Below are 69,323 nucleotides of genomic sequence, written 5' to 3'. Positions count from 1 at the left end.
GGGAAAGAGCTGTTATGATGTGGAACTAATTAGTGTTGTGACTTGTGAGATTTCCCAAATCTGCTATTTATAGAGAGATGTTATGTATGACATATTGATATATGTGTTTAAAAAAAAAAAAAAAAAAAAAAAAAAAAAAAATCTCTATCATTGTGGGACATCTTGTGTTGGTTCCACGAACGTCTATTTCTTTAAAGCTATAATAATTCCACAATTATATATGTTTTCAGTTCAGCCAAAGAATTGGTCATATGTTACCATACCCACACACGGTTAGTGGTGGGTTCAGTTGGTATTTATTTATAAACTATATGTAGAAGTCATAGGATATAGGTAGAAGAACGTTTGAACTTGCTTTGATATGTAAAAGTCATAGGATATATCATTACTAATATAAATCACATTATTATTTTAGGGTGACATGCATATTAATCACATGATTAATTTTTAGTCTATACACTAGTTATTGTCAAATGTAAGCATGAGTAGTGGAAATGGGGCTTGATTAATTTATATATATATATATATTTTTTTTTTTGAAACAATACTAATTTTTATATTTGGAACTTGTTTAAGAGAGAAATTGAATATAAAAAAGAGGGATACGGTTGTTCATTTTTAAAATTAAAAAATAAAAATAAAAACTGAAGCAGTGCTCTCTGTATTACATTGGGAGGAAAAGAATATGTTACATGTTTCTATCACTATAGTTATATGTTTCTATCACTATAGTTATATGTCAACTCTGTTCAATAATGATACTTTTTTTTTTTTTAGAATGTTCAGTAATCAACCCATTAAATCCAATTTTAACTGATATGAACTAATATATATATATATATATTAAAAGTAATTGTATTCCAAATCAAAAAGCACACGCTAATGGTAATAGAGACATAAATGATCTTATAATGTAAAGAAATTTATCTCAATTCCAGACTGGTTCCATCAACAAGTTTTAATACAACGCATAAAGAGATAGAACTTGCGCACCAAATTCCAACGACACAAAAATTTAAAAGGTACACTAACTATGGAACATACACAAGGCTTTTTCGATAACACCTTCGTAACTTAGTACTTCAATTAATCAAGGTCAAGAGACCTGTAGCACAAAGATCACACACAACACTGCAAATATATATACATATTTATTACGAAATTTTTTGTAATAAATTAATAATTAATAACTAAAATTTCGTGGCGAGAAGCGATAAAATAAAATAATTATCTTTTTCATTAATTGCTCTTTTGCTATCTTCATTCTTTTTAATTTTTTTAATTTTTTTTCACGTTTTTAAGGTTTATTTTTTTGGGAGATTTTTATGGTAGATTTTAAAAAAATGAATTATCAAAATTTTTATATTTTTAACCGTTAGATCTATATTAAAACTGTATATTCTACAAATATTTGTAGTTTAATTTAATTTTGATTAAATTTAACGATGAGAAACACACATTATCAGTAAAAAGCTCTATCGTAAAAGTGCTCTTTTTCTTTTTCATTTTTAAGATTTTTAATGTTTTGGGTTGGTAGGATTTTTTTTCCTTATGATTAAAAATTAATAGCTTGGAGAAATGATGCATTTTCACTTTACCATACGTATCATATGGTACTATTGCAGTGACTTTTATTTTATTAGGTCTCGTTCATTTTGTAAATTTAAATTTTTAATTTAAATTGAGATTTAATATTTTTTTAAAATTTTTAACTGTAGCATAAAAAATTAAATATGACATTTTTAGTAAAAATTAACAATGAAATAAATGAATCTTAATATATAGTATTAACTGTCCGTTTTTTGAAAATTTTTAACGGGTCTTAATATATGGTATTGACTGTCCGTACTGACTCTACAATACATTGCAATATGCTGACAGAATTGATCGGGTCGTGACGATATTGTGGTTTTGATCAAGTCGTCTACACGTAGTTGCCTATGAAAGTCAAAAGTCTTCTCTATCAGCCATTTGAGAAAATTAAAATTTAAGAGAAAAGAAAAAGAAAGAAGAAGAAGAAGACGACAAAAGACTTGTTTATTGCCCATTGCCCACGATTCTTCGTTATCTACCATTCAATTTTGGAGTATTAGTTTAGAATCCACTCAATAATTTTATGTTTGTCTTTCATGTAGTATTTAATACATTACTGTCACGATCAGTCTTAAAGAATATTGTAAAAAAAAAAAAGAAAAAAAAAAAAGACAGACAGAGAGCGAAGTGTTGGTTACGTTCATTTCATTTGATCTTAATTAACAATAATAATGCACTAAAGCTTGTATTATTTTTTGGGAATTTTTCTGGTGATTAGCTCCGGTTTGTTAGACCTACTTAGTTTATTGATTTGAGTTTTTAATTTAAATTAAAATAAAAATTTATATAAAATTTTTTTATTTTAACAAAAAATTAAATGTGATTAATTTTTAAAATTTTTTATTACAATAAATTTAAATTAATAAAATAAACAGATTTAATAATTTTAGATATGACGCGGGCAAGTACACGTTTCTAATCTCAAACTGATGTAATCACAAAATGGGACCCACATCTGTCATCTATTTTTTTTTTCCCTTCTCATTTTGGCTTTTGAAATTTCTTTTTTGTTTTTCTTTTAATCACAAAATTCACTCCATCCCCGCAAATGTCCCTTGTCTTCTTCATTTTCTATTTCCCTCCACAAATCCACCGTAACCACTTCTTCTTTGCACTCCTTCTCTTCCTTTTCTTCTTCTCTGTCCATGGCCGCCATACAATCTACGCAAATTTACTTCTCTTGACGTGAATGTGGAGGAATGGAAAAAAGTCTGTCGTGCATGTTCAATCAGAGTAAAATTTTCTGAAGATCTGGATCTAAAACTCTCTGCGTTTTTCTTTGGGGTTTTTATTGCAACTGCCTCCATACTAAAGATGGTTTTCTGTTAAATGTGAGATAGACATATGAAACAAAAGAGGGGTTTTGTTTGTGTTAGAAAAGTTGTACACAATTTCTTCTCCCTAATACTCAATCTGGACTACGAGAAAGGAAGTGTAATTAGAGGGAAGTTATACATTTGATTTGGTGAAGGCAAAATCAAAATTTAACCCCCCCAAAAAAAGGGCAACCCCAAAATAGAGAATATATATATATATATATAATAAAAAGAATGATAAGACTAAAAGGAGGAAAGTTTTTGGGTGTGATCTGAAGGCTCGTTTAATTTATTGATTCGAGTTGAAATGTGATTTTATGTGAAAATTTTTAGTGTTGTAAAAAAAATAGATGCGATTATTTTTTAGAGCTTTTTATTATAGCAAAACTCAAATTATAAATTTGAATTGGTAAAATAAAATGGATCTGAAGTAACAAATAAAACGTGAGGTTTATATATATATATATATATATATATATATATATATGAATGAAATATGGCGAGTTAAAACGGAAATTTACAAAAAGTCATCCACACAAGGCAAATATAACAAAGCTTCATTATTCTTTACCATATTCTCTGTGAAGTATAGTGAAAAGAGGGCAAGAGGAGGAGAGAATAATTATAGGGAATGGATCCAACAGGAATGAAAAATAATTTGTTATTTAAAAAAAAAGGAAATTAAGTATAATAACGTACAAAGGTCCCACTTTTGCATAAGCTTTTAGAGTGATAAACGTAGCGCTCCACGTCATGCGGAGCTCTTTCCGGAGTTAAAAACCAAAGCCTAAGAGCCCGTTTGGTTGGAGGATTCGTTCTCTGATTCGAATCATGATTAATGGTTTGTTACAGTATTTTTTCTCACAAAAATCACACGTAAATAAAAAATGGTTCTAATTCATGAACCAAACGGGCTCTAATATCATTTTCTTTTTTTTTTCCTTTGTAAATCTACCATTAGAATAAGAAGGTCGGCATTAATTCGTCATTAAGGATTGTTGACCATTTTGTTTTTATCTAGGAACCAAGGTTGTTTGTAAATTTAAAGGAATTTATAGTTTTATATATAAGAGAATGAATATTAAGGTGACATTTGGTTGATGAATTCAGAATTATGATTCAGAATTATTTTCAATTTACATATATTTTTTATAAAAAAATACTGTAACGAATTACGAATTATGATTCAAACTATGACATGAATTTACCAACTAAACAGACACGGGCATGTTTTTTTGTCCAAAAAACTCAAAAAAAGATAACTCAAGTTTCAACTTTATTCAAGTTCACGTTCTTTTAAGTTTTAACTTTATTCAATTTTACTCAACTTTATTCAAGTTCTAACTTCAACTCAAGTTATAACTCAAATTCAACTCAAAAACTACATTTAAGTTACACTCTAAAAAAACAATCCCTAAATTTTTTTAGAAATTTGGATTTCTGAAACTCGTTTTATATATCCCAGATGAAAAAGAGGTAATAAGTTGTCAAAGTAAAAAGGTCGTTTTTGTTTGTATTTGCACTTTTCTTGTGTGTTAACATAAAGGACAGGAACGCAGGCAAGATCTTCTCTTACGTACTTCGAACGCAGGATCTTCTCTTACGTGCTTCGAACGCAGGCAAAATCTTCTCTTACGAACAATGTTCTCAGAGTTTTTCTAGTAGGCTAAAAATAGTAGGCCTTTTTAGCGGTACTTTTGACTGTTAAATATAGTACATAAAATGACAGTTTTAAAAAATTATTAAGTAATTTATTTTTTCACATCTTATTAAAAAAACTCTTATATATTTTTAATGTGTGTTTCGTTACACCGATAGAATTATAATGGGAGTAGTATAGAAAAAAGAAAAAAGTTTATGCATTTCTTTCTTTAGAATTCCAACCACTGTATGTAATATGATTATTTTCATTTTGGCGAAATTGCCTTCATCTTTAAAATTTAAATATATATATATAATTATTTGCTAAAACTTGTATGTTAGGAATATAAAATTCTTTAAGAACCAAATACATGTATCAAAATACTTTGTGAAAAATGTTAGTCACACATTTCATTGCTCTCCTTTTCACTCTCTTCTTTCTCCATCCGTCACATTTCATTACAACTATAAAAATAAACCATAATTATAACCATTATTTAACCTCATAATTACTATTATGCCACTAGTTAATATTATAAGATTCCATCATAATATATTACTCGCTTTTTATTTTTATGTATCCTTTTTTTTCTTTTTTAGATGTTTTTTTTTTTTTCTTCCTCTTTAAATATTGATAAACTTCGAACACATTTTTTTTTTTTAAGGAAGAACAAGGAAAATAGCATATTTAGTAAAGTATTTAGTAAATTATAACATATATATTTTTAAAAAATAAGTAGATTATAACATAATATGATACTTTAAATTTTAAACATTATTAAAATATCAAAAATACCCCTAAATCTTTTTTTTTTCATCTCTTTCTTCCCCCCTAAACCTCTATTTTTGTGAAAAGAGTAAATTATAACATTTTTTTAAAATAAGAATATTATATCATATTCTTTTAAAATAAGAAGACTATGGCTGGCACCGGTCCATCGGTGACCGGCGTACGACCGGCTATCACCGACAACTGGTAAATACTGTATTTACCGGTAAATACTATATTTATTGGTCAATATCGTATTTATCATATTTTTTAAAAAATTCAGCGAATTGCTCTAGTGACTAGTAAACACCGTATTTATCATATTTTTTCGAAAATCCGCAACCAACTCTAGTAATTGGTAAATACTATATTTACCGGTAAAAACCCTATTTATCAATTTTTTTTTGAAAATCTGCGACCGGATTTGACGATTTGTAAATACTGTATTTATTGAATTCAAACTTATTAGTGAAGTATTTACTAATAAAAATATCATTTACTAAATTCAAACTCGAATTCAGAAAAGCATTTACCGGTAAATACCCGATTGAGAATTAGATTCAATCTACAATATTTACAAGATTCATAAAAATCACATATCTTAGATTTACACAAAACAAAAAAAAAAAAAAAAACTACCAAAACCTAATATCTCAGAGACTACAAAAATCACACAAAAAAAGCAAAAAGAATTCCAAACTCCTGTAAAAACAACAAACAATCCACATACACCCACATAAACAACAAACAAAATTAAAGTCACTTGCGTACTTGGACAACTGTCTTAGCTTTATTAAGCGACTCCCTAAAGTCTTTCAGCCAAAAAAAAAAAAAGAGAGAGTGACTTCCTAAAGTCACGTTGACTCGGATTTGTCACACTGTGTTATGAGGACGTTGGGGTTCCTAGAAAAATCAGATGAGATGTTTGGCTTCCTAGAAAATATCAAATATCATTGTTGAAATGGATACTTTTGGAATTTGCTACATTTTTGTGTGGACTTGGACTTGTCACACTTAATAGCACGTGTCGATGCTGGAGGAAGACGTTGTGGTGCCTAGAAAATCAGATGAAGATGTTTGGCTTCCTAGAAAATTTTAACAACTCATTATTGAATTGGACTTTTGGAATTAGTTACATTTTTGTTTTTATATTTCTAGTTTGCAAAGAGAATAATCATGATGAACTTGAGAAAAGTTCCCTTGTAAGCAGGAATTTTGGGACCTTTTATTGTTTCAAACAAAGAACTAAGGCCGTTTACCTACTGTGGAAATTGTAGCTTAAAAAAAATATTGGGCGCACATAAATACAAGTGTGAAAACGGTGCGTTGCACTCTTTCGTAGAAAGTCACAACTTACAAAGGGCGGCCTTTCTACGCGGCTTGACTCTTCCAAACAAGCGCGACGCGTTATTTAGTACTTCAGAAGCTCTTTTTTTTTTTTTTTTTTTTTTTTTTTTTTTTTTTTTTTTCTAATTTTTACCATGAAAGGGGAAGAGCATGGCAAATTTTTATTACTATAGTCTTGTGTTTTCTTTTAGCTATGATTGAGATGTCTCTTTTGAATAAACGTGTTTACACGTCTTTGCATGATTAAAAAAGTGAAAAGATTTTCATAGCTTTAACCAAAGAAGAAATTAATAGAAATATCGTACATTAGATACTAAGGCTTAAACATATGGGGCCGGGAAAAGTATCATTTTTTCGTTATACCTAAAAGCTTAAACATGACTTTTTCCCCTTCAAAGAAAACCACCTTTGATTTTCCTTTTTGATGGCACATAATAATCACTTTTGGTTATATATAGAAGACTTCAATTATTTGGAGTGCTGCTATGTCTTTGCGGAGTGAAAAGGACGACATTTCTTTTGTTTTTATTTATTATATTACATGTAAATTAGAATAAAAAAAAAGTAGGGAGTGCGTGGCTAAAATAGTAATTAATTGTACAGTAAATTGTTTAATAATAGCTATTGTTTATGTAACACGTCCTAACAAAACGAGATTTTAAACATTTTAGTGTAACTTTTTAAAAATTTATAGACAAAGTGTTACAATAGTATAATTCAGGAGAGTTTTTGTAATTAATATTTTAATTATGTACAAGAATACTTTATCACGTGCAATTGACCCTAGAGAGTAGAAACATCACGATGGTAGAACTTGACTTGGACTAAACTTTGTAGTCGCTCCATAATGCGAAAGCTAAATTAAGTCTAACTTTTCAACTTGAAATATTTCCAGGAAAAAGTTTAAAAGAGGGAAACCCTTTTCTACTTGAATCATGATTGGATATTCTGGTATTTTACAATTAGAAAGCTTAGCATGATGAAAAATAAATTTAAAAGCGAACAGAAAAAGTTGTGGATGTAAATATGCTCCGAAATATTATTATTTTTTTTTTTTTAAAAGCGAACAGAAAAAGTTGTGGATGTAAATATGCTCCGAAATATTATTTTTTTTTTTAAAAAAAAAAAACGTGTGAAAGGTGTGACCATTCAATTTAATTATATATTTTAGAATTGGACGAATTTTTTTGTAATCAAACTTCAAAATAATTTTCCCTTAAAAAAAAATTCAAAGTAATTACTTCACTTTCAGGTGATGCTATCAGGATGACGAGGTTCTTGTGTATCCAGAAGTTCCATAGAAAGCCAAAGGGATTGGAACAACTTTGCCTAGATAATTCAATGTGAACACAATTAGAAAAATGAAGAGTGATTTGACACATCTCTATTCTCTTGCATAAAATAATGTTCTTAATTTATTAGTTATATTAGTACTTGTCCCCTAATTAAGTACTTGTCCCCTTGTCGTTGTAGAAGATTTTCTCAACTCCTCCCTAACACCAAGGGTTAAAACTTAAAATTTAAGGATACATATACGAGTGGTTGGGAAGTTCATTTAGCCTTACAATTGGTTTCAGAAGGGATTTAATGAGAGTAACACTGCTCACTATAAACTTGCCCTCTTGTCCTAGTATAGCTTTTGGCTTTATGATCATCACACACTAATCCTCATATCCTCTTTCAAAATAATGAATAAAATAAAATAGTAAAAATAATAAAAAAAAAAGAAATGAAAAAAGTTGCTATAGCTAGCTTAACTATGAGTCCAAGCACGCACCCCGCCCATAGCCTAAAGAAAGCTAAAATCTCTCTCACATCATCAACAATTTCTCTGACGACCATATTGTTATAATTTGTCTCTTCATGATGGATATTATGACGCTCGGTACCATGACCAATTGGCATTTGAGGACGACGAGAAATCCTAGTACTCTGTAATGTAGTTTCTTGATCAGGAGGAGATAATTTAGAGGTGAAAGCGTCCTTGAGAGTAACATTTTTATTGCTAGTACACGTTGATGTCGTTCGTTGATGATCAAGAAGAGGATAGGTGGTGAAGGGGTCGGCCTTGAGAGTAACGTCTTTGTTACTTGTACATGTTAACGTCGTTCCTTGATGATCAGGAGACAACTTGGGGGCAATTTTGTTACTAATATTACTACTCGTTGATGTAGTTCCATGATGATCAAGAGAAGACTTGGGGGTGTAGGGGTCATCCTTGAGAGTAACACTTTTGCTACTAATATTACTACCCGTTGATGTCGTTTCTTGATGAGCAAGAGAGAACTTGGAGGGGCGGTGTTCAGCCTCAACTTCAAGAGTAGACTCTTTGTTGCTTTGGATAACACCACTACAGTCTCTGTGTCTCCTATTGTGGTTACTATTTCCAGAAACAGTAGTGATACTAGATGTCGTTTTTCGGCAATCAAGATAAAATTTGAAGGTGAAAGGGTCCTCGAGAGGGAACTTCTTGTTGCCCTCAATAAAACCGCCTCTCTTATGATGGTAGCCGGGATAGTTTTGTTTCACAAACTCAACTTTCTCTTTCAAAACAAAACCTGCCCTTTGAGCTTGCTTTTCCACTTCCCATAAGTTGTAAGGGTAGTCATCCCTATGCGTGACATGAACCTCCCCATCTTCTTTCACCATTCCACTCGCACTTCCAAAGAATGCTCTTAGTAAATTCTTGTGTCTCCTGTTTTGCAATGGAACATGTGTCGCCAGTTTTAGTAAATTTCGTATCTGTTGATAGGAAATTTGTTCGGCTGACCCTTGTGAGAAAATGTGCTAAAAACACTATAAGAATATAAAGAATTTACCTTCTAAAATCTTCCATTTAGGATCATGAAAGTTCAAAAAATAAAATAAAATAAAATAAAAGAAAGGGAAATAGGGGATAATTTTCTCATTAAATTCAAATATTTGTACTTGCTACTTAAAAATAGGGGATTAATCCTACTTATCAGAAGTCCTATTAAGTCCAATTCTTTGGCAAAAAACGCCCGTGTTCTCTCTGTATTTCCTCCTCAATTGGGTGAATTCCCCCAAACACCATATAGTGGTAGTCTTCACATAACGGGTGAATTGACCACTCTAAATTCTCCGTGTAATTGTTTTATATTTTATGTTCATTATTTACGATTTATATGTGAGAGATAAATATACATATTCTCTTGAGAGTACTCTTTAACCACGAGCACGAGCATGTGATCACATGTAATGAAAATTAGTCTTCATTACCAAAGCAGAGCTAAATGCGAGTAAAGAGTGTATAGAATGGTTAATTAGTGCCAAGTAAGAAAACACAACTTTAAAGGGATAAATGCCAAGTAAGCGTAAAGCTATTATTAACCTTTTTCACAATTACAAAAAAAAAATAAAAATAAAAATCGACCACTATTTCATCATATGTACGTAATACACATATTTTTTCTTTCCAAATTAGTAATATTTGTAAGGCAAATTAATAGGAAGAAGTGGTACATTAAAAAAAAAAAAAAAAAAAAGGGAGAAAGGGAGGTTCTTACTCTATAAGAATGCCGTCTGTCTCGCATAGCCAAGAGACATGACCAGCATGGGGAAAGTTGAAGATGATAACATCAAATTTCAGGCTTTTTAGCTTCCGATGTCTGTTCATGTCATGCACATCTACTTCATGCAGCACTAGGCACCCTCTTTTCTTCAAGTCCACCAAATGCTCTTCACAGCTCCCATACTTTCTCAACAAAGTCTCTGAGAGAACGATCCAAAAATACATAGAAATTATATATATATATATGTATGTATGTATACAGATTAGGAAAACATATATATGGAATTCAAATATTATAAGGTAAAATATTCATCTAAACTTTTAGGCTTTTTTGTACCATTGTCGACCCCTGCGCAATGTGTTCCCTTGAACCTTTTTTGGGTCGTTAATTAAGGGTATGAGTGGTCATGTTTATTTGATCTTAACCCGAAATCATTTTTAAAACAAAGTTAATTCAAAATTTTATATTTTAATAAGTCATAATTAATTACATGCTGTAACCTGAATAAATTTTGGACTAGATGCAAATGATCCTTCATGCCATTAATTAATGACCAATATGCAGGGACAAGGATGTACGTAAATAAGCCAAATTCACACTATAATTTGAAATTTGAAAATTATGTAGTTATGTACCTTCAGAATCCAAAGAAGTGGCGACCATGTTGACCGCGGAGCCAAACGCTGTAGCTAAACACGCAGAAAATGAAAAGTCACCCTCCCCAACCAGCAGTATCTCCTGAGAGCTGCTATAATGTTCTATCCTCATTATTAGTTTCTCTTTTGTTTTTTCTGCAAAATTTGTATCGTTCAACAATGTATTTACCAAACTATAAAAGAATGTAATAGGAAAGGTAATACAATTAGAAAAAAAAAATAAAAAATAAAAACAAAATACAAGTAAAAATTAAAGACTTACTGGCTTGAAAAGATGGAGAAGCTGAGCTTTTAGTGCCGAAAAGAGAAGAGGAAGAAGAAGAAAAAGAAGAAGAAGAAGAGAAAAACGTTTGATTGCAATGAAAATGAATATTGGAAAATGGTCTGAAAGACAAGCTTGATTGGAACAAATTAATAAGAATCAATGCTTCCTGTTGAAGGAAAGAAATTGATTTAATTGGACGAACCAAAGTTCCAAAAAATAAAGTCAAATTCTTTTTCTTTTTCTTTTTCTTTTTCTTTTTCTTTTTCTTTTTCTTTTTCTTTTTCCTAAGAATAAAGTTTCATTAGGCACTAATTCTGACATTTAATCTCCTTAGCCAAATCGAATGAAGAATCATGTGAAAAACGTCGTATCCTTTCGGAGGATCGTTCAAAACGAAATGTCTTTGCACCAGTTTCACATTCCTCCTCAAATTTTCATACTGAACTAGGGAAATTCCCAACAAGATCTCCTTCAACTTTGGAATCTCCTCCACCGAAACCGAGACCGCGAACGATTCCCAGTTCAGAACGTCGCTGAAAGGGGGGACATATTGCTGCGAGATCAGCACGGGGACGCATTCGGCGTAGATCGCCTCCACAACTCTGGGGCTTGCGACCTCGTGGCCGCTGGGGCAAAGGCAGAACCTGCTCGTCCTCAGCATCTTTTCATAGGAGATTTCTTTGGGGAGAGTTTCGTAGACTTTGACATCTCTGTCTTTTTCTTTCCAGTGGTGGAATAGAACCTGGCGGATTCGGCCGTGGCGTTGGCCGGCGAAGAAGGCGAGGGTTTTGCGGTCAGAGAGGGGGGAGCCGCCGGTGAGGGAGGAGATTTGGCCCGTCTTGAGGTTGATTTCGGGGAAGGAGGCGTCTTTCTTGGGGTTGAAGTGCTCGGACGTGTTGGCGTTGCATAGGACTCTTATTGAGTTGTAGTAGAGTTGTGGGACGTACCATGTTGCTCTTGGACCCTGCAATTGAAGAGTAGGGAATTATATGGTGTTCTTAGAAAGAATCACACATTTTTTTTTTCCCCCCCTAATAAGCACAAGTAGGAGGTATAACATACATTTATCGGTGAAAAAGAAATTCATTGTTGTTGTTGCACCTTTCTAACAACGTAGTAACATAGAAACCGTCGTGTTATGTTTTTCACTTAGCGAAGCACCACGACTGTCGCTTTTGCCGAACTATAAAACTAAGAATTTAGGACATATTCATAACCCATACATCATCAAAAGAAAAGGAATGGTGAATGTGTCTCTGTTTCCTTTCATTCATGTATTTACCTCCTAAATTAGGAATGTAAACCTTACTCCTAATGAGTAGATCTGCACTTGATTTTCTTTTCTATTCGTCTTCTTTCGATCTAAATCTTTTAACTTTCAAATTACAGTTCATGACAAATTAGTGAAAATGCGGTTAGCCTTAGAGTTAACTGTTGATTAGAGTGGCTTAGGTTCATGTGTTCTCATGCTAATCAACGGTTATGTAAGGACAGTACCATGTAGCTTTTGAAGTTAAACTAGATTAGTTGCTTAAAGAAAAAAATTAAAAATTAAAAGAAAAACCTTGGGATACTTATAACTTCTTTAAGATTTGTATGTCTATAAGTGGCTAGCCTATTGTAGACGTACTAGAAGTTTTAGTTATGATTCATTACTTGGGAAACCATAGTAAGACTGCTGTTTCCTTAACAGAGGAATTACTAATCAATAGAAATTAGAAAAAAAAAAAAAAAAAAAAAAAAAAAAAAAAAAAAAAAAAAACAGAGGAATTAGCAGTATTCTGCCAACAAAAAAGAGCAGAGGAATTTATATATTAAGGATTTTGTAAAAACACGCGTCATAATAATAAGTCATTACTAGATAAAGCATAGAAATTACCCAGTCATGGCAAGATAGCATGAAATGGTCAGCACCAAGGCTTCTATTCCAATGAGGGTACTTGTGAGAAATAGTTTGGACATAGTCAACGACAGTGCGTTGAAGGACAGCTTTGTCACGGATAATGGGATCAAATAGGTATTTCACCATCATCACCACACTAAAGGGAAGGAAATAAACATGGGCTTCATCGGGATCCCAAGTCCTGAAATGAATATCAGTTTCCATAAAGCTAAGGAACATTCCTTCCGTGGAATATATGCTCTTGCAAGGACCATTGTGAAATATTGGTGGCTCTCCTTCTTCATACACAAATATCCTAAACACTCTCTCCATTAGAAGATAACTCCTGCAAGAATATTAATTGAAGTAAACTTATTAACCCAGAGATTATGAAAACTATGTTGGAAAAAAGATTTTTTTTTTTTTAAAAAAAAAAAAAAAAAAAAAAAAAAAAAAGAAGCGAAAGACAGCGAAAAATAATGGTTCCATGGTAGTTCTGAAAAGAATGGAAAGTCGTGGCGCGAAAGACGCTGTCGATAAGAGAAGATTCCGCCCCTCTCATATGAACACGCCCGATTGATCAGTCGATTTTCCAGATTTTTGCAATTGGATTTAAAGAAAAACCCGAATTTTCGTGAATGCACAAGCACTGTCCCTTTTCCCCTTGTGTGATTGTGTTTACTCTAGGAAAGTGCAAAACAATGTAAACCATTTTTTTTTCCCCTTCAATCTCCCTTTTCATTCGAGACAATGCCATTTAGAAAAAAACCCCACAAAACCCAATACCCTTTGTTTGTATTTTGAAATTCATCTAAAGTATGCTACAAATGTAACTGATGCCTTAGCAGGAAAAGGATGAAAAAGATAAATCTTGAAACATGAAGTTCATTATTACCAATATAACTGATGCCTTAGCAGAAAAACAATGAAATTGAAAGATATAGATTCTTGGAACAAGAAGTTCATTAATTACCAATGGAAGGCATAAGCATTCTTGTAAACTTCTCCTTGTGGAACATAATCTGCATCTTCAAGAAAAGATTTCTTTGTCTGGTTCACTTTCTTCGTTGCTTCTCTTATCAATGCTCTAGCTGTGGCAAGATCAGCTTCAAGCTTCGCCAGCTTCTCATCTCTATGCTTTGGCATATTAGAAATAGACTCATGATCCCTTTTCCTTCTTTGTTCCTTCACAAATCAACCAAAAAAAAAAGTGCAAAAAAGAAAAAAATTACAAAAAGCTGTAAACGATAATAACCAAATCATCTGTCAAACGTCAAAAGATAGAGAAATAATACCTTGTATGAAGAAAAATCTGGACTTGTATGATCACTAGTCCATGCCAATGGAGTTGTTGTGGGGATAATAAACCATGAAATTCCTTTGTAATAACCCTTTGAAACGAGAATTGCAGAGACTAAAAACAAGGAAGCCATTGCGAAAACAACCGCATTTGGAGAGCTTCTGTTGAATTCTTTCATCTTCTTCTCTATGATCTCTTAGTTCAAGAATTTATTTATTTATTTTTGTGAGAGAGAAGTACGTGTAGAATCTCGAGTTCTTTACAGTGAACTACTTAATCCAATATAATATTCATACGGCTTCTAAAGTTGCGGTTGAACCGTTTCTTAACAGAAAATATCGTGCATGTGTCAGGGAACTATATGAACTGTTGAAGTAAGTACAGTGACGATGTGAACGTACGGTTGGAAAGTCGGTTAGGGAAAGGTGTAGGGATTCTAGAGGTGGGACCCAAAAGAAATGGTATTTGCTAAAATATTTAACGGGGCCTTCTGGTTCTCCTTTTTATTATTTTATTTTATGTTTTTGCTAAATTGTCATCCAATCCAACATAAGAAAAGTTCTCTCTTTGTTTCATTGTACTTTAGGAGCATTCTACGTTATTTTAAACATATTTTAGTAGCTTAAATTTTTTTTTTTAATCATTTTAGGGATATTCTTATAAACTTTATGGTCAGCCGGTGTTACTGTAATTATTAAGTTTAATCAAAGAGACCTCTCTGCTCCGCTACTGAATTCAAGAGCTGTCCGTATAAAAAAGGAAATGTGGAATATTATTATACATTTTTCTTTTTACTTTTTCCTTTTTCCTACACTGATGGAGCCATGGAGGTATAATTTCTAATCACCAAACAAATTGAGAAACTCAATATCACACCTGATGGCATGCTATAGGTAGATCATATGCTAACATATTAATATTTTATTATAGGCAGCATTTATAGAAGCAATGACTCTTGCCCCAACATCTATATTCTCTATCTTTTTGGGTTCCCGCATGTAAGTTTGTGCACTTATCAAATTTTTATTTTCTTTTATACCCTTGTGTTTGAGTCATGGTGCTAAATAGATTACTCAAAATGTTCAAAAGAAGAAAAAAAAAAAAAAAAAAAGGCACTAGTTTATTGCTTCATAAAACCTGAAAGGCATAATATATGGCAAACAGGAATTACACATGCCTTGCACATGATCAAATGAGAGTCCACTAAAATTGATAAACTAGAAGATTTTGGTCACATTAGGGGACTAAACATTTTCACTTTAGTATTTTAAACACTAGTATACCATGTTTTATGCATCACAGATATTGTCTTTTCGAAATAAAGTTCAAACTCCTCTTCTTTTGATTTGCTTTCTTTGGGACTTTTTTTTTTTTTTTTTGTCGGAATTTTTCTGTTGGACAATTAACTCCATCGTTGGAGAATTTGGTTAACTGCCTTGTTGATTTACTAGTGCAGGGATGTTCTCTATACACGGATTTGGACTCCAATTTATACACTTTTACTTGTTTTTTCGTTTCCTTTAAGTTTAGAGGTTGTACAACTAACATTTAGTTGCTTTCCATATTTTAGCCTTTTGATGGGATCAACTAGCTAGAACTCTATTGAACTACTTACATCATATGTTTGTTGAATGTTTCAATGGTAAAGTTTTTAATCATTCTCAGAGTACTCTTCATTTTTGTCATTTCAATTATGGTCATTTGAGGCTAGATCAACTGATTAGATGTAGGAGTATGTGTGTGTGTCCATCAGGATTCGAAGCTTGATGGTGGTTTTATTGTGTGCATGCATCTACCTGGGTTACAGTCCTAATGATTTCATTTCTTGTTAGTAAAGTGGGAGTCATAGCTCCACACTATATCTAGATTTTAAAAAAAAAAAAAAAAAAAAAAAAAAAAAAAAAAGTAGGGAAACGTCAAAAGCTTCATGAAAAATTACTAAGCAACAAGATATTTCTGGGTATATGATTTCCAGAAAGCAATGATCTAATTAGTTTTCATTTACATGTCCAGATAAATTTTCATATGCACATGCAAAATAGAAATGCTATGCTTTCAGTTGCTATTGATTGGTAAATATATTGAACGAGTACTTCATGCGTATAGAGTATAGCTGTAACTAATAATTAATGCATTCATGAGTCTTTAACACTCAACAACTTCCAGTATACTCCATTGTTCTTCAAAAGATAAGGATCGATACATATTACCATAACACAAGAATAATTAAACGCTTATTCTCCAAAGGGAAGGGAAAAAAAAAAAAAAAAAAAAACACTGAAAACGTTATAGCTAGCAATTAGTCCAAACACACACCACACAAATCCTCTAAAGACATTTAAAGTCCCTCTCAATCTCGTCAGTGTCGTTTCTTGATTATCACAGGCATACTAGGCATTTGATGGTTGGGCCAAATTGCCGTTTGATGATCCGACTCAGCACTAGGACTCCTGAATTTTGTGTCAAAACCACTAGGCATTTGATGATTAGACTCGGTACTTGTACTGAATAATTTCATTTCTTGATGCCAACACTAGGCATTTGTTCACGATCAGATGAAATGAGAATTTGGTGATCGGCATCAATCTTACTAGAACTGATCATCAATGTCGTAGCATGAGGATCATCAACACTAGACATTTGATCGCATTCAGATAAAACAGGTAAGGCATGCATTTTGATCATCGTCAAATAAAACATGCATTTGATCATGGTCAGATAAGGCATGCATTTGATCATCAGACTCAGTCTTAGAACTGATCAATGCCGTTTCAAGAGGACCACCAGCACTACGAATTTGATCATCGTTAGATAATACATGCATTTGATCATGGACAGATTTAGCAGGCATTTGATTATCAGATTCAGTCTTAGAACTGATTAATGTCGTTTCATTAGGATCACCGACACTAGGCATTTGATCGTGGTCTGAAAAAACTGGTATTTGATCATGGCCAGACAAAGTAGGCATTTGATCATGATTAGACTCGGTCTTGGAACTGATCAATATCGTTTCATGGGGATCGCCAACATTAGGCGTTTGATCATGGTCAGATTTAGCAGGCATTTGATCATCAGACTTGGTCTTAGAAATGATAAATATCGTTTCATGAGGATCACCAACCCTCTGCATTTGATCATGGTCAGATGAAACAGGGATTTGATGATCAGACTCAGTCTCAGAGCTGACCAATGTTGTTACATGAGGATCACCAACACTAGGCGTTTGATGGTCAGATAATTCAGGCATCTGATTATCCGACTTGATCATAGAGCTGATCAATGTCGTTTCTTGATGCGTACCTGCAATCATTTGAAGATCTGAAGTAGCACTACGAGTAGTGATCGGCGTCGTTTCTTGATGATGATCATGAGCATCAATGAGCTTGAAGGTGAAGGGGTTCTCAATGGGGAACTTTTTGTTGCCGTCTATAAATACTGCCTCTCTTATTGTGGTAGCCAGGATACCGCTCTTTAATAAATGCCATTTTCTCTTTCAAAACCAAACCTGCCTTTTGGGCTTGCTTTTCCACTTCCCATTGATTATAAGGATGGTCATCCCTATGCGTAACGTGAATCTCCCCACCTTCATTCAGCATTTGAAGTGCACTTTCAAAGAATCCTCTTAGCAAATTCTTGTGTCTCCTATTCAATATTTGCAATCCCAATAAGCGATGATCAACATAACAACATTATGCGCATACTAATAGTAAAATCGATCTTAGTTGTAGCTTTAGAAGGTAGAATATTACCCATTACACAATATTTTTCTAGGATCAAACTAGCTCTTTGTTACAATTTATCATCATTCGTTTTTATTTGGAGTTGAATATATATTTAACACTTTTTCCTCCTGCAAATCGAAAAATGACAACTCACCTATCACATCAATTATGCCACTAAATTGTTAGTATTACTCTTCACTTAGACAACCAATGAATTTTCACTACATAAACCTAATTAGGATCTTGGGAGTGGATATGAAAATTGTCTAGATCAGATTAATATTAGTACCCAATATGAACCAGCAATGAATATCCTCATCATAATATACACATTTAAATCGATCCATTAATCCAATCCAACGGTCAACAACAAGGTTAGTTCAACGCCAATTCAATTAAATATTGCACAATTCTATTTATATCTACCAATGAAAAAATTAATCATGAGAGAAAATCAAAGCGTGAGAGACTACATATTCATGCTATTGAGGCATTCTTACTCTATGAGGATTGCGTCTTGTTCACATAGCCACGAGACGTGACCAGCATGGGGAAAGTTAAAAACGATGATATCAAATTTCATGTCTTTAAGTGTGGGATGCTGGTTCATGTCGTGCACGTCAATCTCATGCAAAAGCAAGCGCCCTCTTTTCTGCAAGTCATCCAAATGCGCCACACAGCTCCAATGCTTTCTCAATAACGTCTCTGAAAGACCAACGATCCACATCTATTAATCAACTTAATCAATTTATGCATGTCATATATATATCACGCTACACTATCAAATTTCTATTTTTGATGTGTAAACACCAATAAAAACGTAACTAACCTATATATATATATATATATATAAAGCTTATAATAAAACCTTTTGGGACATATTTTGTCATGAGTAGTAGCTAGACTTGAATTGTGTGACTGGAGAACAAAAAATCTTTGTAAGTGGAAGTTCGCCACAGAAAAGTTTACTTATGGCTTAAAGCATCTATATATTCCGTCATTATAATATAATAGTTGTAATTGAAAGTATTTTGGTAACTAGTTCACGGGCTGTGACGTTACATATATAATAATTACAGAGCCTATATACCTATATGAAAAATAATTATATATACCTTCAGAATCCAAAGAAGTGGCGACCATGTTATGGGCAGAGCCGAAGGCTCTTGCTAAGCAAGCAGAAAAGGAAAAGTCGCCTTCCCCAACCAACAATATCATCTGAGAACTGCGGTAGTGTTGTATCCATCTCTCTTTCTTACTCATGATATAGTTTCTCTCTCTTACTCTACAAAACTGATTCCAGTCCTCTAATAAATAGGTATTGTTGACGGACGAATTTCGCCAACAAAAACCGGCTGGGTTACCTCTTAGTTTTCTTTTGGATTACCGACCAGTGTGTAGTTAACGTATGAGGATTTGTTGAATATGTGTGTTAACTAAATCATGCATAAACAAATGACACAAGGAATTTTATAGTGGTTTACTCTATAAAATGAGAGCTACATCCACTGTGATTTTGCATTTTTTTTGAGAAGATAATGATTTACAGCAATTGCTCTCATTAAATCTCTTTTCTCTTTGCTGGAATTTCTGAACCCCTTCCTTACTGGGGGTCTTCCTCCTTTTATACTGGGCTTCCTTCGCTTAGGGGGTTTCCTTCATAGGTGGAAGCACTCAAGTGCTCTTCCTTGGTAGGCCCAGACGTAGCCCACTAATCAGCACTGTTCACTCAGCCAATTAGTCTTCTATTACGGTTCTGTGCTTCTCCATAATACTTTTCTATCCCCTGTGGGGCGGTTTGGGAGCTTGTAATTAATGCATGCAGACGTCTTTCACTTTTGCACGCAACCCGTCACATCCTCTAAAGAACGTTCCCCTCGTCGTCAATGCTGCTTAGCCCAATCGCCCTATTTGGCGGTCCTTTCTGCGGCCGAGGGATCTTCGTGCCTCAATCTTGACGGCACGATCTGTCGACGTCATAAGGGATCGTCGCCCTAATTTGGACTTTGTGCTTTGGGCTTTCCAGCGGAATAGGAGGGGTCTGTAGACATCGAGGGTTTTTGCTTGGTGGGGAGTAGTCAAGGCCATGAGTCGCATTATCGTTCGTCTATGTGTCCGTCACATTTTCTAAAAAACAGCTACCCCCTAGGTCGAGGGCTCCTTTTAGGTAGCCTCGGACTTAGGTTCGGTTGTCCTTCCGTGCTTTGGGTGTGGGAAACTGGTCCTGAGCCTTCATTCGCAATGATAGCTTGGGCGCTTCAGATTTCCTTCGGGGGATGCAACTGTCGCGTCGATTGATTCCTCATGATGACGTACGGCCTTATTTCGAAAGGACGAATATGGACCCTTGGATTGCGACCTCTCCGCTTCCTGCCCTATGTTATCATCGTCAGATCCGGGCAGGATTCCCTTGCCGTTGGATTTTAAAATCCTCATCCAACGGTCAGGGTCGAGGATGTCCGTTCCTTTAAATACCCTTTACGAACTCGAGAGCCATTTTTTCAAAACTTCAAACTCTCTTCGCACCTGTTGGACTGCCGCCTTCTTCACCGGAATCCTTCCTCTCCAACCTCCGGTTCGTGCTTCTTGCTCTTCGAGGCGTATCGCGAAGCCATTCTTTCTTCAAGACTTTCCCGAGAATCCTTCTTCACCGGTAAGCCTTTCCACCCTCTGTCTGCTTTTTTTACTCACGGGCTCCTCCTATCCTTTTTGTTTGAACCATGTGTATATGTATAAAGAGTGTACGGAATGTAGAAGTTAGGGAGACTTACTGCGTTTTGTTTTTCCGCATTGGATAGTTCTGTCCCCATCTCTTTGTTGTCTGTGCGCTTCTGGTTTCTGGGTTCTGGGGAACCTGAAATCCTATGAGCACTCGCTCTTACCATTCCCATATGAATGGTCAACGTCAAGTCGAGGCGTTTGAGTAGTCATCGCTTAGAATAGCCATCCTTTCTTCCTCTCGACGTTAGGATTTTAACTTAGCTTCTTGTCTTTTTAATCACCAGAACAATGGCCCAAAGTTCTCCCAGTCGAGAGGATTCTCCTGTCGTCCGTCCAGACCCCCATTCTGTGGTGGAGATCTCATGGTCTTCTTCGTCTTCCAACGTCGACTCCGTGCTGAGAGACATAGAAGATGTCGGGGCTGGATATGAAGCCAGATACGTACTAGGCGACAGCTTTGGTAGTGAATTTGACAACTTAGAGCGGATATTGGACGAGGCAGTAGAACGGATCCCCTTCACGGGGGGCAGTGTAGGCAGGGGGGCTGCCTCGACGGTAGATGCCCCCTAGCCGCCACAAGTGATCCGGATAGGCCCTTTTTTACCGCCGATGTGGTGGCGTCGAGGGTCCGGAATAAAGATATCATCCGGGCTGTAAAGGAGGGGTGCATTGACGGGAGGTGGTTTGAATACCTCCTCCTGGGCATGCATTTTAGGACTAGCATGCCGCCGACAGGGCACCTCCCGGTTTACACCAGAGCCGTTACGGCGGGGATGGCCCTCCCAGTTCATCCTTTCGTAAAGGACTATTGCCATTTTTATGGCATTTCCCCTGCTTAACTGGCGCCGAACTTTTGGTACTGCTTCGCTGGCGCCTGGATTTTGTGGCACCAAAAGTTTGATATGGAACTCCCTGTAGACGAGTTCCGGTTTATGTACAAATTATGCCACGTCGCCAAGTGCGAAGGGTGGTACTTTCTAAGCGGACATGGGAGATCTCAGCCAAGATTCGGAAAGTTGATACTGGGGATTCCCTCGTCGTCACATGGGTGGAAACCCATGTTTTTCATGATCTGTGGGCCTTTCAATTTTCACCCTAACGACTGCCTGCCACGCCGAAGGCAGGTGCAGGCGGCGTTTGGGAACATGGGTGAGGATTTTGGCTTTCCTTTACCTTACTTCGCCTCTTTCTGTTCATATGCTGATAATCTTCTATCCTTCAGTTAACCAGGACCGGCCGAAGTTTTCTGGCAACAGCTTAGAGAGGATTGAAAAGGCTTTCTCTTATTCGTCAGAGGTTCGCCATATCGAAACGCTTCTGACCAAGAAAAACCTTCGCGACGCCGGTTTAATCCTTGATCTCCCAGACCCCGCCGATTTAGACGCCGTCCGTCAATACTTTCACCTAAACGATGAAGGTATTTTTTACTTTCGACGCCATTCTTTATTGTGACTTGGGTTTTTCAACTGCTGACTATATCTTAATCTCGTCGTTTCTTGTAGAAATGGCGTCTTTGAGTATCCAACTCCCTGGCAGCCAGCAATCCGGGCCGAGCCAGCAGCCGCCGTCGAACCAACAACCCCCGTCCGGGGGGGGGGGGGCGGGGAAACATGTGCAGAAGAGAGGCTCACTGAGAAGATGTCAGCCGCCGAGGCTTGGACACCAGTGGTCCCCATTTCAGAAGTCAGCGCTCCCCCGGCGCCGAGGGAATGCATGTTGATTCCCGGGGGAAAGATCATGGATGGGAACTTCCAAGTCCCGGACATTTCTGACGCCGAGATCGGGGCGATGCTAAAACTTCCTCCTCGCTTATCTCTTATTTTTCAGGCTCTTTATGAGTCTTTCCTTGAGCCCCACTGGATCGCTGCCTCTCAGTCTTCTTTGATCGACCGTCAGCGTAAACAAATCTCTTTCCATATCCACGTAAGATTCGGTCGAGTTTTTTTTTTTTTTTACTTCATCTTTCCTGATTTCCAACTTTCCGGAGCCTGGTCCTTTCCATCCTTAACCTTCTTGACCTAGTTAAGGTTGAGGAGCGCGATAAGGAGATGGACAAAGTGGAAGACAGACTCAACTCCCTTGTTTCCGACGCTAAAAAGAAGCTAGATGATGCCGTCGAGAAGAGGGACGTGGCCTTGGCCAAGCTGGTGAGTTTGGAAGACGAACTAGTAAAGTTGAAAGCTGAGGTCGCGAGTCTCACGGAGCGGGCAGACTTGTCTGACAAGAAGTTGTCCGAAGCAACTGAGGAAGCGAAGAGGCGTTTCACCGAGGGAAAGACTGAGGGGAAGAGGGAAGCCGAGGCAGAAGCTGCATTTGCTTTCGACGCCAGGCGCGCTGAGATTATTGAGGAGTTCAAGATTTCTCCGGAGCTCATGGATATCCGTAACAAGGATTTCCAATCGGCGGGTCAACAAATCGTCGATTTGATCAAGAAGGAGCGTCCTGAGTGGGACTTGAGCTTTCTCTACAATTCCCCTCCTCCTGCTGACGACGCCAACGTATCCCCTCCTGGTGATGGTGAAGAATCGGCGGCTGGTGGCGAAGCCTAGGACATTTTCATTTTTCCTTCTTTCTATTTTCTTTTTGTAACTTATTATTCGACTCGAACAGTTTTTATTTTATCTGCACTTTTTATATAAAAGGTAATAGGTTTAATTTATACCTTGACTTACAATTGCTGCTTTCTCAGAAAATTCCTTAGAATTTTACTAAGTCTTTGCCTTTCCTCCTTGGAGGATCTGATGTCGATTGCACCCCTTGGGGTCGTCGTCTTAGAAAATTCCTTAGAATTTTGCTAAGTCCTCGTCTTTCCTCCTTGGAGGATCTGACGTCGATTGCACCCCTTGGGGTCATCGTCTTAGAAAATTCCTTGGAATTTTGCTAAGTCCCCGTCTTTCCTCCTTGGAGGATCTGACGTCGATTGCACCCCTTGGGGTCGTCGAGTCATTTTTTAGTGATCCGTGGACCTCTGTCCTCCATGTCTGTTTAATATAACCTTAGTTTTTTAAGCAGACATGTTATTAAGGGGTGAATTCTTTTCTTTCTGCAAACATGTCAATTTATTCAACTTGTAAAGAATGTACAATTGAGATATGTAAGAATTTCATACACTATTGGTAGAACAGCCTTAGCTGTTCTGCATTCCACGGGTGTTGAATTCTTTTGTCATCGAGGTTCTCCAAAATGTAGGTGCCGGGACGTAGCACTTCCCTTATGCGGTAGGGCCCTTCCCAAGTTGGCCCCAGCGGACCAGTATTTTTGGGTTTCGTGCTCTGTGTTACTCTTTTTAATACTAGGTCCCTCGGGACGAACCTTCTCTGCCGAACTTTCTTATTGTAGTATCACGTCATTCGTTGCCGATAGGCGGCGAGATGTAGTTGGGAGTCGAGCCTTTTTTCTTCTAACAAGTCGAGTTCTCCGTTCATGCCTTTCGCGTTGTCATCATCATTATGGACGACGGTTCTTAAAGTCGGCATTTTGATTTCTACGGGGAGCACTGCTTCGACGCCATACGCCATGGAGAAGGGTGTTTCACCCGTAGTAGTTCGGCTCGTCGTTCTGTATGCCCATAGGACCTTGGGAAGTTCCTCGGCCCATTTCCCTTTCAGTTCGTCGAGTCTCTTTTTGAGGGTATACTTTAATATTTTATTGACCGCCTCGACTTGTCCATTTGATTGTGGATGGATCGGCGTCGAGAAGTCTTTCCGGATGCCCAAGCTATCGCAGAATCTGCGTGTTGAGGCGTTGTTAAATTGCTTTTCGTTGTCGGATACTATTGAGTGGGGAACCCCGAACCTGCATACGATGTGGTCCCACATGAATTTGGTGCAGGCTGCTTTCGTGGTTGTAGTTAGAGCCTTTACCTCTGCCCACTTCGTGTAGTAGTCTACCGCAATGATTGTAAACTTAAATCCTCCGGGTGCAAGATGTAACGGCCCGATCAGGTCAACCCTCCATTTGGCGAAGGGCCATGGACTGATAATGGAAGTTAAATTTTCTAGGGGTGCTCTAGGAATTGTGACATACCTTTGGCATTTATCGCAACGTCGGGCGTATTGAAAAGCGTCCTTTTTTAGCGTGGGCCAGTAGTATCCTTGCCTTAAAACCTTTAGAGCCAGAGATTGCTCCCCAGTGTGGTTACCGTAGACTCCTTCATGGATTTCGTGGAGGACCTTCTGGGCTTCGGCATCATCCAAGCACCGCTGTAGAGGGGTTAAGTAGCCTCATCGGTAGAGCAAGCCGTCATACAATAAGTACTTAGCAGCTCTATACCTGATCTGTCTGGCTTCATCTTTATCGTTTGGCAGTTGTGCATTCATTAGGTATTGGATGAGTGGAGTCATCCAATTTTCACCTACTTGGACGATTAATGCCTTAACCTTTTCTTCTATAGTCGGTTGCTCCAATTCTTCGATGGGAACGACCCCTAGTGTGTCGGACTCTCTAGAAGATGCTAGCTTTGCCAGAGCGTCGACGTTTGCGTTTTCAGTTCGTGGTATCTGGAGTATCTCGTAGTTTTTGAACTTAACGAGTTCTTCTTTTACCTTTCTCAAGTACGCTCCCATCTTCTCGCCGCGCGCTTGGTATTCTTCCTTTACTTGCGTGACGACCAATTGAGAATCACTGAAGACGCTGAGCATTTCGATCTTCAGGTGGCTGGCTAACCGTAGTTCGGCAATTAGTGCTTCATATTCCACCTCATTGTTCGATGCCTTGAATTTAAATCGAACCGCCGAGGTAATTTTGTGGCCTTCGGGGCTGTTTAACAAGACGCCGGCTCCTGACCCGTTTTCGCTCGATGCCCCATCCACGTAGAGCTTCCATTTTGTAACCTCGACTTCTCCAGATGTGGCGGGAACTGGTCTATGAGAGAACTCAGCTAGAAAATCGACGAGCGCTTGGCCCTTGATCGCAGTTCTTGGCACATATTTTATGTCAAACTGGCTTAATTCTACCGACCATTTGAGGAGTCGACCGGAAGTTTCGGGCTTTTGCAGAGCCTGTCTCAGCGGGTGGTTTGTGAGAACCCGTATTGTGTGAGATTGGAAATAGTGCCGAAGCTTCCTTGAAGCTACCATCAGGGCGAGAGCTAGGCGCTCCATTTTGCTGTATCTCGACTCGGCGTCGAGGAGCCTTTTGCTCACATAGTAGATCGGCAATTGTACCCTCTCTTCTTCTCTTACTAATACGGAGCTTACGGCGTGTTGGGACACGGAGAGGTATAGGTTAAGCTCCTCGTCGACGTTTGGTTTTGACAAAATTAGGGGCTTGCCCAAATGCTCATTCAATTTCTAGAAGGCCTCTTCACATTGTGGTGTCCACTCAAAGCGTTTGCTTCCTTTCAAAGAGTCGAAGAAGGGGACGCATTTGTCGGTTGCTTTTGATATGAACCTGTTTAGGGCGGCGACACATCCTGTTAATCTTTACACTTCCTTTGGCTTTGTTAGGGACCGCATATCCTGCAGGGCTTTGATTTTCTCGGGGTTTGCTTCAATCCCACGGTTGCTGACCATAAAACTAAGGAATTTCCCCGACCCAACTCCAAAGGCACATTTCTGGGGATTGAGTTTCATGTGGTATTTTCTTAACACACCAAACATTTCCCCCAGATGATTGACGTGATGGCTGGCCCTGGTACTTTTCCCAAGCATATCGTCGACGTAGACCTCCATCGTTTTACCGAGCTGTTGAGCGAACATTTTATTCACAAGCCTCTGGTAGGTAGCCCCTGCATTCTTTAGGCGGAAAGGCATCACCTTGTAGCAGTAGAGGCCCATGTCGGTTATGAAGGATGTGTACTCCTCGTCGGCTGGATGCATGGGGATCTGGTTGTACCCGGAGTAGGCGTCCATAAAGCTCAGCATCTCATGTCCCGCCGTGGCGTCGACCATTTGGTCTATTTGAGGGAGCGGAAAGCCATCCTTTGGGCAAGCTTTATTGAGATCGCTGAAGTCGACGCATGTCCTCCAGTTCCCGCTGGGTTTGACCACTAGAACGAGATTTGATACCCAACGTGGGTAATGGGCCTCCCTGATGAACCCGTTATTGATTAGCTTGTCGACCTCTTCTTTCAACGCTTCATACCTCTCGGGGTTCATCGGTCGACGTTTCTGGCGCTTGGGCAGATGTGAGGGGTCGACGTTTAGGGAGTGACATATTACCTCGGCGTCGATCCCTTCCATGTCGGAATGATTCCAGGAGAAGACATCTAGGTTCTTCCTGAGGAAGTTTTCGATCTCAACCTTAAGTGATGGGGCTAAGCCCGAGCCCACTTTTAGCACTTTGGTGGACTCGCCTTCATCAACTTGGATTTCCACCAACTGCTCAACGGGTTGAGACCATGTGACTTCCTTTTGAATCCTAGGGTCTATGTCCTCGACGAGGCTTTGGTGAACCATCCTTGCCTCCTGTCTTCCTGGTTGGTCATATCCGCGCAGGGCGTCAGAGTATGCAACCCTAGCTTCATATTGGTTGCTCTTCATTTCCCCTACGCCGTTTGGGGTGGGGAACTTGACCTTTTGGTGGTAGACGGAGGTTATTGCCCTCAATGCCTGGAGGGTTGGTCTGGGAGCCTCCTTTTATGACCACGAAATTGGCCATTGTGGTTGCCTGTCGAGGTTTTTCTTCGGCGGTTATGGGTAGCCGGATAGTCCCTTGAGGGATGATGAAGTCCCCAGTGAAACCATACAGCAGCCTGGAGGTTTTTTCCAATTGTTCCTTTTGGATCCCCATTTTCTCCAAGCAGTCGGATTATAGGAGGTCCACCGAGCTCCCATTGTCTACCAGGATTCTACACACGGTGTGGTTTCCTATCATGGCTTCCACCACCAAGGCGTCGTTGTGGGGGAAATGAACCCCACTGGCGTCATCCTCGTTAAAGGCCACGTCGGTGTGATTGTACCTTGGGGTTTTTACAGCAGAGACGCTTCAGAATCGCTCCTGATAAACCCCATGGCCTCGTGGGCGTAGTCCTTCTAAGACCTCCTTGAGTCTCCTCCTATATAAGAACCGCCGAGGATAGTCCGTATGACGTCGACGGGTTCGCGATCCTCTGGGCGCTGGTTCTCCTCTCAGTGTCGACCGTCATTTTGCCCACCATGGCCGTCATTTCGAGGTCTTCGTTCGGCCCTGAACTCTTGTAACCTTCCCTCGTGGATCACTCTTTCGATTTCATCCTTGAGGTCGGCGTAATCGTTGGTGTGGTGGCCGACATCGCCGTGGAACCTACAAAATTTCTTCTGGTTCCTTCGGCTGGGATCTGACTTCATTGCTTCCGATCAGCGCAGCAAGTTCCCGCGGCCGACCTGATTGAAGACCTCCTCGACTCCTACCGTTAGCTCGTGGTAGGAATCGTATTTTTGGAACAGTCGAGGCTTACGGGTATCCTCTTGCCTCGGCTTATTGGCTTCTGGAGCGTTCGTCGTCGCGGCGGGCTGCTTGTCTCCATTTCCTCCACCTCGATGCTTCTTCCCATCCTGTTTCGCAGGCGTCGACCCTTGTTCAGTTCATTTATTCTTGTTGGTCCTGTGCTCGGGGTCGTTTGTGTCCGCCTCTTCGGCATTGATGTACCCCTGCGTTCGCGCCAAAAACTCCCTGTAGCTGGACGGAGGTTTCCGGTTCAGCTCTCTTTTGAATGGAGTAATTTTCTTCATGCTCGATAAGGCCCCCATCAAGGCCTCTCTATCTGTTATATCCATCGTGGCAGCGACAGTTTCCCCATACCTTGCAAGTCATTCCCTTAGTGACTCGTTCGGCATCTGGTATATCGTCGTCAGATTTTACTTTGGGGGGACGTACTTTTTGACCCCTATAAATTGGAGGGAAAACGCTTCCTTCAACTCGTCCCAGCTCGAGATAGAGTTTGGCCTCAGCGTCCGGAACCATCTTCGGGCAGAATCCGTCAAATGGTTTCGAAAGGCTCGGCACATGATCTCCTCGGCGTAACCGTGCAAGAGCATGTGCCCTGTGTATATCTCCAAATGGTCGTCGGGATCTCCTCGCCCATCATACGGTGGGATTGACGGTGACCTGTATTTATCGGGGAGAGGGGGCGCCATTATTTCTTCGGTAAATGGATGGTCATGTGTGCGGCTGGGCGTGATATCGACGTTTACCACCTCAGCCACACGACCTATATTCTTTTTTAGGCCCGCCACGTCCCCTGTCAGTTTTTACTCCAGGCTGGACATACATTCCATGATGGCGCGTGCTTCTTCTGTCGAAATGGTCGAGCCGGCTACTCTCGACGCTTCTGCCCTCTGAGCATTGGGTCCGCCTCGGGCCTGGCCGCCTACCTATACTAATCCTGAGTCTCCTGGCGGGTTTCCACCTGGATTTTGGGATAGTACATCGGGGTTTCCTGGACCTCTCGGTACCTGGTCCTCGGGAGCTCGGAGTCCGGCGGCCCCCAAACGGCTGCCAGAGGATTGGGAAGGCCGAGGCCTAGGAGGGCCCCGGTGATTCTCACTATCTCCGGTTCCCTCTTGGATATGTGGGTGGTCACCGTGGTTCGGATTTCCAGCCATGGCAGGTCCCTGTGGCCTCGGGGCGTCTTCTAATGGCGGCATGGAGTTCCTTCCATCTAACCGCTCAACCACGGTCATTAGCCTACGTACCAGCTCGGTTAGAGTGGTTAGTTGGGCCTGCATCTGCATCGGATCCGGCCGTGGTGCGTCTGGAGGTGGGACTTCGTTTCCGACCGAGCGTAGATCTTCTTCCATCCCGCTATTCCCTGGATGGATGGAGGTTTATAATTATGTTGTTAGGGGTCGAACGTTTTCATTGTCCAGTGGAGTCGCCAATTGTTGACAGACGAATTTCGCCAACAAAAACCGGCCGGGTTACCTCTTGGTTTCCTTTTGGATTACCGGCCAGTGTGTAGTTAACGTATGAGGATTTGTTGAATATGTGTATTTGTGTGTTAACTAAATCATGCATAGACAAATGACACAAGGAATTTTATAGTGGTTCACTCTATAAAATGAGAGCTACATCGACTGTGATTTTGCATTTCTTTTGAGAAGATAATGATTTACAGCAATTGCTCTCATTAAATCTCTTTTCTCTTTGCTGGAATTTTTGAACCCCTTCCTTACTGGGGGTCTTCCTCCTTTTATAATGGGCTTCCTTCGCTTAGGGGGTTTCCTTCATAGGTGGAAGCACTCAAGTGCTCTTCCTTGATAGGCCCAGACGTAGCCCACTAATCAGCACTGTTCACTCAGCCAATTAGTCTCATATTACGACTATGTGCTTCTCCGTAATACTTTTCTGTCCCCTGGGGGGCGGTTTGAGAGTTTGTAATTAATGCATGCAGACGTCTTCCACTTTTGCATGCAACCTATCACGTCCTCTAAAGAACGTTCCCCTCGTCGTTAGTGCTGCTTAGCCCAATCGCCCTCTTTGGCGGTCCTTTCTGCGGTCGAGGGATCTTCGTGCCTTAATCTTGATGGCACGATCTGTCGACGCCATAAGGGATCGTCACCCTAATTTAGACTTCGTGCTTTGGGCTTTCCAACGGAATAGGAAGGGTCCGTAGACGTCGAGGGTTTTTACTTGGTGGAGAGTAATCAAGGCCACGTGTCGCATTATCGTTTGTCTATGTGTCTGTCACATTTTTTCACACAAGTAAGACTATATATATATATATATATATATATATATATATGTGTATGGTATGTGATTCGTCTATATTTTACACTGTTCTTTAAGTGAAGTTTCAAAAGGCAGAGTCATGAGGCGTTGTTTTTGGAAGGCAGATTCAGTAAGGGTATTTTTGTCCTTTTGACAAGTTATAAAGAAAGGAAAAGCGCCTTCCTTTTGGTCTCGGAAAAAAAAAAAAAAAAAAAAAAAAAAAAAAAAAACACTTCATTCTTAAAACAAATGAATAATTAAATAGAGGGACTTGTCTGTACATGCAAGTCGTTAAAAAGGGACATTGAAAAAAAAATAAAAAATAAAAAATAAAGAAAAGAAAAAACGACGTATCTTTTTTTTTTTTGACAAGTAACGACAACGCGACTCTTTTACCTTTTGCGACTTTAAAATCATGTTGCAATATGTTATTTGATGTTTATGAAGGATTGCTTTAGCAGATTCATCATTTGCTTTTGTTGGCATAAGTTTTTATTTTTTAATAATTTTCTTCTAATTTTAAATTTGTATCTCTTATTAAAATTAAAACTAAAATTATAATTATGTTATTTTATTAAAAGTTCGTTTGGTACGAAGATTTAAACTAGAGTAATTCTAATGATGATTTTAAAACCAGAACTATAATTTATGATTTTAAATTCAAATCATGATTCTAAAACCATGATTTAGAATCAGATATTTGAATTACCGTGAATCAAGAGGAGAGTAGTTTTAAAATCATGATTTGAACTAGTTTAAAACATCACATCAGATTCTGAATCATGATTCAAAATTATCTAAACTAAACATTGATTTAGAATCATGATTCAAAATCACTATAAATAAATACTGATTCTAAACTAAGATCGAGAATCATGATTCTAAATTCATCTACCAAACACACTCTAAATCACCTTTCTATATCATATCCACATGTACGGCACATGATTTACTCTATTAAATATTTAACAAATAAAGCTAAGTGGCATCTGTGTGCCCGTGCCCATCACCACCCACATGGACACCCAGGTGGATGCCTAAATTGTTTTCTTGTGGACCCACTATTATTTTAAAAAAGAACAATATTATGAGACATTGGTGATATTAAACACTACTATCTAATAGAAAATGTATCTTGTAGTGTGTCACAAATAAGGTCACTTTCTATTAGATATTAGTGTTTAGCGTTGGTAGTGCCCTTAAATATATATCTTTAAAAAATAGTGAAGCCCATATTTGTTTCAACAACTCAAACTATTATTTAGGATTTAAAACTTAGTTCAGGATTCAAACTGGTGTTTGGGAGAGAAAAATTTAAGGACAATTCAAACCATTAACAATGGTTTAAAGACAACTCAAATTGTTGATTTTAGAATTCACCTCTCCTTAAATTCTAACAATCCATTATCAACAGTCTAATAGTGAAGCCCATATTTGTTTCAACAACTCAAACTATTATTTAGATTTCAAAACTTAGTTCAGGATTCAAACTGGTGTTTGGGAGAGAAAAATTTAAGGACAATTCAAACCATTAACAATGGTTTAAAGACAACTTAAATTGTGAATTTTAGAATTCACCTCCCCTTAAATTCTAACAATCTGAATTATTATCAACAGTCTAATAGCTCCATAATCTACTTTTTCTTTTTCTTTAATTTCAATCTTAAAATTATTATAATTTCTTCGTTTTAATTTCGATTGAGATGTTTTTTTAATGTGTTCATAATAAAAAGATGAACAAATTCATATCAATATTGTATATTTTTAATGTCATTTACAATAAAATTTGTTATAAAACTCAAATAACAGTTTTTAACACTTTATTTAAATGTAGTTCGAATTTTATTTTTAATTTAAAATTCGAATCACAATTAAAAACGCATAGTTCTATGCTTATATTATACGTAGAAGCAGTATAAAGTTGCTTACAGCTTAAAGAATAGAGGAGGCTGAAGTGCTAGAAGACCGAAAACCTCAGAGATTTACTTACCAGATTTGAAGTAATAATAAAAATTTATAGCAGATTTTTTTTTTTTTTTGGTATGGAAGATTATAGCATAGTTAAGCATCATAATCTTTTAACATCCGAAATTACCCCTCCTCGTTGGACATCGTCTCTCCTCCTTAGATCCCGCCTCCTCCGTCGTCGATTCTGGCCTGCTTTGGCTGACAATCTCCGACAAGAAAGAGTTGCAGACCGTCAGCGGAGAGAGAGAGTGCGCGAGCAGAGAGAGAGAAAGTGAGTGAGGAGAGAGCGAGCAGAGAAAGAGAGAGAGAGAGTTGAGAAGAGAATCGAGAAGGAGAGGGTGAGAGGAGAGAGAAAGAGAACGGGGGGTACCACTGATATTTAAAAAATAAAAAATAAAAATCATTAAAGGTAAACTGTTGAGAAATTTTAGAGGGACTGGGAAAGTGGAGAGGAGTTTTGTTCATAACATATGCTGACTTTCTATTTGGGAATATTTTGAAAGGTTACTACATTCTATAAAAAAATATGTTTTGCACACTTTCATCGGAAAAATTATTTTTTACATTCATTCCTCCAAAATGGTTTACTTGTAATCAAAATTTAAATTACTGCTCATTGTTATGATATTAAATTCTAAGATTTTAAATTACTGATTTCAAATTTAAAAATTTAATTCAAAATACAATTTGAAGCTTAACAAACTCAATTTCTCCAACTATGCTTGTGGCTGAATAAAATAATATTATACTTGAGAAATTGTAGTACAGAGCATAATTATGAGACTAATTAAATTAATTAAATAGAGTAGATTTTAAAATTATTTAAAATAAATAACAATTTATTGTATAAATATTTTATTTACGATTAATAAAAAATAATCATGTGGTAAAAAATCTTTATTTATGCGGAAATTTTTTTTAAATGGTTCTATTTACACCTCTTTTTTACTCTTCACACTCTCCTAAATTAAAAATTTCTTATTCTAAAAAGACCTATAAATAAAATGACATAAAAGGACAATAAGCTTAATTATATAATTAAATTTTATTACAAAAGAGAAATTAATAGAGAGTCTTCTTTCTCTCCACACACCTCACATATTATATTCTCCAATTATAAACTATTTCTATTTCAAAAATCTATAACTAAATCCTAATTTTTCAATAACGATTTCAAAAAAAAAAAAAAAAAAAAAAGTAGTATTAACAGTATTGCGGGTGTTTTTGGTATTTTCATTGCACAATTCCTTCAAATAATCTTTCTAATATATTACTGTTTTTTCCTTCTTGCCCTTTCCCTCCTTTACTGCTATTCCCAACTCTCTGCAAATCTCTCTCATGCAAATACTTAATCCGTCAATTAAAATCCACATTAGGACAGCCGGATTTCTCTCAGTTTTTCATTGATCTGGTCTTCTAGCTCTTTGGCCTTCAGTATTCGTCAGTTGTAGGCAACTCTATACTTCTGCTTCCCTATTATTCTGCTCCGTGCTTCATTTGTTTTTGTTTTTGTTTTTTTTTGTTTTGTTTTTTCCTTTTCCTGTGAATATATTTCGGATTTTTCAATTGAAATCTTTCTTGTGATTTTAATTGCCTCTTTTTCAGCACTCATTAGTGATTATACTAATATTTTACTGTCCATTTTCTTTCTCGTGGGTCTTTGAATCGAAATTTGCATCTGATTTCCCTGGTGGGTTTTTGTCGTTGAAGTGGAATTTGTGCAGAAATGTGCTTTCTAACATTCTCTTTCACTATTTATTAATGATTATCCTGGTATTTAATTCATTTACCCATTTGAAATTCGTACATGTGAAATGTGAATCTAAATTTGTATATCCTAACATAAATAGATTGCTGGAATGGCCATGAAAAGAAGAAGAACGCCAACTCAAATGAGCAACACTGATGCGAAAATTCAAGTATCTGGTCCCTGTATAAGTGATCTTCCAAGGACAATCTTTGTTGATATTCTGCTAAAACTATCTACCAAGAGCATTATTTTTTGCAAATGTGTGTGCAAGACTTGGCACATTATAATTTCGGATCCTCAGTTTGCTAAGCTCCACTTGGCGCAAGCAAAGGCCTTTCCATTGATTCGAGACCAGCATTATCGCCGCATTTCTAGAGCTCTTTACTTGTTGGAACCTGTAGACAACGAGTGTAATCGTTGTCGTTTCAACATAAAGGTGAAAACCAAATTAAAGATTCCGGTGAGGAATGCTCAAGTAATGTTCAGTCATGCAGCTGATGATGCCAGTGTGATCTTTAACACCACAAACAGGGGAAAGAGGGAGCATTTGTTTGAGTTGAAGTCAGGTATGGATCACACGTACTCTATTGTGAATTCATGTAATGGCTTACTTTGCTTGACTGAACCAGCAGGCAGGGGTTCAGTTGTTGTTTGCAACCCCGTCACTGGTGAGTTTATATATCTTCCAGAGTCTTGTAATTTTGGGACTGACACGATTGATATTAGAGTCGGGTTGGGTTTCAGTCCAAAGAACAATCAGTACAAGGTGATAAGGATGTTTAATTGGTTGATAAAGGATCGAATGGCAGGCTCTTTTGAGTGGAGCAAATTTGAAATGGTTGAGATACACACGCTTGGGACTGATTCATGGAGAAGTCTTGATATCTCAGAACTTAAAATAGACTTACTAACATCCATAACATATCTCAATGGTGCTATGCATTGGCTTTATTTTGAAAGAAATGATGATAAGGATTCCCGTCGTATAGTCTCTTTTGATTTGGATAAGGAGCAGTTTGACTTCCACGATGTTGCATCACCAGCTTGTGCTCATAGAAAAAGCTGTTATTGGGATATGGCAGTTGTAGGAGGTTATCTTTGTCTTTATACCGTAGCTTCTGATCATTGTTGTACATGGGTTATGAAAGACTATGGTGTCTGGGAATCTTGGACGAAATTGTTCGACATAGATATTGCCATTGATCAATTTGGGCGTAATTTTTCCCTTTACCGGCCTCTAATTCAGTTGAACAATGGAGCTTTACTGATTTTTGGTGATTTTTACGGTAAATTGATTTACTTTGACCAATTAGGAGGCCTAAGATTCAAACGTCTCAAGTTTCGTGGCATTGCATCGAGATTTGAAGCCATTGCTCATATTCCAAGCTTCATTTCACTCAAGGATATTGTGAAGAGGGGTAATGTTGAGGTTCTCAATGTCAAGTCAAGGTATGGATGAGCATATTTGCATTCTCTCGTTTTTCTTATGTTTATTTTTTATTTTTACTTCTTGATATGTCCAGTTTATTTTAGCCGTTTTTTTTTTTTTTTTTTTTTTTTTTTTTTTTTTTTTTTTTCTGAGACAATGGGGAGGACTGTGATATATATTCCCTCTTGTTTTTAACAGTATTAATTAAGGAGTATCACAGTGTTTTTATGATAAATAGAATTTATATTTTAGCGGCCTATGTTTTGTGCATAATTTTCTCCCTTATTATAAGACCTTATAATTTTAACTTGATGTTTAAACAGGTGTGGAGAGTTGATACTTGTGGAAGAGTCCTATCCTCTTTTGCTTGGAAGGTCAATAAATTAGACGTGTTCTGATTCTCACTACTTTCTCATCTTCCTTCCCTATTAGAATATGAAAATTTTGGCACTGGTGGCCGATGTTTCAGATTATTTGGGACTCTTTCTGGAGAAGGATTGGTGTTGCTTGGCTACCGAGTGGTTGTGGTTAGTGTACAGACGTTTTGGAAGCTTGTCTTGACACTAGAACTTGAATACGTAACACTCTTTTATTAGCTATATTTTTATCTTTTGTGAATGAAACGTTTAAGAAGTTTCAAGTAGCGTTCATTTGGGGATCCGTCAATCCGACAAATCCAATCCAATCTGAAATTTTGGATTGGGTTGAATAGAGTTTTGAATTGAACACGGATTAAGATTTTTTTAAATCTCAAGGTTTTGAATCGGATTACGAATTGAGCACATTCTAATCGTGAAAACCCGCGAATTCAAAACCTAATGTTTATATATAATGTGTATATATGTATGTGTGTATGTGTGTGTATATATATATATATATATTTTAAGTTTAAGTTTCTTAATTTTTTTTATATATGAAATATTTTTGGATTATTTATATTTTGTGGCCCAATTTACTCAGTTGAACAACTTTATGTTATGGTTATGCTATATTTATTTCAGTTAGGGATGTTAGAAACTTTGAGTTATGATAAATGATGAAGATTTCATGTTGTGTTTTATGTTGTATGGATATTTAATAATTTATAAATGTAAAGGTCAAAATCTGTGAATTCAATCCATAAAATTTGATAAGGTTTTGAATGGGACGTGGATTAAAATTTTCTCAATTCAGATTGACTCTTAATTCATAAATTTAAATCCTTTAATACCCTTACCGGCGTTCAATGTCCATAATTTACAGGTATAAAGAAAACTGTTCAACCATAATTTGAAACGCTTCTTGATTACAATTTTAACCCTCAAATGGGGGTAATACCTATTGAGCACCATTAGGGACACAAATTCGTATATGATTTTTTTTTTTTTTTGGGGGATATGTATCAGTTAATTTGATTCTTCTACTAATCTGATGATTTTAGGTCGCATATTTTTAAAAGTTAGGATCGTATAATGAAGTAACAAGAACTCCGCTGCGATTCCAATTTTCTAGGCAAATACTGAAATGTGCATAAAAAAAATTATTATCCGATGCAATCTTATATTTAAGATTAAATTGGGATATTTAAATTTTGGGCGCTTTTACTGTGTGACTCCACCGGTGGAGCAGGTATATTGCAGCTGCTAGATTTGAACGACAATAAATGTAGTGATGTTTAATTGTGATTAACTGATTATCATTTATGCCGCACAAAGAAAGACCCTTGCAATGCGGTTACCTCCGACATTGCTGCCCACTTGGAAGAACAATCATTATGGGCCCATTTCCTTTTTTCTCTCTCTCTATCAAACCCAACATTTCTCAATCTCTGAAGTGTTAAAAGAAGGGCTCTTTACACGTAACAAAATTTTAATTGTAGAGTTTAATTTCTCCTCTCTCCTTCTGTTAGGATTTTATCTTTTCTTCTAATTGCTCCCTTGCGCCGCCTTAGAAGTAGGCAACAAAGGGCCGGAGTCCGGCGCCATCTTTGGGCGGTGCTCCGGGAAAGGTGCTCAGATGCTGCAAGTGGTACTTTTTCGGTGAAGCTTCGAAGACGCCAAGCTATGGGAGGGAAATACGGGCTTTGGGAAGGTTTTTTTTTTTACTGGCTCGTGGCTGTCGACGTTGGGTGTTTCGGTGCAGCAGAGTGGCTAAGATTAGATCTCCTCAATGTCCAGCTCTTTCAAGGGGGGTTGTTTCATGTTTCGACGGTCAAGGACGGTGGAGGGAGTGGTGTGGTCACAGCTTGGTGGCTGATGGAAGCGTTGGTTCTTGGTCGGTGCTTCGGTTCTCTTCTGAGCGGCGGGGGCTTTGGGTTTTATGGGGCGTCGGCTTCATTTGTGTGGCTTGTTCCTTTGCCGGTGGCGTTTGACAGTAGCGATGGCTCGACTCCTTTTTGACTTTCTTTCGCCTTTCTCAGTATGCTGCAGTCCCCCAGCCCTGGTGGTGATTGGTGACGTCGTGGAGAGTCCATCTGTGTATGTTTTAATTTATGTGTTTGTGAAATAAAAGTGGCCATATTTTCGCTGTTTACTTTTAGGGTTTTTTGGTTGCTTTGTTGGGTTTCTTTTGTAATAACGGAGGTAGTCTCCCCACTTTTTGTTCTGTGTTGTCTGCATGTCATGTGTCTATGCAGTGTTGTGTTAGGCCTTAGTACTTTTATAGTCCGTTTAGTTCGTTGATTTGAGCTTTTAATTCGAGTTGAGATGTGACTTTATGTGAGAGCTTTTTACTGTAGTAAAAAAGTTAGATGTGATTGTTTCTGAGAGTTTTTTACTGTAGCAAAACTCGAATTAGTGAAATGGACGAAACTTTAGTCTCTCAATCTTGACTGATCAGAGTTATCCGCCAGCATTTGCGGTGTTTGTGGTGTGTTTAAAAAATTTAAGGGACTCAGTTTATAAAATGAAAAATTTGCTCATGTCAATATTTTGTCATTTGCCTTATCAAAATTTTTATTTAATAGATAAAAAACATAAGAATATATTTTTATCTATTAAATGGTAATTCAAATCAATAAAATGAAAAAAATATTAATAAGGGTAAATTTTGTCTTAGAAAAGAGCTTAGATACAAAAAAAAAAAATAAGTTTTTTAAATTATTAAGGTACACTTTATTATTATTAAAAATACAGGTTATTTTATACATTTACTCCCTAAACTTACATATAATTACCATTATTGGTCCTTAACCTTTTCACTATATGCAGTTTGGTCCTATTTTTTTAATTTTAGTAAACTAGTCCTTAAACTCTTAAAGTGCTTGCAATTTAGCTTTTCGTCTATTTCTGTTAAATTTTCTAACGGATTCTTACACGTGACTATCATATGCTTCTCCTCTTCATTTAAAAATCGAAAATGCCCTCACTCACACCAAATAAGAAAAAAAAAAAAAAAAAGTTCAAAACCTTTATTTTAATCATCATTCGCTGATTTGAGTTTAAAATTCGAGTTTTACTATAGTAAAAAATTTTCATAAACAATCGTATTTAACTTTTTTATTATAATAAAAAATTCATACATAAAATTACATCTCAATTTAAATTAAAAATTTAAATTAACAAACTAATCGGACTCTCTTTTCCCTCTCTCTCTCCTCTCTTTTTCCCACTGTCGATCTATTACCCAGTATCTCTTCTCATCCATCTTCTCCATTCTCTCTCATTTCATCACTTTCTACCGTGATTTCAATTCCTTCTCTTAACCATCCATCCAATCAAAGAACCATAAACATGAGTCCATTTTCTGGGATTTCTTCAAATCAACCAAAAGCACAAAAGAAGACCTTTCCTAAATCATATCTACAATAAGGACCTTGCCTTTCCTTCGATCCTCGTTCCATTCGTCACAATCCAGGTCGTAGGTGAAGAAAGTTTTTTGCTTGAGCGCTGTCTGGGCGAGGAAGCTCGTGGTGGTCACCGGCCAAGCGAGCGAGATGGCGCATCGGTGTCGCTGCTTCGAAATCAAACACTCTATGCTCCGACAACTTGGATCTAATTGCTATGGCTAGCGTTGCGTCGTCGACGGCGTCTAGATGAAGATGTTTATTTACCTTTTTTTTTTAGTTTAATGGATAAACAAGATTCTTTGCTGAAGTTTGGGAAAATTTTGGGAAAACTGGTTTCAGTTTGATGTTCGTAGAATAAACCTCTTTTTTGGTTAAATGTATGAACAAGATTCTTTGTTGAAGTTTGGGGAAAAAATGGTAAACTTCTTTAAGTTTGTTCCTTTTTTTTTGTGTGGGGAAATTTTTTGAATTGTATTTCTTTTTGTTATCGACAAGCTTTTTTTTTTTTTTTTTTTTTTTTTCTCCTTTGGTCTTTTCTCTATTAATATGCTTGAATTGATATATGGGTGATGAAGGATTATAGTGTATGTGAATCTTGGACTAAATTGTTCTCAATAGATATTGCAAATTATCAATAGCCACATTCTTTTCACCATTATCGACCTATAAGTTTTTTAAACAATGGAGGTTTGTTGATGTTCAATTGTCATTATAATGAATTAGTCTACTATGACGAATTAAGAGGCCTAGGATTCAAACATCTCAAGTTTCGTGGCATTAAGTCAATGTCAATTCAAGGTATGGATACGTATATTTTCTCCTTTTTTTTCCCATACATCTTTTCATTCATGTTGTTTGTGTACGCCTTATTTTTGTTTTCTAAGCCTTGTATTTTGTTTTTTGTTTTGTTTTGTTTTGTTTTATCTCTGCTTTGGTATTCGCTAATCTTCTTAAGTTTTGAGAGTGCATGAATTAGTTTTTCCCATTTTTCATTAGCTGTATATGCATATATCTATTCCAGAGTCTGTCCCAAGACTGGTTTTGATATGTTTGAAGATATATTACCGAGTGGATAAATATTCTCCTTATCACCGATTGATTTGTCTGCAGTATTTGGTCCTGATTTACATTCTTCGCATTGTGAATTACACTAGTTTTTCTGTGAAACCCTCTTCATTAATTCTTCTTGTGATAAAATCTTACATATTTCACTTACCGTTGATACAGGTGTGGGAAGTTGGAACTCATGGAAGAGACCTATCCTATTCTGCTTGCAAGGACAGAAAGATAGACATAGTTCTCATCCTCACTATTTCATGTCACATCGTGGAAAAAATTTTGAATTACTTTTTAACTAATTCTTTTGTGCTTATTACATGTTGTATAATTTAATAGATTAGACACTAATTAAGACACAACAAATTGAACAGATGATAATCCAAACTTGAACGTACACATTCATATGAGAAATAAGGTTACTTTTTGGGGATGAAACGTTTGACAAGCGTAAATGGCGATGAAGATGTGCATTCTTACTGTAGTAAATTGGCATAACTAGGGTGGATAGACAGGCGGATTGCCATTGTTTGGGTGAGTTGGGTTTGGGCTGGGGGAACTCCAAAAAAAAAAAAAAAAAAAAAAAAAAAAAAACTGCCCATGGATTGTATGTGCGGGGTGCTTTGTTAAAAAATATAGTATTAATTTCATAGCATATCACATGCTTACTATTTAAATCGAACATTGAACTATGCCGAGCAGATTAACACTTTAATTTTTAGGACAATAAAAAATATTTGCTAAAAAGAATTTGCCCACATAAGCCCAACACACGTAAATTGCAACACCATTGAATTGGAATAGTCAACATGATCTCTCTCTCTTTCTCTCTCTGCTCCCAACAATCGCACAATGCAATATGGTCGATATCTTTGTACTAATCCAAACTCTCATATGTCGTCCGAAATTAAATCAATTCCAAGCATATTAATCATTATTATCAGTTTCAAGACAGAACTTGAAGGTGAAGCACTCTTTGAGAGGAAATGTTCCGTTTGCCCTGGTTTCACTACCCCTCTTGTTCTCGTATCCTGGGTAATCTTCCTTTTTGAACACCACTTTCTCCTTCAAAACCAAATCATTCTCACGAGCAAGCTCCTCTATCTTCCATTTGTTGTAAGGGCTATCGTCCCTGTGCGCGACGTGCACTTCACCGCCTTTTTCGAGCAATTCCCGAGCACTTCTGAAGAAAGCTCTTAGCAGATCCTTGTGCATCCTACATGCTCATTTAATTTTTATTCAATAAATTAGTACTTGGAATCCTAAAGCATATCAAAACGTTTCAAATGTAACCCGTTTGTATGTATGTATGTATGAAATCCCACGTCCAAATGTGTAATAAACCAAAGGAGATTGATTTCAAAAGATAATTTATGATCCAAAATCACATAGTATATATCTTCAGGACCCATCTAGTTTCCCAGCTGGTTGCCATATTGATGGTACGTTGGCACACAGCTTGTATTTGTAAGTATAATTTATTATAAACTATGGTAAGCAACATAAATTAATAGACACAAGGAACGGGAAAAAAAAAGGGGGAATGGATTATGATTTCGCACAATTCATGAATTCACTAAAAGTAAAACATCATTTACGGATGTCCCTCTTTATTTGAATTTACGCATGATGTTTTTGGAGAATTTTAGGTATAACTTATGACAACCACAAAAATATCATTCCTGAATAAATTAATAAAAAAGATTACTTAGAGACACCATCAGTGTTAAACACCATTACTAATATAATGTGAATTCTACCTGTGAATTTTACCTTTTAGGACCCACTCTTTATTAGTGAGTGGTGTTTAACGCCGCTGGTGCCAAATGGCATTGCAATAGCATTGCTCTAATAAAAAGCCTTTATGTTTAATACAAATTATACGAAGCAAAATAAGTAATAAATGGCGACTTACTCTTTGAGCATAGTTTGAGTTTCTTGAAGTCCAAAATGACCAGCGTGAGGAAAGTTAAAGACGATGACATCAAATTTCATGTATTTAAGTGTGGGATGCTGGTTCATATCATTTACATCAACTTCGTGCAACACTAACCACCCTTTCTTCTTTAACTCTTGCAAATGTTGTTCACATGAGCGGCCATACTTTGTCAATAACGTATCTGAAAAAAGTGATGAGTGGTACAAAAAACTAACATATCATTAGTCATTTATTTATCCTAAATCCTACAGATTTATAGATGCAAAAAACAAAAATTTACAAGACACGTGACCAGCTAAATAAACCCACTGCTAAATGAAAATTCTGATCTTGACAATGCTTGATTGTGAAGCAAGGAATAAGAAACGCAAATGAAGCCTTAAAAAAATGGTAAATGAAAATTGTGACTAGACAATCCTGATTGTGCAGCAAGGAATAAGGAACCCAATGAAGCATCACTTATCAATCAATGAGTTCATTTTTCATTAAGCTAAAGATTTTACATGTCTTATAAGGAGCTTAAAAGCATATGCAAAATAGTACGTATTGAATGTATTGAAAATAAATAAATAAATAATAAATAGCAAGACAGAAATCAAGTACTGCCTATTTGCTTTTTTATTTTATTTTTTATTTCCAACTAATTGCTTGCATTTTATTTTAAATTTTACTTTTAAATATTTCCACTAATCTATTCTTTTCCTCTTATTTTGCCCTTAAAATATTTTATCAAATATGTATCTGCTTAAATATTTTTACACAGCCCGCTACAATATTAAAATTTTCAACTATGGTCCTAATAAATACTTTTTTTAACTAATTATCCTATAAACCTTGTGATCATGCCCTTATTAGTATGTAAACTTTAAGATTTTATTTTTTGATCCTTGATTTGATTAATTAAAATTAGGAAATAACATACAAAAATGTGTCGTTAGGCACCACACCAAACTAGTTTCTTCTCTTACTATATATAGAAGTGTAAAAAAAAATACTTCCATTTTCGACCAAAACTACGTTGTTTTTGTTGAATTTGCCATTTTCTTTTAAAATTTTTTTAGTCCTCCTTTATAATTCTTGTTGTCTTTTAGTCCCTCCCTTCTTTTTTAATTACAAGTCCTTTGTTGTTTTCTCTTTTTTTCCTTCTGGTCCCTCCTTTCTTTTTTTTTTCTCTTAACTTTTCAGTCTTTCCTTGTTGTTTCTTATTTCGTTTTAGTCCATTCTTTTTTTTTTTATTGTATTCCTTCTTTTTTTTTTTTAGTTCTTTTTTTTGTCTTTTTCCTTCTATCTCTCTCAAAACAGTTTTTTTTAACAACTTAAATATTTATCTAACGTTCCTTTAAAATATTATATATTAAAAGTGACCTTTATCTCTATTATATATAAAAGTATAAAAAACACTTTCGACCAAAACGGCTCCATTTTGTTTGGAAGTGATTTTTTTAAACTCTTTTTTTTTTTTCTTTTAGTTCCTCTCTTTCTGTCTCTCTCTCTGTTTTTTTTTTTTAAATTTTTAATCCTTACTTTTTTTCCTTTTAGTCTTTCCTCTCCTTTTTTTTTAAATTTTATTTTTAATACTCTGAGTTTATTTTAATTCCTTTAGTCCTTTTTTTTATTCTTTCTATCACTTTTTTCACAATAATTATTTTTACAGTACACGCCTACTTCCTTAATTGCCCTCTAACATAATTTTTTCTCAGACATGTTCCTGTGTAAAATCTCCTTCCTCTCGCTGTCAAATACTCTTTTCTCAAATGTATCTCCTAATAATTTACTATATCATTGTATCTCACTAATTTTTTTTAAATCTATTGTACTTAATTACTTTTCTACAATATCTAAAACTTCAATAAGTTAACAAGAAATAAATAAACTTATTCGAAGAAATTTATTTACATAATTAAAAAAAAAATTGAGAAACTAAATACGTAAGTGCGATGCACGTGCTTTTTCAACGAGTGCTTATAGAGGAGGGAATGCCCTCTTTTAATACTCGTACCACAACCAAGTTTTGTCTTTTTTTTTTTTTTTTAATTGCTCCTTTACGTGTATGTATGAGTATATGCATTAACTAAATTATTGTTTGGCTCCTTTACCTACTGTGGTAACTATAGAAATGTACATCTAATTTCGACTATAGTCAACAAAAAAAAAATTTGAAAAAGAAAATTAGACTTCAAAAATATTTTTCCTATCATTCGTGAATATATATATATATATGAAATAGGACTAATTTTACTTTCAAATTGCCCCTAAATTTGCATGTCCAAATTGATAAGCACTGACACATTTTTTTTGCTCTCTCTATTTTTAAAGCCAAAATTAACCATCTTAATTTCATTGTTTTTTTATTTCTTTTTAACTAAAATTCATATATTATGTCTTTATCTCAAACAAAAATTCACACTTTATGTGAGTAGTCATTTTTTAATTATAAATGCCTAAAAATAAAAATAATTATTAACAACATAAAATAGCATAATAAAACTTAAATTGACACAAAAAATGTAGGATTTATTTACTGCACGCTCATCATCAGTACTATAATTATATAAGAGAATTTATGACACTGATTTTTTTTTTTAAGGGGAATTCATGACACTGATATTCATGAAGATTACTTTTATTTACATATAAATTTGATGAAGTTTTGTACCTTTAGAATCCAAAGAAGTAGCGACCATGTTAACAGCCATGCGAAACGCTCTAGCTAAACTAGCAGAAAACGAAAAGTTACCCTCTCCAACCAGCAATATCTTCTGCGACCTCCTGTAGTGTTTCCTACATCTCTTTCTTCTCTTCATTATTTTTTCTTGGCTATACCATCAGAAAAAATTCCTTTGCACACGCACAAATATATATATATATATATATACACACACACACACACACACACATATACACATAACACTCCGTTTCTTTATATTCCTTCCGTTACCAAAACATCTCTCTTACATCACTCATGGAACCATTCTTTCCCTCCTTTCATTGTTTTCTTTCTTTTCTGCAAAGATCCCAACACATCTGAAAAACTTACCAAAATGGTTGGCAAGGTAGCAAAATCAAGTTCTCATGACCGGAAAATTGAAAAACGACAAAGGATTATATTGGTCCTAAACCAAATCTTAATATATAGAGGGAAAAAGGGAGGAACATAATAATCTGACGACTGCATTTTTTCACATGACCATGTAACAAATAGTACAAGTCACCTTCAATTGTTGACCCCACCAATTTCTGTTAATTCATTTTGGGGCCCACCTTCAGTGTTTTTTTTTTTTTTTTCTTTTAAGAGATTTTTTTAGAGACGTTTGGTTTATAAATTAAAATAATAAGATTATAATTATTTTTAATTTATATGTATTTTTTGTGAGAGAAAATATTATAATAAATCATAAATTATAATTCGAATTGGGGTATAAATCTCCTAAACAAATAACCCCTAAAATACTTACGTCGTTTAATTATTAAATCTGCATTTTTTTTAAGTTTTACCTAATTTAAAAAAAATTTAACAGACAAAAAATAATTTATCGGTGTGATTAAAGTACCGAAAAATGTCCTTTTTTTTGTTTTCTTTTGTTTTGTTTTTTTTTGCTTTCTTTGCCAAGAAGGAAACTTGGCACGTAAAAATGGCTGGTGTATGTGTGTGTACGAAGAAAGGAAAAAAGTTGTGGTTTTGACCTTTTACGTTTTGATCTCTTCTCGGTCAAATCACCCATGGCCAAAACCAAAATTACGTTCATATGTTGTCCTCGGCTAGTGATAGTGCCATTTTTTAGTGTGTTCTCAATTCTCATCGTTAAGTCTAGACTTTAGAATTTAGACAGGAAAGTAAGTTTTATATTCAAGCAAAATCATGTGTGTTGATTGTTCTTTATTTGTGGTTCTGTAATTAATTATTATTTGGCTTGGCCCGTTTGTTTACATGAAATTTCTCAACAAATTTATCATATTTTCTTGCAGATTTTTTAGAGGAACCCCACCAAAATTGATAATTATGGTATTTGGATGCATTATCAGAGCCGAACTGGGTACCATAATATGTATAAGGAGTTCCGTGACACCACTCTAAATGGTACCATGGACCAGATGTACAACGAAATGGCTTCTCGCCACAAAGTCAGGTTCCCATACATTCAGATTATCAAGACTGCAACTGCCCCTACCAAGCTTTGCAAGAGAGAGAGCACAAAACAATTCCACAACTCGAAGATAAGTTCTTATTGGTGTACAAGAAGGTCAGGCCACCAACTAGGAAGCTGAATACCACATACAAGGCATCAAGGCCCAACTTGTTTATGTAACTTGGTCATTCCTGGATCAAGCTTTTAAGAGAAGTTAAAGTGAGGCTATTCCTGGATCTTTTTAGTAGAAACTTTTTTTTTTGTCCCTTTTTGTTATTTTATCGGATATTTTGTTATTTGAGTATCTTTGAACCCCAAGTTGGTTTAGTTTAAAGGCTTCAGAATTCTTGTTTGCTTACTTATAATCCTACTAATATTAGTGTCTGGACGAAGTGTCATTGAACGCAATTTTGGTGTCTGGAAAAAAATGAAAAATTTTGTGAGACATGCCAAATTATTCATTTACGAAGCAAGTAAAAATAGTTATTGCAACAATGGCACTCCATAACTACATTAGGAAGCATGATAAGCGTGATTGACATTTTCAAATAGTTGAGGACAATCCAGATGATTTCATTTATGAGGAGAATCAACCAGAGGACAATGTAAAAGAAAATTAAGTTTAACTATCACTGGAAATGGATGAAGTACGAGATCAAATTGCGGCAAGTTTAATGAACACAACTTAATTCTTTCACCTTCAGTGTTTTTTTTTTTTTTTTCTTTTAAGAGATTTTTTTAGAGACGTTTGGTTTATAAATTAAAATAATAAGATTATAATTATTTTTAATTTATATGTATTTTTTGTGAGAAAAAATATTATAATAAATCATAAATTATAATTCGAATCGGGGTACAAATCTCCTAAACAAATAACCCCTTAAATACTTACGTCGTTTAATTATTAAATCTGCATTTTTTTTAAGTTTTACCTAATTTAAAAAAAATTTAACAGACGAAAAATAATTTATCGGTGTGATTAAATAATTCTTTTCATGCCTCTACCAGTTTTTGAACATAGAATGTACATTTTTGTTCAACAAATTGATTACTCACTAATGCTCCTTTTAGTTGTAACTATATTGTGAATGAAGAAGTGAAAAAAAAGAATTAATTATCATAAATTTATTATTAAAAAACTCAAAATCATAGCATTATGTTTTTTTTAGTTAAACAAGTATTTCTAAATACCAAAAACAATTATATATATATATATATTCAAGTTTCATACAATGTCTATTTTGATCATTTTATATACCCACAGCAATTCAACCTTAAACTTTACCAAACACTATTACAGTGATTTTGGAACCAGCACAGCTAATATAATTACAGTTTACTAAACACTCAGCTGCTTCTTATAACAGTTGTTTCTTCCTCAGTATAACTAAAAATAATTTTTCTAAAATTTACAACACTATCAAACTAAGCCTTAGTACTAGTAGACGTAGTTAGAGATCCTAAGGTTACTTCTAACATTATGACATTTTGGAAGCTTGGCTTAACACTTGAATTTGAATGCGCACATTTTTATTTGGTATATGTTTAACTTTTGTGAATGAAACGGTTAAGAAGTTGCAAGTACTGTTAGATTTTCACGGTTGCATTCTGATTTTTTCTTTTATAGACTGATTGATTGACGTGTCAAAACTACAAAATTGACATTCATTAGTTTTTGAATAATAATTATAATAGGTTTTAAATTTGAGGATCTTATTTAATAAAATTAAAAGTTTTAATGTTCAAATTATCAAATCTCGAATAAAAAGGTGTATAAACGCAAAAGATCCTATTGAGGCTGCACGTGTAAAGTAGGTGATAGCTTAAGCACTAATGTAAGAATTAATTTTAATTAAGTGTGTCCAAAAAAAAAAATGAAAAAGAGGTGTAAAGTGAAGAAGGAACATTGCAAAGTAACTTTTATTATGCAAAAGAAAAGGTGGCCATTCTTGAAGGCGGTTCCCGCCAAAAAGCGTGACACAGAAAAGAGAAGTAAAGGGCGGTGCGTTCGTTTGTCCCGCACAAAAAAGCTTTTTCAGTTTTCATTGTGTATGGGTCCGTTCATCTCGTTGATTCGAGTTTAGAATTCAAGTTGAGATGTGATTTTATGTGAGAGCTTTTTACTGTAACAAAAAAGTTAAATGTGATTGTTTGTGAGAACTTTTTACTGTAGAAAAACTCGAATTCTAAATTCAAATAAGCGAAGTGAACGGGGCTATTAATCACGCTCGATCACTTCCCTGATCACCACGTGTCCATCTGAGTCACCATCAGTGTCCACGTATAACCTTCAACTTCTCACATGTCTTCACTACAAACTACAAACAAAACAGACCCCATTTTTCATCTCTTTGATCTCTCCCTTCTCTTCTCTCTCTCTCTCATTAATATATGTCAGCAGCAGAAGACGGTTCTTTTTGCATTTTTGCCCTCGGCTTGTTTCCTTGTAGCCACCTCTCATGGAGGTTCCGGTGGGGTTTCTGGCCCGGCTATGGAGATTCCTCTCCTTCTTGCCTTTCTTCTTGTCGCTCTTCACCCTTGGCCTTCTCAAAGGTATATACACACATATATGTAGGTGTGTGTGTCTTTATCTGTGTTTATGTGTTTTTGAAATTTTTTTATGAGCATGTTTTTGACAATAAAATAATAGATAAAGTTTACGCTTTGTTTATTTTTTCAATTCGAATTTAAAATTTAAAATTTATTATTATTTTACCGATTTGAATTTAAAATTTAAATTTTATTATGGTAAAAATTTTTAAAAACAGTCACATCAATTAACTTTTTTTATTAAAGTAAAAAATTATCACATCTCAATTCAAATTAAAAATTTAAATCAATGAATTAAATTTAGCTTAATGTTTTGAAGCTTTTTTTATTAAAGTAAAAAATTATCACATCTCAACTCAAATTAAAAATTTCAATCAGTGAATTAAATTTAGCTTAATGTTTTGAAGAACTTCCAGAAAATTTAACAACTGTTACTAGAAAAGAACGCTATCAGCTTTTAGTTGAAAAAATTTTCAGTGAATCAGATCATTTTTTTTTTCTCTTTTCCTTTTTTTTTTTTTAAATATTCATCCAAAGGTTGAAATTGGGTTGCATGATGTATTTCAAAAAAATGGGATGTACTATGGCTTATTCCTAAACTTTTATGGCAAGCATTAATTAGACTTTAGTGTTGATGAGCAAGTTGTTAGGATATACTATTTTTAGTTATCTAATCATTCCAAAATGTTGGGAGATGGTTTATGATTGAATTCTATGTCCATAACAAGTTAATTTTATAGATTTGCAAAAATTGCACTACGTGGCATAAGAGTGGAATTTAACCATAGCAATTTCTTGGAGTCTTTTAGGAACAGAAAATTTACGTAGTAATAATTATAATGATTTTAATTTTGCGTAGCTGCAATAATTGGGCCAATCGTGGTAGCTATTCTTGTGGCTGGAAATTCAGCTGTAATAATTGGGCTTTGGCCTGCACATTTCCTCTGGACTTACTACTGCGTGGCAAAGTGAGCTTCTCATCATGATCATCAACCAGTTTCTCAATTTGTTTCATATTTATGTGTGCGTGCGTGTGCGTATATATGTATATATATATATATATATATCTTGATGTTGCTCTAATTAACATCATACTTGAGGTGGGCCAACAATAGTTTTTATACTTTTTAACAGTTTTAAAAATTTCAGAAGCAAGAAGCTTGGCCTTGTTCTGAAGATTTTGGTCCTCGTGGTGTTGCCACTGCCTCTTGTCCTTTGGCTGGTTGTTGGAATATTTGCAAGTCTTTTGGGTGGAATAGGATATGGGATTTTCGCCCCTCTTATTGCAACATTTGAGGCAAGAGGGGCGAATTTCAGAGATAAATTCTACCACTGTTTTGCTGTATGTAATTCCTGTTCCCCTTTTACTACATAATTTCTTTGCTAGTATCCTATTTGGAAAATGTTGTTTTGTTAGCTAATTAACCAACTTAATATTCGAAGTCAATCCAGTTGCTTAAGCTGTTAGGAGACGGGCTAATATTAGTATTTATTCTTCACATGTGGCGCTCACAATTTTAGAGGGATAGACACACACGTGAGAACAAATTAGGGAGGGTAATTACAAGAGTTTGAACTCAAGACCATTGGATATATGATATAATATCATGTTAGTTTACTTTCCTAATAGATATATTTCTTTTTCTCCCCCAATATGTATTTACTGTAAGTTTCTATGTCTGAAAAATCTTGCTAGAAAATGCCAAAATATGTTAGTATATTCAGTGTGTTTTGGTTCCCACCTTTCATTAATAGCTATTTCATCCACATTACTAATTTCTCAGTCCTCAATAATCACACTGGTTTCCTTCTGCTGGCTTTTTCTATATCAGGATGGTACTTGGTCCACTATCAAAGGAAGCTGCACAGCAGTACGAGATTTAGTAGATTTTTGCTTCCATTCTTATTTTTCTTACATGGATGAACTAATTGAGCAAATACCCGCGGATGAACGATCCATCGACATAAAGTAAGCAATCTTCCTTTTGATCACTTGGTTTATGCTGAAAAAAAAAAAAAGTTTGGAAGTGAAACTTATAGACGTATCACTTTTCCATGCAAGGTTATCAAAATTGCCAAGCTGTTTGTTGGTCTGCTCAATTGCTGTGCTACTAGATGTTCCTTTGATTACAGCTGTTGCTTTGTGGAAAAGCCCATTAATGCTTTTAAGAGGTTGGAAGAGGCTTTTAGAAGACTTGATTGGCAGAGAAGGACCATTCTTAGAGGCGGTATGTGTTCCATTTGCCGGTCTCACTATCCTCTTATGGCCTCTGGCTGTTATCGGAGCTGTGCTAGGTGCTTTCGTCTCAAGCTTCTTCCTCGCTCTCTACAGCGGAGTTATTGTTCATCAGGTCTGCCATTACTTTGCCTTTTCTTCTCATTTTACTATGTTTTAGTCTCAGTTTTGAAAGGGAGAGAGCTAAATTTCCAGGAAGACTCGCTTCGCCTGGGACTTGCATACGTCATATCAGTGGTTTCAATGTTTGATGAATATGTAAATGATTTGCTTTACTTGAGAGAGGGATCCTGCCTTCCAAGGTACATGGTTTTATGATTTTTTTTTTTTGGTTCTTAGATAATGAAACCAATTTCTCATCATGTCTCACAAGGGAGAATCTATTTTTTGTCCTTTGTTTTTTATAATGAGATTTTCTTGTGACAGCCAGGCCCAAGTATCGTAGACATGTGAGCTCTGGTTCTGTCAGAAAAAGGCTTGATGACAACCGTGACACCGATTCAAAGCATGGGGGAGAAGGCTCACACATGGAAAAACTTGTCTCAGAACGTTCGATAACATTGAAGTGGCAAATTCAACAGTATAAACCAATGCAGGCACGGACATTTAAAGGCTGTACTCTTTTTTTTCTTTTTCTTTTTTGGGTGCGTGTATTTACTTGTTTTTTCAAATTTCAATATCAGGTGTGGGATTGGCTATTTAAATCTTGCGAGGTGAATGGCAGGATACTTATTCACGATGGTCTCGTAATTCTCATGGACATCGAGGAATGCATTCTAACGGGTGATTGCAAGAAGCTGGGCATCAAACTTCCAGCTTGGTCTATATTACAATGTCTGCTTAGATCAGCAAAGTCCGACGCGTCTGGGTTGTTAATCGGTATGTATGTCGAACTTCTGTTCAAAGCTTGCCATACGGTTCTTTGTGATTTGTGATTCTCCCAACTGAATAAATAGCTGATGGCATGGAGTTGACAAGGACAAATGGACCGAGAGATAAGGTGTTCGAGTGGTTCATTGGGCCTTTGATGATCATGAAAGAGCAAATAAAAGTTCTTCAGTTAGACGAGAAGGAAGAAAATTGTCTAAGGGAACTGCTTATGGAATGCAAAAATGAAAAACCTGAGGAGTGGGACGACACTTGCTTCCTGTCGAGTGACAATGTCAGAAGAGCTCAATTGCAAGCTATAATTAGGAGGTAAAACTATAAATGGAAAATAGAAGGTACTCAAACTAGTATATTGCTTGGACCGTAATTTCATTTCTGCAAACTTGTTTTGACCTTCTTATTCACAATATGTCCGTGTTTTCTTCCGCAGTTTGAGTGCACCACTATTCGGTTTTACAACAAGCCAATATAGTTTTCATTGTCTCCATTATGTTCAGATTAAGCCGAGTTTGAATATTGCAGTTTGTCCTTAATTCTCTACATTCAGAATGCGCATTTTTGTTTCAGACTGCAAGGACTTGTAGCTTCCATTTCTCGCATACCAACTTTTAGGCGGCGCTTTAACAATTTGGTGAAGGTGTTATATTTAGAAGCACTTCAGGCCAGTGCTTCAGCCAATAATATTGGAGGATTCCAAGAACCCAGAAATGGTAACAAGAGCTCAGTTCGAAGTGAGGATAGAAAAGATGGAGACACAACCGAGGAAATGGAAGCCGAGTACAGTACAGATGAAATTGGTAATATAGTATGATAAAGAACTAGTTTTTATTTTTTTAATTATGGAATACCATGTTTTTATGTCGTTTGTTTGAGAAAAAAGGCTCTCAATTTGGTCACAGGAGCACTTCTAAACGAGACTTGGGATTTATGTTTGTAGTTAGTACACGGAATAGATATGTAATTGTGAATAGGGGGAGGATGCAGATAACAGAGCAACCTGTATAGGTGATATGTAAACGGAATAGGTTTTTATTTTTTTTTTCTCTCTCTCTTCGAAGCACTTCCTTTTCCGTTTGGGTAAGACTCGCTTCGTTTCTTAAGCGTCAAGTTACGGGACTATCCTAAAGAATAGGGCCTTTTGAAGGATATAGATCAAGTTTTCTTACTTGCTAATGTTTGCATAGGCATGCACGCATTTTCTTATAAGCTAAGTAGCTGTGGGGTCCGCATGGAGCGAGCTCTGCAAGAGATACAATGGCCTCCACTGAGGATTCTCGACGTTTAGAACCACCTTGCATCTCTTTACATGCTATGGATGCAAACATGATTTACCAGACCAAGATGAGCTACTATTAGATCCCTCCAATTTATAATATCTCTTTTCTTGTTGTGCAAGTAAATCCCTCCCTGGCAATCCATACTTCCACCAGAACAAGTTTTGATGAACTTTGAAATAGGTGATTAGATATTTTGTTTTCTTGGGGTTGATCCACTTGTACTGTCAAATTATGGGGTTGGTTTATTACATAAACGATGTGATAAGAGCTGAACCAAACGGTGAAACAAAATCAAGAAAGATCGGAAAATGAAGAAAAGAATCAACTAGAGAGCTTTATTGATATCAACACATGTACACCAATTCGCAGAACTTCGAAGGTCTGCTTCCTCCCCTTACTTGGAATGTATCTAAGATTTGTGCAATTCACTAATTATTTCCCGATCCCCTTTACTATCCCTCTTGCCCCCTTTTTATACACTTTTCATCTAACAAACTTTCTCAGTAAGCTACTAACTAATATTAACACTTCCACAGCAAGCTATAGACAGCCTTCCCAAACCAGACCCCCTCTTCCTAAATCCGTTTATTCCTCCTAACATACACCTGCCTGAGTAGAGGCTTATCACAATGCTTGGGCACCCTTGGTGTTGAGCACTAAAACTAAGAGAGAGTGGGATTCACATGTGCAGGACCCATTTTTTATTAGTGTGCAACTATGAACTCTACTACGTTGTTGGAGAATTTGAGTATAGAGGGTGAAAAGAATGCAGAAAGCAAGAGGGTTTGAGGCGTATAAAAATACTTTCTTTTAAGGTTTTATTTGCACTCACTTCTAAAAGTTTGCTAATGAGTTTCTAATATAAATTATTCTCAAGATATAACAAACTCTTCAACACAATATCTAGCAATGATATTGTGTTTCAAAACATGATTAAGTCTCTAAATTTTTTGGAGAATTAATAAAGACATATGTGTCATTTTATGAATAAACACATCTTCTTTAAAACATCACAACTATTTACATAAAGGTACATTTTCATTGTAAAGGTATCTCCTCATGTATTAATGCATCTATTATAATAGATATGTCTATTGCTAATATGTATTTAGAAATGTATTAAAACATATCACTAATGGTTGTAACAATTTGAATTACAAATCACACACTCGCACTTTTTCTTTCTAGAGTGCTACAGCAGATGAAAAAATCCGCGGCGGGTTTGCCAGAGACGACTCACTGGCAGCAGCAAAGGGCGCGTTGCAGCGGGACAACCGCGCGCAGGCTGGCGCTGCAGTGCCTATGGCTGTGCAGACAGCACCTGTTTGGTGCTGTCTCGCAGGCTGCAGTGCATTTAATGCGCTGCGGCGCTTATGCAGTCTTAAATGCTTCCATTTGCATTTTAATGGTTTAAAAATGTGTGACTTGTTATGAGAGACAGATTACAATCTCTTTAACATACACTAGTGTCTTTTAGCATTGTTCTATAAAGAAAAATTCATAGGGTGCCGGTTGTGTCATGAACACTGCAACTAATAGAAGTGGCAATTTGTCTAGAACATGTTTTCAGACACATTTTTCTATCGATGAATGGTGCTGGATACCACTATACCCTTAGGAATAGAAATGACGACAATTGCGCTCGATTCTAACATGAAATCAAGGAAACTTCTCAGACCATATATTGAACTTGGCACTAGTTGAAAACATTAGGTCTTAAAAGTCCATATATATATGAGCTCTAAGGACTTAGGACTATATGAATATGTGGCCTAATATTAATAGTTTGACTTAGCCAAGTCTTTTGACAGTGACACAAAATAATGTATTTATAACTCCCACATTGTCTATTGTGGATTTGTAGGCGTGCATGGGTGAGAGTCAACGTGGCTTTTTTTTTTTTTTTTTTTTTTTTTTCTGTGGGGGGGGGTCAGGTGGTTTTTTTTTTTTTTTTTTTTTTTTTTTTTGCCTCAAAACACAATAAGTTAAATTCTTTTGGCTATAAAAGTCAGAATAGGGTGGCTGCTTCATTCCAATTCGATCCACAAAAAGTTGCTATTGTTTTCTCTAAAATACATGTCTTCAGTGGTATTTTGTTTGTACTTGATAAGGATATAAAAGTATCCACCACGTGCACTTGTAAACTTTGGTATTATAATTTTAGGTGTGACAAGGACCTATTGATATGGATATGGATTATGCCAAGTCAAATTTCACTTCTTAGACCAAGTTTGAACTTAACCTAGTTTTTTTTCTTTTTTTGATGGATTAACCTAGTTTTGTTTCTTTTCCCACATATACTAAAATAAGAGAAAATTGCTTAACTTACCTATAAAATGTATGGGTCTGGACCCTATTGACTAATATAATTATTTAACTAAAAATGATATTAATCAGGAAAAACTCAGGTAAATTGATGTTTTTTTACCACCTTTTTAAATATGAGATCTTCTTGGGTACACTAACATACCGGTAAGTCAACTATTGACTAATATAATTATTTAACTAAAAATGATATTAATCAGGAAAAATTCAGGTAAATTGATGTTTTTTTACCACCTTTTTAAATATGAGATCTTCTTGGGTACACTAACATACCGGTAAGTCAGGTTTTCTAACTGTTGGATCAATATAAAATCACGTAAAAGTCAAAAAGTACACACGTCTAACGGTTAGAAAAACTTGACTTACCGGTACACTGGCATACCAAATAATCTCCCTTTAAAAAGATGGCCGAAATTTTATTTTTTAAATAAATAGCCAAACTTTTTTATTTTAGCAAAATGATTTTTTTTCCAATAGTCAATTAGTGACTGACTTATATTATTATAATTAACAATAATTTATCGTTAATAAACACTTAATTTGTTGATTGAAATTGATAAAATTACAAATTGGTTTCAGTTAATTATTAGTTTATATTGATTAATAATAAAAAATTATCGAGTTAATCAATGATAAATTTAAATCAATCAGTATTGATGTTAAAGCAATCAATGATAAACTAGTCAATAGTGATTGACTTCTAAATTAATCAATGATTAATCACTAAGTTAATAAAAAAATAGATATTTTGCTAATTTTACAAAACTTCAAACCTTTTAAAAAAAAAAAAAATCCTTATAGACAAGACCATATATGCTCTTATCTCAAAATTAAGAGTAAGGGATAAATCTATACGCTATAAAGATTAGTTGTCTCCGTTTTTCTTAAAATAACTATCTAGTCAAATACAATGTCTAGCTTTTTTTTTAGTGGAAAGATATACCACTGCATTATGTTCTACGATATTTATAAAATAAAAATAAATAAATAAATAAGAAAACAAACTCACTTTTTTAGCAATTTGGGCCAAATCAAATTGCAAACGAAATGATTTTTCTAGAAATATTCTAACGTCTAACGCCGTCGTACACACAAAGACAAAACCGTGTCTGCTAATATTGTTTTTCCATGGATTTTCTCACTTCAGCTTAGAAAAGTAAGAAAATAGCAAATACAACCTCCACAAAATCATGGGATTCATATATATTGTCGTTTCTTTTCTGTTAATCTATTTGTGCAAAAATAGACATCGAGAAAATGAAAATACATGTGACAATCTTTCTTTCCATTGGTTTTTTTATTAGAAAAAATAAATAAATAAATAAAACTGAAAGTGGTTTCTGAACAGCTGTGTATACAAGACAATATCTAAAGCAAACTTTTCCTCCAAGACCCTTTTGTTTCGGATGGCTAATAATCTACAGCCTCAAGGCATGAGATTTTATCTCTGCATATGTAACAAACTCTAATCTCTCTCTCCATCTTTTGTTGATCTCTTTCTTTCTGTTATTCTTTTTTATCTCTCAGGAAAATCCCTTTTTCCTTCTTGAAGCCTTTTTCTCTGCAACATTCAAAAGGGTCCAAAAATCTTTCATTTGGTGGTACATTTCACGAGCTAACGTGAGAGGTTTTCCCTACCAATTTAATGCACAAATGAATTTTGTTCTTTCTAGCCAAGTAGTTTAAATATTTATTGTCCCTTACTATCCAAGAAAAAGGCTTTGGAATTAAGAAACGATGTCGTTTCGGACGATAAGAGCTCAATCGTTGAATCAGCCACCACCATTGGCGGAGAAGATCACAGAAGAGCCCGTCACGTTAAGAACGGCTCAAAGCACGGTGACATGCGTGTACATGGCGAATATTTCGGGGTTTTGGCGAAAAGTGACCGTTACTTGGTGCAAAAATCTCATGAACCATTTCTTCAGCATAACTGTCCATAGCCTAGAAGGAGATTTCCATTGCTCATGCAAGATTGACCTCAAGCCATGGCACTTTTGGAGCAAAAAAGGGTACAAATCGTTTGAGGTGGACGGCAACACCGTCGAGGTTTTCTGGGACATTCGGTCGGCGAAATTCTCCACAGGGCCCGAGCCCTGCTCCGACTTTTATGTTGCTCTTGTTTGCGATGAGGAGGTGGTTTTGTTGATAGGTGACATCAAGAAAAAGGCCTACAAAAGGACTAAATCAAGGCCTGCACTTGTTGAGGCCATCATGTTTTACAAGAAGGAGAATGTCTTTGCCAAGAGATGTTTTTCGACAAGGGCTAGGCTTGATGAGAGGAAGAAGGAGTGTGACATAGTTGTGGAGAGCTCAACCTCAGGGCCACGAGACCCCGAAATGTGGATTAGTGTTGATGGGATTGTGTTGATTCATGTCAAGAATCTGCAGTGGAAGTTTAGAGGGAACCAAACAGTTTTGGTGAACAATCAGTATGTCCAAGTATTTTGGGATGTCCATGATTGGCTGTTCGGGAGCCCGGGGAACGGCCGCGGATTGTTCATCTTCAAGCCGGGGTTCACAGAGCCAGAGAGCGAGAAGGAAGGGAGTGAAAATGGGAGCGTGTACCACTCGACAATAAGCAATTCGAGTTCTCAAGAGTTCTGCCTTTTTCTTCATGCTTGGAAGATTGAGTGAGTGAGGATTGTTGTGGTTTATGTTGTGTTGTGCCATTTTGCTTGCACAAAAGTTGTTGAAAAAGCAAAGTGTGTTTGTTGGGTTTAAACCCTTATGTAATTTGCTAAGGATGGTTAAATTGTTTATGGGGTTTAAACCCTTTTGTAACCATAAAGAATGGTCAAATGTTTCATTCATTTTAACTAAATGATGAGAGCTATTGCATGGCTATGTTCATCATTTAGTTTTGCTTCACTCTTTTTTTTTTTGCCTTTGGCTTTCCTTGATTTGGTTCTGAATATGCGTTTAGGAACAATTTCAATCCTAGTCTACCTTATGATATGTCTTTATTTGTGGCATATAAACACCAAATGTTCTTTCCTTATAAAGTTTTTTTTTTAAAGAAAAAAATATCAAAATACAAAGTTTAAAGTCAGGGACTTAAGTGCCAAGAAACTTAAATTTGATTTTTTTTTATTTGTGGCATATAAACACCAAATGTTCTTTCCTTATAAAGTTTTTTTTTTTAAAGAAAAAAAAATCAAAATACAAAGTTTAAAGTCAGGGACTTAAGTGCCAAGAAACTTAAATTTGATTTTTTTTTTAAATTCAAGAAAGAAAGGAGACGTACAAAGCAATCTTTTTGTACGTATTTGACCGAAAAAATTAAAATTTTAAGATTAAAGACCAAAGTGTTAAAAGCTCTAAAGTTAGGGATCTGTGGCGTAAATTTGCCTAAATTACGTGAACTATACGACGGCAAAATGTACATTATTTAGGCTTCATACGTTTCGTTTTTATCTTTTTAACTTGATGACAAACGTGTCGTTCCAGTACACAAAACGACATGTCGTTTATCAGAGCATCTGTTTCTTCCATTTCCATTTTATTCTGCTTTTGGAGTTTCGAATGACAATTTCCCAGAGCATTTGGAACTCGCTAGTAACTTGGGAGAGAGAGAGAGAGAAAGACAGAGAAGAGAGAGAAACTTGCAAAGAAGAGAAGGAGAAATGAAAGTGGCCCCAATTACAGTCTTCCTCTTCAGAGACTCGGAGGGCTTCGGTACAGCCATTTCAGAGGCCTTCCATCTAAACCCCAATAACCCATCTTCTCTTCGCTCACTGTAAGCTCATTCTTGACCCCAGTTTACCTTTGTTTTTTCTTTTTGGGTATTTTTCTCTTCCGTTTTTGATTGAATTTGAGTCAATTTTTGGTACAGAGAGGAACCCTTTGAGCTGTCATTGGAGCGCTATGGAATCAAAGATAGAGTTTCTGGAAACATCCTTCACTTTGTTGATCATCAGGGTCTCCATCAGGTTCTTTTAATAATCTTTTTTTTAATTTTTTTTTCTTTAAAAGACCCAAATTTAGTTGTAAATTGTAATGAGCGTGTTTTGATAGTTTGCAATTGATTCTCAATCTGAGCTTTTTTAGAAGCCCATCTTGGAATGGCAATTTATTGGTTTAGTGGGAATTTTTCATCAACTACTATAGAAGAATTTCACTAACTTGACCTTTTGAATTGTGTGTAGTACATAATACACTTTAAAAATGACTTTAGATATAACAACTTTCCCAATAAGATCTTGATCAAATGACCAGTTATGACTAAGTTTTAACCTTGTTTGTCAAAAGGATATTCTGGAAGAAAAAGAAAAGACTTTGTTCTATGTATGCAATGTGGTCTAAATGTGTGTCTCAAAATCATGTAACTGCCTATTTTCTGTTTTCTTTTTTTTTTTTTTAAATTTGTTTAACTCCATTGTTCCTGATTAAAGAACTTAGACTGGGGGTAGACTAGTATTGCTTAAATCATATAGTTTTATGTAGAAGATTAAAATGTAGTGGCATTCTTTCGTGAATTTTCTATCTTTATTCTCAGGTGTCATTTTTGCTTATACAACATTATGAACCTCCAATTCTGGCATGTGCTGTTGCTGAAGTTCTAGAGCAAATAACCAGAGAAAAATCATCGCCATTGCCAACAATCATAGCCCCATTTATCGTGCCATCGTCAAAGCTTAAACAGAATGGTAAAACATTGACGAAAAGTGAGAACAAGATTCCAGTTTATGGTTTACAGGTTGGCCCGGTAACTGACACGACCAAGGCCCTGGCTGCCAGAGTTGAGGAGCCATCATGCTCGTTTCAGGTTCATCATGAACCTTTAGCCTGTTTGCTTCAGTTGGCCCGCATCTCGAACTTGCCAACTTTTCTTCTTATCTGGGAAAAAGGTCGACGCTTTTCTGATAAAAATGCAGAAGAATTAGAGGTGCTTATTATCTTATCATGTTTCATTTTTCACTTTGCCTGAAAATATGGAGACTATAATATTGATTTAGAAGTTTTGTGGCATAAGTAGAAATCTGGAGACTAATTGATTTAGAAACTTTTGTGGCATAACTAGATATCTTTTTATGAACCCCAAGAGTTTGGCTCAGTGGTGAATCACTTGGACTTAGTGACTCAAGTAGCATTAGGTATAAGGTTCGATTCTCATTGACTGCTATCAATTCCTTGGGGCAACACCCTTGGTCAAAGGCCTGAGATTTACCCAATCCATGTGGAGAGGGCACTTTACAAGGATCCCATGGATTAGTCGGGGCAAAGTCTCGGGCACCACCGTTATCAAACAATAAAAACTACAAAGTTTTTCTCATGAACATGCTTGTTACATGAATTAGGAAAGATCTACATTCCTACAATATCCATTCTGCTACCTCTAAAGTTCTTGTATATTGACGTATTATCTAATTCTTTTCATGGTATTCAATCCAGATAATTAGTGAAATAGGAGAAATTTTGTCAAGCACTCTCAACCTTTGCTTTTCAAAAGAAGGAATCGAGTGGAATCCCAAAGGTACATCAAAGAATATTGTGGAGCCATGGCGCGCCCTATATGGTTGAATGCAACAATTCTGTAGCATAGAAATGTTGCTCGTAACGGTGTAATGCGTCAGATTAACAGAATTTGGAGCCAATATTTCTTCTTTATTATTTGCAATGCTTTAAGTTTTCCTCTGTTGTAATTTCTGTTGTAAACCTGCAATAGAGATAGTGCTATAACTGTTTTATTGGCATTTCTTTATTGCATTCAGGTGAGAGGAGATTTGTTACCAAGGACTCGGAGATGAGTAAATGGGATTCTATTATAATATATTTTCCTTTTTCACACTATTAGAAAACAGTTTATTTGGCCATTTTAACAATTTATGGCTTGTATTTTTATTGAAAGTTGCTTTTTAATTTAATTTAATCTGGCGATAGAAGCCTACATGTTTTGAAGATTGTTCACAAGAACATAGCAGCTACAGATACTGGAACTGTTCTAGTGCATGTGCTAAATGCCATGCTAATTACAGCATAATTAGCATAAAACCTAATCTTAGTATAATTATTTCTCCACTGTTAAATTTTAGAATTTCAAATGACATTACTTTACTGTCATCAATTGAAATCTAAACTGGAACGGCTTGTTTATAAGTTCTATTTTGATCAATAATTGCCGATGCAAAAAAGTGGGAAGATCTGATGTTTTTTATTTTTTATTTTTTATTTTTTTACTCTATTCTCACTACTGTGTTTTTCTAAAGTCAATTTGAGAGTTCTAGAGAGAGAAAGTTAGAGAGAGGTGCTTTGCAACAAGCTTAGAGGAGTTCTCTGGGGTCGGTGATCCGGCTATTCGTCAAGCTGCTGGCCTCCAAAGTTTGTCGAAGAGATCGCAGAAGTCACCGGCATCGAGTTCGTTTTGATGGAAGTGTGGATAGTCCATAAAATGGAGTTCTTTACGGGGAAGCAGTTTTTGGTCTTCTACTTTAGATCTAGGACGCATTCGCCGTGAGATTCCGTTGAAACTCCGGGAACTAGATCGTGGAAGGGAGGCGAGGAAGGTGGTTCGGAGCGTATGGCAGTCGCCGCTCGTGGCAGCGGCGCGTGGGTCTCATGCACTGCCGTGTCTCTGGTGCTTTTGTTGTCATTTTAGGAGCTTTTCTTTGACACCACTTCTACCGTGTTTCACACACACCTCCGGCGTTGAAGGGCTCGATTTTATTGGTTTGATTTCTTGGGATCTTTGTAGAGTTTTTTTATTATGTTTTATGTTTTTATTTTTGTTGTAATAACAGTGATGGTGTCCTCATCTATAGGCGTTAGGTCTTGGCTAGAGGATGGTCTCCCTACCGCTCTAAGTTGGAGTTATGTAGTTCATTTTGGGACTGAGATGTAGTTCATCTAGAGTCATTTCAAAGTAGTTGAATCCTATTATAGTGCCACTAGTTAGAGGAGTTCTCTCCGTTATTAAGTAAAGGGTGCGTTTATATTGTCTAGCCATGTGAGTAACACCCTATTCTTAATTTTAGTTTTGTCCGTATCTTAGCCTTTTAGTGGCTTTTTAATGAAGTTATGTTATTGTCTTTCAAAAAAAAATCCTCAATTTGCTATTTTCGCTTTTTTATTTCTTCACACTCAATTACAAGTCGTCAAAGGTGTTTTTTTTTTTTTTTTCTTTGGATTCTAGGTTATCTTTGGATTCTAGGGTTATGTTATACTTGATTTTGTCGTCAAGTATTTAAAAAAAATTATTTTTTTTGGATTCTAGGGTTATGTTATACGTGATTTTAGGGGATGTCAATGGTATATTTTCACCGTACCGGTAGGGAGCCATCTAAAGGCTCCCATTAATAGTGTGTTTAGTATAATAGTGTGTTTAATATGAATGAAAAGTGAAAGGAAAGAAAATGTTATGAAAATAGGTAAGTTAGTGTGTTTGGTAAAAAGAAAATTAGGAAGGAAAAAAAATTAAATGAAAATTGTGATTGGTAGGTCCCACCATATTTAATCTCTCTAAAAGTGGGAGGATTTTATGAAAAAAAATGTAGATAACTATCTAAATGAAATAAAATTACTGAATTGTCCTCATTTTTCATCCAAAATTGGCTCCAAAAGTTGGCGCTTTTTTTTGCTAGAAAGAAGAGATAAATTGTGCTTTCTCTCTCCACTCAACACACCTTTCACTCAGCACACCTTTCACACGGAAAAAACTTCCTTCCATATATATGTATGTGTGTGCATATATATACATAATATAAGTTAAACTATATTTTTGGCTTGTTTATAAGTTCTATTTTGATCAATAATTGCCGATGCAAAAAAGTGGGAAGATCTGATGTTTTTTATTTTTTATTTTTTATTTTTTTACTCTATTCTCACTACTGTGTTTTTCTAAAGTCAATTTGAGAGTTCTAGAGAGAGAAAAAGTTAGAGAGAGGTGCTTTGCAACAAGTTTAGAGGAGTTCTCTGGGGTCGGTGATCCGGCTATTCGTCAAGCTGCTGGCCTCCAAAGTTTGTCGAAGAGATCGCAGAAGTCACCGGCATCGAGTTCGTTTTGATGGAAGTGTGGATAGTCCATAAAATGGAGTTCTTTACGGGGAAGTAGTTTCTGGTCTTCTACTTTAGATCTAGGACACATTCGCCGTGAGATTCCGTTGAAACTCTGGGAACTAGATCGTGGAAGGGAGGCGAGGAAGGTGGTTCGGAGCGTATGGCAGTCGCCGCTCGTGGCGGCGGCGCGTGGGTCTCATGCACTGCCGTGTCTCTGGTGCTTTTGTTGTCATTTTAGGAGCTTTTCTCTGACACCACTTCTACAGTGTTTCACACACACCTCCGGCGTTGAGGGGCTCGATTTTATTGGTTTGATTTTTTGGGATCTTTGTAGAGTTTTTTTATTATGTTTTATGTTTTTATTTTTGTTGTAATAACAGTGATGGTGTCCTCATCTATAGGCGTTAGGTCTTGGCTAGAGGATGGTCTCCCTACCGCTCTAAGTTTGAGTTCTGTAGTTCATTTTGGGACTGAGATGTAGTTCATCTAGAGTCATTTCAAAGTAGTTGAATCTTATTATAGTGCCACTAGTTAGAGGAGTTCTCTCCATTATTAAGTAAAGAGTGTGTTTATATTGTCTAGCCATGTGAATAGCACCATATTCTTAATTTTAGTTTTGTCCGGTATCTTAGCCTTTTAGTGACTTTTTAGTGAAGTTATGTTATTGTCTTTCAAAAAAAAAATCATCAATTTGCTATTTTCGCTTTTTTATTTCTTCACACTCAATTACAAGTCGTCAAAGGTGTTTTTTTTTTTTTTCTTTGGATTCTAGGGTTATGTTATACTTGATTTTGTCGTCAAGTATTTAAAAAAAATTATTTTTTTTGGATTCTAGGGTTATGTTATACGTGATTTTAGGGGATGTCAATGGTATATTTTCACCGTACCGGTAGGGAGCCATCTAAAGGCTCCCATTAATAGTGTGTTTAGTATAATAGTGTGTTTAATATGAATGAAAAGTGAAAGGAAAGAAAATGTTATGAAAATAGGTAAGTTAGTGTGTTTGGTAAAAAGAAAATTAGGAAGGAAAAAAAATTAAATGAAAATTGTGATTGGTAGGTCCCACCATATTTAATATCTTTAAAAGTGAGAGGATTTTATGAAGAAAAATGTAGATAACTATCTAAAATCAAATTACTGAATTGTCCTCATTTTTCATCCAAAATTGGCTCCAAAAGTTGGCGCTTTTTTTTGCTAGAAAGAAGAAATAAATTGTGCTTTCTCTCTCCACTCAACACACCTTTCACTCAGCACACCTTTCACACACCTTTCACACGGAAAAAACTTCCTTCCATATATATGTATGTGTCTGCATATATATACATAATATAAGTTAAATTATATTTTTGTACCTTTATATAGGTATGTCTGTGTAAATATACATAATATAGATGGAATATATGTTTAAGTTAAATGAATTTTTTAAGTTAATTTGATATTGAATATTGTATTATTTATATTTTTATTAGAAAATAATATTAATAAAAAAATATTTGGGTAATAAAGTAATTATACTAATAATAATTTTTTCATCTCTTTAGTTTCACTTCTAATATCAAACAAGAGAAGATAGATTCATTTTCTTTATTTCCTATCATACTAAACAAGTCAAAAGAAAATAAAAATCTTTTTTATCTTTCTAATTTTTTATGCATTATAATTTTCCCTACCATTTTCTTTCTATCTTATCAAACAGAGTGTAAATCTCAATCTATGTATTCCCTCCCACAAACAAAATCAATATAATTATAAAAACGACCATTTTATTTATTAAAATACAATTTCTCACCCCATATTTTATATAATAAGGAAAATACTATTTTTTCCAGAAATTGCTAATAAAACAAATCTTATATTTTTTTAAAATGATTGTACGCGTTATTTTTTTTCCTTAAGAATAAGGATTTTTTGAAAAATATATCTGAGAATAATGTTTTTTTTTTCTTTTTAAGATCACAATTGCCATTCATACAAATGTCAGATCGGATTTTTCAGCAAAAAAAATCAGATCACAATTTACTCATAAAAAATGAGATCATGATATATATAGAAAAAATACGGTCTCCTAATTCAGATTAAGCATGATAAAATCGTATCAGAATTTGATCAATAAAAAAATGTACATCAGAATTCGTATTTAGTAATTATCTCCTAATTCACGTCAAGCTAGTTGTTGTTCAGAGATAATCACTTGCATAAAAAAAAATAACATGCCGAAAACTCAACAGATCCGAAGAGCATCATCGTATGCAGAAGAAATCAAAAGCAGATGCAACTCGCACAAGTCATAGTAGAAGAAAAATAAATCCTACATGAATATGTTGGATAATAATCTGATAATTTCACAAAACCTAACGACGGTGCTAGGGGGCTCATGGCCTCCCTAGCTTTTTTTTTTCTCTTTTTTTTTAATATAATAATTTTAATTTTAATATAATAAATATGTATATAAATTAGACTTAATTTCTTATAAATTAATTATTCTTTACGTTTTATTAAATTAATTATTTAAATTTTAAAAAATAAAATATTTAATTTTATTAATTCCATAAATATTAATATAATCTTGATAAAAAAGAATTTGGCCCGATAAATTCTGGCTCTACAAAACCCAAAAAAAATTACACCAATAATCTGATAAATCTGACATAAATGACAAAAAAAATCTGAGACACAACTGAAACAAAATCACAGACAAATCCTAGATCAATCTTGCACAACTCCAACGAAAGGAAAAAAATAAAAATTTAATTTTATTAATTCCATAAATATTAATATAATCTTGATAAAAAAGAATTTGGCCCGATAAATTCTGGCTCTACAAAACCCAAAAAAAATTACACCAATAATCTGATAAATCTGCATAAATGACAAAAAAATCTGAGACACAACTGAAAGTCTGAAACAAAATCACAGACAAATCCTAGATCAATCTTGCACAACTCCAACGAAAGGAAAAAATCAAAACCCAAAACTTCCTGGAACTAAAACTAACAACAGATTCCAAACACGCACAATATTTTCTATACAAAACCCAGAATCCGGCGAGGGTACAGGGGAGACTCGGCGCAGCCCACCGTTCGTAAGACCCATCGAGGGGTGAGGGGCTCGACAACGGACCCACAGCGGTGCAAGGGAGGTATGAGCTTTCTGGCGGCAGCGACGGTTCGTAGCCGGTTGTAGATTGCGAAACCCATTGAGTGGGTCGCGAAGATTTGATGAGCTAGAGGATGACGAGGGCGCAAGGGCGAGGGGTGAAGTCTGAGGGCTGCGAGGGCGTGAGGGCCCAAGGTGTCAACGACGAGGGTGGACGCAGTGAAGCTCCGATGGGAAGCGGATCTGAGGTGCCAACGACGTGGGGTGGAGATCCGGTGGGGAAAAGGCTGGGCGGTGGTGGCTGTTGAAGTTTTCTCAAAATGATTTTAGGTTTTCTGATGTTACGTGTCAGCAGGTGAATGGTTCATATCTAAAGTTAATTAGATTTATGGTTGAGATTTAATTGGATATAATTTAGTTTTTTATGAAGTGTATTATAATTATGAAGTTGAAAGGAAGAGTGTAATCAAATATTCGTTCAGTGGATTCAAGTTTTCAATTTAAACTGAGATGTGATATTTTATAAAAAATTTTCATAAAAAATTAGATGTGATATTTTTTGAAAATTTTTTACTATAAAAATTTAAAATTTAAAATTTAAATCGGTGAAATAATCAAAATTTAAGTTTTATTTTTATTTCTATGAGAATGATCATTTTAGGCTTTGATCTGGAAGCGGATCTGAGGTGCCAACGACGTGGGGTGGAGATCCGGTGGGGAAAAGGCTGGGCGGTGGTGGCTGTTGAAGTTTTCTCAAAATGATTTTAGGTTTTCTGATGTTACGTGTCAGCAGGTGAATGGTTCATATCTAAAGTTAATTAGATTTATGGTTGAGATTTAATCGGATATAATTTAGTTTTTTATGAAGTGTATTATAATTATGAAGTTGAAAGGAAGAGTGAAATCAAATATGAATTCAAGTTTTCAATTTAAATTGAGATGTGATATTTTATAAAAAATTTTCATAAAAAATTAAATGTGATATTTTTTGAGAATTTTTTACTATAAAAATTTAAAATTTAAAATTTAAATCGGTGAAATAATCAAAACTTAAGTTTTATTTTTATTTCTATGAGAATGATCATTTTAGGCCTTTGATCTTTAATCTAAATGTGATAATGATTTTACCCTACCACTAGGTTATTTGGCTCACCCTACCCTAAATTTCCCTAAATACTAAAAATGTGGAGGAAATTAGATGAGTTTCCATTCTCATACAAAACGTAAGATAAAGAGTACCCAAATCTAATCGGGTGGTTCTATTCACCCGTTTTTTCTTTACTATTTACATCCTCTTTTGCCTACACATCACATATAATTTTTAAGTGATTAAATTTATTTTTTTCACACCTTTATTATTCTAAAATTTCTCCTTATTATTTTTAATGATTTTTTCTCTTTTTTGTGAATGGAGAAGGTGATTGTTAGAGAGATTAAAGTAAACAAAACAAAAAATAATAATATACTGTGTTGTTGCATGGAATTAGGAAGAATAGAATACGATAATTTTTGAGTATATTGTGTTTGGACAAACATTTTAAAAGACTGGAGTGGATAAAATTTATTCAGCTTATTGCCGAATCCCCTTCTAATTTTTATGGGGATTCAACGATCTCCTACAAAAGTACAAGATTTAGGAGACGTTTGGTTTATGGATTATAATCATAAGATTAAAATTATTTTTGATTTACGTGTATTTTTTATGAGAGAAAATACTGTAGCGAACCATGAACCATGATTTGAATCGGGGAACAAATCCCCCAACCAAACAACCCCTTAATCATAATTAACACTTCACTTATGTACTTTCTCTCTTTGGGCAAGTGTAAGGTGAATGTTTTAAGAGGAGTTTTTCTGATAGGATAGTCCTATTGGTAGTGAATTTTTCACTGTTAAATCATGTCAAAATCATATTATATTAAAAAAATATGCAAAACGGACAGTTTATGATACAGATATAATGGTTGAAAGTAGAAAACTTCTAGTAATTTATTTTTTTAATCCTACTGAGAAGCTCCCTATTTTAAAACCCTCCATTTTCTAGGACCCGTTTAGTTCGCTGATTCGAGTTTTTAATTCGAGTTGAGATGTGACTTTGGCTTAGTTTAGTATTACTTTTCGCTCCAAAAATCAGCTTCTGCTTGTAGCAAAAAATGATTTTAATGTTTGGTAAATCTCCTTAAAAATGCTTTTTGAAGATCTATAGCTAAAATCAGAAGCAACTTAAAGACAACTTTAACTTTTAGATTGTACAAGAATTAACATAGTACAATTAATGAAACTTTCATAATACACATAATACCCCTAATGAAATTTAAAATTCACAGTCTTCCTAATTTAAAATTCAAACTTGTAATATAATATAATATAATATAATATAATATAACATAATATAATATAATTATACAATAATATAAAATAATGTAATAGTAATATTGTAACAAATAATATCATAATTATATAAATAAATCTAATATTATTATTTTATCGTATAATATGATATTATAATAAAATTATAATTATTTTAAAATTATAATATTATA

General features: G+C 35.5%; 9 protein-coding genes and 1 pseudogene across 10 annotated transcripts; 5 read left to right on the top strand and 5 right to left on the bottom strand.

The window, feature by feature from the left end:
* Positions 1-8,061: 8,061 nt before the first annotated feature.
* Positions 8,062-11,218, bottom strand: LOC21390296. 2 transcript variants are annotated; one of them, XM_024172848.1, is made up of 4 exons: positions 11,118-11,218; positions 10,835-10,990; positions 10,194-10,398; positions 8,062-9,361 (listed from the first exon to the last, which is right to left on the bottom strand). In XM_024172848.1, the coding sequence occupies exons 2-4, from the start codon at positions 10,965-10,967 to the stop codon at positions 8,347-8,349; spliced, it is 1,353 nt and encodes a 450-aa protein (XP_024028616.1). In that variant the 5' UTR covers positions 10,968-10,990; positions 11,118-11,218; the 3' UTR covers positions 8,062-8,346. The 2 variants fall into 2 exon arrangements, with proteins under 2 accessions (XP_024028616.1, XP_024028615.1); XM_024172847.1 differs by lacking the exons at positions 10,835-10,990; positions 11,118-11,218 and having other exon boundaries at positions 8,062-9,408; positions 10,194-10,296.
* A 203-nt stretch (positions 11,219-11,421) lies between these two features.
* Positions 11,422-16,906, bottom strand: LOC21390295 (probable glycosyltransferase At3g07620). Its single transcript, XM_024172850.1, has 4 exons — positions 16,883-16,906; positions 13,976-14,124; positions 13,000-13,348; positions 11,422-12,084 (listed from the first exon to the last, which is right to left on the bottom strand). The coding sequence occupies exons 1-4, from the start codon at positions 16,904-16,906 to the stop codon at positions 11,422-11,424; spliced, it is 1,185 nt and encodes a 394-aa protein (XP_024028618.1).
* An 800-nt stretch (positions 16,907-17,706) lies between these two features.
* LOC21390294 (uncharacterized protein At4g26485) lies at positions 17,707-19,290 on the bottom strand. The gene is made up of 3 exons (XM_024172849.1): positions 19,143-19,290; positions 18,528-18,732; positions 17,707-17,947 (listed from the first exon to the last, which is right to left on the bottom strand). Exons 1-3 carry the CDS (start codon positions 19,288-19,290, stop codon positions 17,707-17,709), a joined length of 594 nt encoding a protein of 197 aa, XP_024028617.1.
* Positions 19,291-24,089: 4,799 nt separating this feature from the next.
* Positions 24,090-25,850, bottom strand: LOC112093769 (uncharacterized protein K02A2.6-like). Its single transcript, XM_024172841.1, has 2 exons — positions 25,107-25,850; positions 24,090-24,950 (listed from the first exon to the last, which is right to left on the bottom strand). Exons 1-2 carry the CDS (start codon positions 25,848-25,850, stop codon positions 24,090-24,092), a joined length of 1,605 nt encoding a protein of 534 aa, XP_024028609.1.
* Positions 25,851-33,699: 7,849 nt separating this feature from the next.
* On the top strand, positions 33,700-36,181 carry LOC21390293 (F-box/kelch-repeat protein At3g06240). Its single transcript, XM_024172851.1, has 3 exons — positions 33,700-33,793; positions 34,197-35,545; positions 35,849-36,181. The coding sequence occupies exons 2-3, from the start codon at positions 34,206-34,208 to the stop codon at positions 35,910-35,912; spliced, it is 1,404 nt and encodes a 467-aa protein (XP_024028619.1). The 5' UTR covers positions 33,700-33,793; positions 34,197-34,205; the 3' UTR covers positions 35,913-36,181.
* A 4,792-nt stretch (positions 36,182-40,973) lies between these two features.
* LOC21390292 (heavy metal-associated isoprenylated plant protein 41) lies at positions 40,974-45,118 on the bottom strand. The gene is made up of 3 exons (XM_010109060.2): positions 44,943-45,118; positions 42,263-42,467; positions 40,974-41,563 (listed from the first exon to the last, which is right to left on the bottom strand). Exons 1-3 carry the CDS (start codon positions 45,088-45,090, stop codon positions 41,275-41,277), a joined length of 642 nt encoding a protein of 213 aa, XP_010107362.1. The 5' UTR covers positions 45,091-45,118; the 3' UTR covers positions 40,974-41,274.
* A 3,631-nt stretch (positions 45,119-48,749) lies between these two features.
* Positions 48,750-53,103, top strand: LOC21390291 (uncharacterized membrane protein At3g27390). The gene is made up of 10 exons (XM_024172852.1): positions 48,750-48,966; positions 49,823-49,931; positions 50,113-50,305; positions 50,796-50,932; positions 51,026-51,314; positions 51,395-51,501; positions 51,630-51,795; positions 51,883-52,078; positions 52,156-52,396; positions 52,655-53,103. Exons 1-10 carry the CDS (start codon positions 48,873-48,875, stop codon positions 52,896-52,898), a joined length of 1,776 nt encoding a protein of 591 aa, XP_024028620.1. The 5' UTR covers positions 48,750-48,872; the 3' UTR covers positions 52,899-53,103.
* A 4,323-nt stretch (positions 53,104-57,426) lies between these two features.
* On the top strand, positions 57,427-58,326 carry LOC21390290. The gene has a single exon (XM_010109058.1). It carries the CDS (start codon positions 57,427-57,429, stop codon positions 58,324-58,326), a length of 900 nt encoding a protein of 299 aa, XP_010107360.1.
* Positions 58,327-59,214: 888 nt separating this feature from the next.
* On the top strand, positions 59,215-61,498 carry LOC21390289. The gene is made up of 4 exons (XM_010109057.2): positions 59,215-59,428; positions 59,525-59,621; positions 60,188-60,577; positions 61,084-61,498. The coding sequence occupies exons 1-4, from the start codon at positions 59,316-59,318 to the stop codon at positions 61,210-61,212; spliced, it is 729 nt and encodes a 242-aa protein (XP_010107359.1). The 5' UTR covers positions 59,215-59,315; the 3' UTR covers positions 61,213-61,498.
* Positions 61,499-66,914: 5,416 nt separating this feature from the next.
* Positions 66,915-69,323, top strand: part of LOC21390288 — a 10,401-nt pseudogene continuing 7,992 nt past the window's right edge.

This window comes from Morus notabilis, unplaced genomic scaffold (assembly GCF_000414095.1).
Source record: "Morus notabilis unplaced genomic scaffold, ASM41409v2 Scaffold1831, whole genome shotgun sequence".
NCBI lineage: Eukaryota > Viridiplantae > Streptophyta > Magnoliopsida > Rosales > Moraceae > Morus > Morus notabilis.
Note: the sequence above shows the minus strand (reverse complement) of the source record. Positions and strands in the feature narration are given on the sequence as shown.

Coding starts and splice junctions, on each gene's coding strand:
- LOC21390296 (XM_024172848.1), bottom strand. CDS start 10,967: ATGAGGATAGAACATTATAGCAGCTCTCAGGAGATACTGCTGGTTGGG. Junction 10,399..10,834: donor CACTTCTTTGGATTCTGAAG/GTACATAACTAC, acceptor TCGTTCTCTCAG/AGACTTTGTTGAGAAAGTAT. Junction 9,362..10,193: donor ACAGACGGCATTCTTATAGA/GTAAGAACCTCC, acceptor ATTGCAAAACAG/GAGACACAAGAATTTACTAA.
- LOC21390295 (XM_024172850.1), bottom strand. CDS start 16,906: ATGATCAGTTCTAGTAAGATTGAT. Junction 14,125..16,882: donor TCAGTTCTAGTAAGATTGAT/GCCGATCACCAA, acceptor AGAGATGAGAAG/CTGGCGAAGCTTGAAGCTGA. Junction 12,085..12,999: donor TGCTATCTTGCCATGACTGG/GTAATTTCTATG, acceptor CTTCAATTGCAG/GGTCCAAGAGCAACATGGTA.
- LOC21390294 (XM_024172849.1), bottom strand. CDS start 19,290: ATGAGTAAGAAAGAGAGATGGATACAACACTACCGCAGTTCTCAGATG. Junction 18,733..19,142: donor CACTTCTTTGGATTCTGAAG/GTATATATAATT, acceptor TTGGTCTTTCAG/AGACGTTATTGAGAAAGCAT. Junction 17,948..18,527: donor CAAGACGCAATCCTCATAGA/GTAAGAATGCCT, acceptor AATATTGAATAG/GAGACACAAGAATTTGCTAA.
- LOC112093769 (XM_024172841.1), bottom strand. CDS start 25,850: ATGGAGCGCCTAGCTCTCGCCCTGATGGTAGCTTCAAGGAAGCTTCGG. Junction 24,951..25,106: donor TTAAGGCATTAATCGTCCAA/GTAGGTGAAAAT, acceptor ACCCCTCTACAG/CGGTGCTTGGATGATGCCGA.
- LOC21390293 (XM_024172851.1), top strand. CDS start 34,206: ATGGCCATGAAAAGAAGAAGAACGCCAACTCAAATGAGCAACACTGAT. Junction 35,546..35,848: donor GTTCTCAATGTCAAGTCAAG/GTATGGATGAGC, acceptor ATGTTTAAACAG/GTGTGGAGAGTTGATACTTG.
- LOC21390292 (XM_010109060.2), bottom strand. CDS start 45,090: ATGAAGAGAAGAAAGAGATGTAGGAAACACTACAGGAGGTCGCAGAAG. Junction 42,468..44,942: donor TACTTCTTTGGATTCTAAAG/GTACAAAACTTC, acceptor CACTTTTTTCAG/ATACGTTATTGACAAAGTAT. Junction 41,564..42,262: donor ACTCAAACTATGCTCAAAGA/GTAAGTCGCCAT, acceptor ATGAGCATGTAG/GATGCACAAGGATCTGCTAA.
- LOC21390291 (XM_024172852.1), top strand. CDS start 48,873: ATGGAGGTTCCGGTGGGGTTTCTGGCCCGGCTATGGAGATTCCTCTCC. Junction 49,932..50,112: donor ACTTACTACTGCGTGGCAAA/GTGAGCTTCTCA, acceptor TAAAAATTTCAG/AAGCAAGAAGCTTGGCCTTG. Junction 52,079..52,155: donor CGCGTCTGGGTTGTTAATCG/GTATGTATGTCG, acceptor CTGAATAAATAG/CTGATGGCATGGAGTTGACA.
- LOC21390290 (XM_010109058.1), top strand. CDS start 57,427: ATGTCGTTTCGGACGATAAGAGCTCAATCGTTGAATCAGCCACCACCA.
- LOC21390289 (XM_010109057.2), top strand. CDS start 59,316: ATGAAAGTGGCCCCAATTACAGTCTTCCTCTTCAGAGACTCGGAGGGC. Junction 59,429..59,524: donor CCATCTTCTCTTCGCTCACT/GTAAGCTCATTC, acceptor TTTTTGGTACAG/AGAGGAACCCTTTGAGCTGT. Junction 59,622..60,187: donor ATCATCAGGGTCTCCATCAG/GTTCTTTTAATA, acceptor CTTTATTCTCAG/GTGTCATTTTTGCTTATACA.